The sequence below is a fragment of the Phyllostomus hastatus genome, unplaced genomic scaffold, assembly GCF_019186645.2.
Source record: "Phyllostomus hastatus isolate PE091 unplaced genomic scaffold, TTU_PhHast_1.1 phas_scaffold_129, whole genome shotgun sequence".
In the NCBI taxonomy this organism is placed as follows: Eukaryota; Metazoa; Chordata; class Mammalia; order Chiroptera; family Phyllostomidae; genus Phyllostomus; species Phyllostomus hastatus.
Window position 1 is genome coordinate 2,533,919 of NW_025334009.1, and position 60,948 is coordinate 2,594,866.

At 59.7% G+C, this 60,948-nt stretch overlaps 2 protein-coding genes and 1 long non-coding RNA gene across 5 annotated transcripts; 1 reads left to right on the forward strand and 2 right to left on the reverse strand.

Moving 5' to 3' along the window:
• The first annotated feature begins 2,545 nt into the window (after positions 1–2,545).
• LOC123830377 (histone-lysine N-methyltransferase SETMAR) lies at positions 2,546–10,306 on the forward strand. Its single transcript, XM_045856509.1, has 2 exons — positions 2,546–4,283; positions 8,359–10,306. The coding sequence occupies exons 1-2, from the start codon at positions 4,167–4,169 to the stop codon at positions 9,268–9,270; spliced, it is 1,029 nt and encodes a 342-aa protein (XP_045712465.1). The 5' UTR covers positions 2,546–4,166; the 3' UTR covers positions 9,271–10,306.
• Positions 10,307–12,298: 1,992 nt separating this feature from the next.
• On the reverse strand, positions 12,299–15,420 carry LOC123830378. Of its 2 annotated transcripts, XR_006787756.1 has the most exons (4): positions 14,808–15,420; positions 14,461–14,677; positions 13,306–13,906; positions 12,299–13,188 (listed from the first exon to the last, which is right to left on the reverse strand). It is a non-coding gene; the product is annotated as an uncharacterized LOC123830378 (long non-coding RNA). The 2 variants fall into 2 exon arrangements; XR_006787755.1 differs by having other exon boundaries at positions 12,299–13,906.
• Positions 15,421–18,597: 3,177 nt separating this feature from the next.
• Positions 18,598–54,513, reverse strand: SUMF1 (sulfatase modifying factor 1). Of its 2 annotated transcripts, none has more exons than XM_045856507.1 (9): positions 54,238–54,513; positions 47,024–47,197; positions 44,264–44,338; positions 33,162–33,244; positions 31,298–31,420; positions 30,652–30,766; positions 27,789–27,902; positions 24,305–24,364; positions 18,598–19,617 (listed from the first exon to the last, which is right to left on the reverse strand). In XM_045856507.1, exons 1-9 carry the CDS (start codon positions 54,490–54,492, stop codon positions 19,507–19,509), a joined length of 1,110 nt encoding a protein of 369 aa, XP_045712463.1. In that variant the 5' UTR covers positions 54,493–54,513; the 3' UTR covers positions 18,598–19,506. The 2 variants fall into 2 exon arrangements, with proteins under 2 accessions (XP_045712463.1, XP_045712464.1); XM_045856508.1 differs by lacking the exon at positions 18,598–19,617 and adding an exon at positions 22,351–23,760.
• Positions 54,514–60,948: the final 6,435 nt, after the last annotated feature.

Here is a 60,948-nt window from a genome sequence, read left to right on the forward strand (position 1 = left end):
GGGGCGTCTGGTGAAACTGTTCTGTAGACCCTCATAGACTGGGCCTACATGTTCTCGAACGGGACTTCCCTGAAACAAGGAATCTGAGGCGGCAAACCTCAAAAGGGACACATATTGTTGCTCTCAGCGTGTCACTCGGAGGAGGCTGGCCCACGTGCCTTGTTAGCAAGGAGGAGAAGGAGTATCTAGTCCTTCATAAAATCACCAGGTGGTGCCCTTCCCGGGAATATGCAAAGCTTCTTTCCCAAGTCAAGATGCAAATGTGTGAAAATTGTGACAGACTGTGCCTTTCAAGGTGGAGCTGCCAGTGGGGCCAGTCTGCTCTCGGAGCCTTGGCAACCGTATCTGCATACACCTGGTAATGAACTTGATCATGTGTCTCTGGTGAGTGAAATCAATGCCCTGCTGGTGACATTTCAGGTGACATGAACACATCGTTCTCTTCTCTCGCCTGCGCCCCTGCGGCCGACACCCCCTTTGACTGCATGCATGCCAGTGTGCGTTTCACTCGGTAATCACCACCAGTCCTGGGTTCTCACGTCGCCACTCAAGTCCGTCCCCAAACGGTATTCTGGATGAGGCTGCGTCTGGATACTTTTTGTTGTCAGATCAACAAGGAAGATTGTGAATTTCATTAAACCACAACACAATGATAAAAACAAGTTGCAAGCGTTTTATTCTGCTGAAAACATGTATTTATTAGCAGTTAAACACAAAAACATAAACTACTGCTTTTGGAAAGTGTAAAGAATATAGGATCGTAGTTTTGAAAAATGCAACCCTCAAGCTACTGTAATCAATTGCCATACATTTTTTGTTATTGCAAAGTGGTCCATATGTCAAACACTGACATAAAATTTCAGCCACTAAAAGACATTTTCCTGTCCCGTTAACTTCTATTTGGCTATTTTTTTTTACAATATCAGGCACATACCATGTGTGATATAACTATTATTTATTATTACTGGAGTATTATTTTTTCCACCAAAAGAAATTCCCTACTTTTACTACCTTTTGATGTACATTTCTTTTCCTATTTTTTTTTTGAAGATTTTATTTATTTTACTTTTAGAGAGGGAAAGTGGGGGAAGAAAGAGAGGGAGAGAAACATCAGTGTGTGGTTGCCTTTTAAGCGCCCCCTACTGGCCACCTGGCCCACAACCCAGGCATGTGCCCTGATTGGGAATCGAATGAGCGACCCTTTGGTTTGCAGGCCAGTGCTCAATCCACTGACCAGACCAGCCAGGGAGTCCTCCTATTATTTTGAGGAAGCATTCTTTAGTGAAGATACATTAGAAGGAAAAGCGCTATAAAAAAAAAAAACACCTTACCAACTTTTAAAAAGACGTAACAACTTACCAACTTTTAAAAGGAACAAAAATTCACAGACACCAACTCACTCTGCACAGCAGCTGATTATCCAGCCCACACTTTCTAATAATAATAATGGTAACAATTCCATCATTTCCACCTGTCACAATTCTTTGACTGAAGAACAGAAATCACACTGACTTAACCTAAACCCAAGCGACAATTCTCTTACAAGAATACAAATATGTCATTGAGTCAAAAAGGGATCGGAGCTGAAAGCGGGCAGGTGTCAGGAGCTAAGAAGTCCTCTCTCCTCCTCACCTGTCTGGTTCACTCTCCTCTCCAAAGGCTGACACTCCCCTGCTTCTCCGCCAGCACCCTGCACGGAGCTGCCTCTCAGCTCCCAGGTTACACGCACAGCTTTGAGCTGTTCTTGGACCTCGACTGCTCACCTGGAGACTCAGATCGGCCTGGCTCGGCCCAGTGCGCATCCAGGGGTCAAGGGCACCGACCGACCGAGGCGGGGGGCGGGGGGAGGGTCAGCTGGCCGTGCCCAAAGTCGGAGGCCGGCCGAGGAGAGCTGGGAATTCGGGCATGTCGTCCCACGTCCTCCAGCACTTTTCTCCGCAGAGTCCACTTCCTGTCTTCCCTCCAGACGTGCTCTCGAGAACGGTTTCGCACCAGACACGTGCGTCTCCCGCCGGTTCAGACCTCTGGCTCACCTGCCCACGGATGCAGGGTAGGCCTGACCTGAGCGTCTGTCTCCACACCTACGGCTACGGCTGACTGACGGCGTCCCTCTGCGGTTTGCATGTCCACGCCCTGCTGCGATGGTGTTTGGCGCTGGGGCCTTCGGGGGGTCACTAGGTGGCGAGCGGGGAGCCCCAAGATGGGACCGGTGTCCTCGTCAGGAGAGGAAGAGCGCTCACCGGCTCCTGTCTCCCCCAAGAACAGATACAGGAGAAGCAGCCGTCTGCCACCGACAGGGAGGAGGGCCCCCTCTGAGCCCGGGCCCAAGGTCACCCCGACCCCGGGCTGCAGCCCCTGGCACTGTGAGAACTCAGTGTCCCTGTTGGGGCCACCCAGCCCTGGTGTCTCGTCCAGCAGCTGAGACACTGCTGACGACAGGCGCGCCTCGTTATGATTCACCCGGGGACACGATGATGAAGAGCGACGTGGGAAGAGTTTCCCCTCCAGCAGAGCTAAGTGAATCGCTCTGGAAAGACTCGGGGGAGCCACAAGGCGCCATGGAAAAATGTTCCGTCACCAAAGTCCGTGCAAGAAGACGTGCGGAACCCTGGAGGGCTGGGTGGGGACCCGTGGTGAAGGCCCACGGCCGCCCCCTCCCGGTTCCTGCTCCACTTCCAAGACACAGGGGCCGGCACTGCATCCGCAGACTCACTCGCACGCAAAACAGCAGCCAAAGGCCCCGGCCCCATATGAAACGACTTGCAAATAAATGAATGTACCCAAGTGATTTAAGTTCGAACAAGTGTGTCTCTCCCTCCCTCACCCTGTCTCCTCCCCTGTGTCATTTTTATGGCTTCACTGGGCTTTGCCTGGGAGTAAACGGTGTGAGTGGCTGACCGAGTGACCTGGGAGCACAGAGCAAAGTGTGACCGTGCTGCTGGACACCGGCCCAGGAGACACGAGCACCGCACGAGCAAAGGCCCGGAGGCCCCGGGACACGGCTTGTGGAGAAAACACGTGAACAGAGCAGGAGCCCAGAGAGATGGGTCGGGGCTGGATCTTCCTGGGCCTCGTGAGGAAACAGGAGAGACACGCGGGGACACGCAGGATTTCAAGCAACGGGGGCCTGGTCCTTGCACGTTGGGCATCCTCCCAAGGTCCCAGTGACGGCAGCAGTAAGGGGGCGCGGGGGGCATGGGGACGGTGTGACCTCAAAAATAAAATTATTTCAAGAGTCCAAGCAGCAAAGGAGAGACTAAGTAAGCAGCAACGAAAATGATCCTCTCGCTAGCAGAGGAGAATCCACAGGACGCGCTCCGCGTTCTCGGCGAGGGCGGGAGGGCTGCAGGGAAGGCTCCTGCACGCCGGGATCCCGGACGGAGCTGGGGGCGCCTGCGGGTCAGGAGGCGGAAGCGCCCGAGAACCCTCGGAGCCGCAGGCCGGGCACCCAACGCTCCAGGACAGGGTCCGAGGCCGCGGGGGCGGTCACTGAAGCGGCCGGAGGTGAGCAAGGGTCCGGCCGGGGGCCGCCCAGCGCACCGCGGGGAGACTGCGGCGGCGCGGGGCGGAGGAAGGGGCCCTGGGCGCTGCGGAGAGAGCGGCTTCCGGGCGGGGTGGCGGGGCCGCGGGGCGGCGCTCTGGGAGGCGGGACACTGGCCGGGGATCCCGCGACTCCGCGACACCGCCTGGGGGGGGGGGCGGCGGGGAGCGCACGCCTCGTTCCGGGAGGAGTCCGACCCGGCCGTCCCGCCGCCGGAGCGCGAGCCCTGACGCGCGTCGCCCAACCGCCTCGCCGGCTCCGGGTGTTCGGGCGCCCCGGGGTGCCGCCCTCTCCGCCCAGCCCCGCCCACCTGAAACCTCGCGGTCCTCCGCCACCCGGACCCAGGACCTCGCCTCCGAAGCCCGCCCTGAGGCTCACGGGACAATCTCAAGCACTTCATTTTTGTGTCCCTAAAGCTTTGGCCGTGCCTTAACGGTTTGGTGTCATTTGTTGTGCATTTGGCTCAAAACAAAGGGAGAGCTTGATTTCACAAGCTACTTGTGACAGAGAACTACAAATCCCATGAGGCAGTGGGGCTGCGGGACCACGACTCCCAGCAGGCTCCGCGAGGCTCCCGCTCCTTTCGGCGCAGGCGCTCCGTGCCGGGGCGGAGCAGCTTTGCGGGATGGCAGCTTCTGAGGAGGGGCCTGAACCCCCTACGGAGCCCCTGGACATCGCCTGCGGCCTGGAGAACGTGCCTGTGAGCGTGTGGCCCCCGGGGGCGGTGCCAGAGCCCTTCCAGGTAGGGGGCGGGGCTCGGCCTCCCAGAGCGCCGCGCGCGCGGGGAACCCATCCTCCTCCGTGGGGCGGGGCTCGACGGCCCCGGTGCTGCGCGCGCAGCCACTGGGGTGGGCGTGGGTCCCTGAAGGTAGGGGGCGGGACTGGACGGCAGCGCCGGCTTTGCGCGCAGCCCCCACGGGGTCGCACTCTTGGGGACGGCTGTCTTGCGGCAGGTTTTCTCCAAACTTCATGACTTTTTTACCCCGTCGCACAGCAGTTTGCGGTCAGGAATAGCTCTCAGAAGCACAGGCCTCGGTCTTTTTCTGTTAACGTTCCACGGTGACCTTAACGAGACTACTCGTCTTTCCTGCCCGCAGACTGGCAGTGCCCTGAAGGGCAGAAGCGGAGGTGTCAGGAGGTCCCCCAGAAAGAGCCCCAGAACCTGGCTTTCTGTTCTCGTTTTGTCCCCCAAAACTCACTGAGTCCCAGGTGTCATAAGGAAGGTGAGGCAGAGGTCCTATTAACGGACCTCAGGCAAGCGTCGAGGTTAAAACCCTGGCCCCTGGAGTCGGACTTGGCTGGCTGAGTCTGCACCGTACGTGAGTTCCTGGGCAAAAATGAACTAGTCTCAGCTAAGCCTTAGCGCCCTCCTGTGCACAATTACAATAGTGGTGCCTCTCTCCCAGGTTGCTCGGAGCATTGCAACGAAAATGCTGCTCCTGGTTTGCTGAAAGCAGTCAGCAAACGCTCACGACTACTACTGCCTCAGAGCCCTTTCTGCATCTCTCACCCCTCCGACCTTGGCCTGCATGTTGCCTAAGGAATAAGCAATGGCCAAAAAAGAAAATAGTAATTAAAAGACCAGGGTGTTGGAGTGGATAGAGCCCTGGGCCTGGCGGTAGGAGGGCTGGGGTCAGGGCTTAGCCTCTCAGCTGTTTTCAGATCCCGTGTTTCTTCATCTGCAAAAGGAAAACAATGTAACAATGTGTAGTAGCCCTGGTCACATCCATTATCAATCCGGAACCCTGTCTGTCCTCCCTGCCTCCTAGAGGTGCTCGAGGATCAAATGACAGCAGACTCGGTGGCAGTTTTCAAAGAGCAGAGCAGAATGTCAACAGCAGAAATGGTTGTTTTCCCTCGAACTACTTAGGCACTCACGGTCACGATACGGTTGGCTGGCACCGTATTAAACACCGATCCCTAAAAGCTTATTCATAACCAAACATTGCAGCCACCTGGTCAGAAACACGGATGAATATGTTTTCTTCATTCAACGGATAACTGAGTGCCCGTGAGGGGCCAGGCACCTGGTAAGCTAGGCGTACGAGACGGTGACACACAGTTCCTGTCCTTGAGTTTGCGATAGAGGGCAGAAGGCACCTCGTTGCTATAAACAGGCTGGGGGGGGTGGGCGGGGAGCAAGCCTCGTGATCGATCCTTACACCTGCAGCTGATGGGCATGAGTGGGAATCAGGAGACAGACTCAGCCCCACGGCGCTCCAGCCGCCTGACTCTGAGCATAGCTCTGGGCAGAATGAGTCACAGAAAGGAGAAATGATCCCTGCCTCCGGCTTCCAGTCTCACCCAGAAGACAGAGCATGACTGAAGCATTTCAGTGACAAGCCTAAAAGTGCCTTCAACTGGTTTGCCCGCGTATATTCATGGAGCACAAAAACCAGTCTTACAGAGGTCAGAACAGCTTGCTTGCCCTAAACCCTGCCTTCACAGGCACATGTACACATAAGAATTCAGGCATGAAAACTCGGGTTAAAAATAACCTGGTGTCTAGTTTGCTTCCGAGTACTGCATGAAAAGGCAAAAAAGAACATTCAAACGTTCAGATTGGAAACAGGCATGTCATAATGCCATGGGAACTGAAACCTGAGTAGAAGAAAAACTCATTGATTTTCTTGAACTAAGAGTTGGATCTAGCCATTTTTCGGGTTCCTGAAACCAGCTTCAAACATCCTCCTTAACATTGTAACTTGGCCTTGAGAAGAATTATCTGGCTGGCGCACAGTCTCCTAATAGCTGCTCAGAGCAAAAACAAACTCACGGGGCTGGAGGCCAAGCACAAAGATTCTTGGAGCTGGTGTTTCAAACAACCAAAAAAGGAATCAGGATTTTCACGGCACTTCCTTAAAATCCAAAACGGAGGCCAGGTTTGCAGCTCAGGATGCTGCAGAGTTGTACTTCATATTCCGGGGTCTCAGCACAGAATGCGACTCAGAAAAGTCAGACCTCCGACCAGAAGTTATCAAGCAATGAAAAAACAGTTCCCCGGTCACCTGCCGCACGCCTAGTGCTGTGGAACCGGACCCCTCACCACGCCACCCCCCGAGCCCCATGACCGTGCCTTTCCTTGAGACACAGATGTGTTTAAGAGTCAAGGCCCCCGCATGTAGTACAAGCAGAGAGCCCTGCAGTCTGTGCCACTTGGACCCTGAAGTTCATGCGTAAGTGCAGGCCGGTTCAGAGAAGGACAAACAGTGTGTGGGAACAGCCAAGGGGGTGCATTTGCTCTTCAACATGCTGTGTCCTGTCGCCACTTTGGCTTCTTGGGTGATCATGGTTTATTTTTTTTAAATAATCCCTTATATCTTCTGACAGAAAACCTGAAATCTCTACCCAGATCTTCCAGGATCTGGTTTCCAGTGCATCGCTGTGCACTGAGCATTTTGCTTTGCTCCCAACTCTCTCGAGATCCATCTCGCTTTGACACATCCCAGGAAAAATAGAGCCTGTGTTCTGACGATACTAAAGGTGATTTTAAAATGCCCCCTTTTGCACTTTTCCGAGAGCTTCTTCCGAAGCCCCAGCACGTCCCAGCACTAGGCCAGGTCTGTGGGAGAACGAGATTAGTCCGGGCTGGGCCAGCCTACCCGGCGCCCCCCACGGAGCTGGGCGGGTGGGGGAGGCTGGGAGGTGGAAAGGTCACCGTATGGTTTCCTGGCCGGGATTTTGGTTTGAGTGAGTCTGAACCTGGGGAGTTGAACTCCAGACCTGACTTTTCACCCCACTCTTGGAGCACCTGCGAGATGCACGGTGGGCCCTCGGGGGCCAGCCGCTGGAGTGGGCTTTGTGTGCGGACTCTGTCCGCTGCTTCACGGCCTGTGAGGCAGAGAGGAAGTGTCTGGGGAGCTTGAGCAGTGTGCCAGAGACACATGATGTTTTATACACGAAACCCGGACGGAGCATCCGGAAGTCCGGAAGGAGGGTCTTCCAGACGGTGCCAGTGTGAGGGGCCTGGCGCTGAGGACAGAGGGCCACCCAGACCCAGGAGTCACTGGAGACCCAGGCTTCATGGAGAGACCCGAGACATAGGACTTTTTCCTTTCCCTGTTACCGATTATAAATGTGAAATTGTGAAAATGCAGGTGCACTTAAAAGACCAAGAAACTTCCATGTTCTCCCTTTCTCACTAAGAGGATTCCTTTACACGGATACTTCTACAGTAAATTGAAGTGTCTATGAATATCTCTGCAACAAGCACAATCTTCGGGATTCCGTCCGTAATTTCTTGGCCAAGTGCCTGTTTTTAACATTGTGAAGATTCAAGTACAACTGTAGAGTGGCTTTAAAACATCAGAGAATACTAAAGAATTTAGATAGTCTTTGAATTTAAAAATCACTTAAAAAAATCAATGGAAGACACTCCCAAGGCCATTTTTCATTGATTTCTCTCTCATCTTGACTTTCTTGTCTCCAAAAAGGACCCCAGGCAGCTCGCAACAGAAATACATATACACACACATGCATCTGTGCTAGAGAGAAATGGAAAAGACCGAAAGCCAAGGGCAGACACCTAACTGCACCCAGAGCCCAGATTCAGCTCTGAGTTCCTGACATCCAAGGCTGAGAGAAACAAATGGGTTACAAAGTGTTCAGCTTCTGGTTTAAAAAAATTATTTTTCTTGTTCTTCCCATACCTGAAGTGAAACGCAGAATTTGAAAACTTAAAATTAATGTTATCTTTAAAGTGGAGAGTTATGTTTTCAGACATAGGAGTAAGAAGTAGTGCCCGGCCCCCCCAAACTGCTTGTTCGGTCCGGAGGGACACCACCCGCCGCACTGACATGCTGTCTCCGGTTTTGCAGTACACTCCGGAGCACGTGGCGGGGCCCGGGGCAGACGCGGACCCCGCTGAGATCACCTTCCCCGGGTGCCTCTGCCTGCACCGCCCCTGCGTCCCCGGCTCCTGCTCCTGCCTCCGGCACGTGGAGAACTACGACGCAGACGCGCGCCTCAGAGCCCTGGGCTCGGCGGCAGGGTGCGCCCCGCCGGTCTTCGAGTGCAACGCCCTGTGCCCCTGCCCGGAGCGCTGCGCCAACCGCGTGGTCCAGCGGGGCGTGCAGCTCCGCCTGCAGGTGTTCAGGACGCGCCGCAAGGGCTGGGGGCTGCGCACGCTGGAGTCCATCCCCCGAGGCCGCTTCGTCTGCGAGTACGCCGGCGAGGTGCTGGGGCTCGTGGAAGCTCGGAGAAGAATCCGGCTGCAGACTCCGCGCGACGCGAATTACATCATCGCCGTCCGGGAGCACGTGTGCAGCGGGCCGGTGATGGAGACGTTCGTGGACCCCGCGCGCGTGGGGAACGTGGGCCGCTTCCTGAACCACTCCTGTGAGCCCAACCTGCTCATGGTCCCGGTCCGGGTGGACTCCATGGTGCCGAGGCTGGCACTTTTTGCAGCCAAGGACATCTTGCCCGAAGAAGAGCTCTCGTACGACTATTCAGGAAGATTTCTTAACCGAATGGACGGCGAAGACAGAGGAAGGCCCGCCGATGGGAAACTAAGAAAACCTTGTTACTGCGGCTCCGGGGTGTGCTTGGCCTTCCTGCCCTACGACGGGTCTCTGTACCTCGCCCCAGAGCCGCCGGGCGAGGGTCCGGGAGGGAGAGCCCAGGAGACACGCTCCTGCACGCCCCCAGGGCAGGAGGGGGTGATGGGGGCAGGAGGGAGTGAGGGGGAGGCCGGCGTGTGGGGGGCGGCCCCTGCGGTTCCCTCCCGGTGAGCTCCGGGCCGGCACCCGCCGCCCGTGTGGAGGCCAGGCCGCCTGCTCCCCTCTGCCCAGCTGGTGAGCCCAGCCCGGGAATGTGGCCGCGGCCACAGGCCACCCGGCGTACCCTCTCTCCCCGGGCACAACGGCTTCCTCCGCTTTCATCTGGACACACAGCCGCCCTGCTAACACCGGGGCACTTTCCCAGTCAGATGCGGCCGGCTGGCTTCTAGAAAGTGAGGTGCAAGCAGATGGTGAGGAGGGACCCCCCTCCTTCCTGCTGCCCGGATGTCCACGAGACCGCTGGGGCTGGAACACCCACTCCACGCCCGGGGTCACCTTGGAAACGGAAGCCACTCTGAACAAATGAACAAAACCGGAAGGAGTGTGGGTGCCAGGTGCCGTGGGACACGCCGCCGGTGCTGGGCTGACGCCTGTGGGCTCCCCGGTGAGAAACGGTGTCTCCCCCCGCCCCGCCCCGTGTGTGCCACTGGCACGCCGGCTCCCCGCTCCAGCGCCCAGTCAGAAGGGCCCGAGGGAACCCCCGTGGCCGCACACCCGCCTCCCGACCAGTTCTGCGCTAATAAAGCTGATAGCTGGACTTTTCTGCCCGGCTCCTGCCGCCTGTCGGTTCTCCTCGGTCTCTAAACGGAGCCAGGGAGGGCATGGCCGGCTCCGCCCAGAAAGCCTTGGGCGCTCCCACCAGGCACAACCGAGAGTCACAGTGGCAGCGGCTGTGACGTGTTCGCTGTGCACTTCAGATCCCCGCCCAGCCTCACTTCCCCCGCGTCAGTGGCGTGAAAACCCCACGGGCCGCCGCGGCCCCAGCGGGAACGGCGTCTTCGCGCCCCAGCCCAACTCCTGGAGGGGCGGGCACCTCTCAGCTCCTTTCTCAAAGCAAGGCCGTCGCAAAAACAAGTTACTTACGGAGGTTTATTAGACCCTTAGAAAGCTCAAATACTTGCTTGGGCCCCACACTGCAGTGTTACTTAATAAGTTAAATTAATTCATAGCTTCTTAAGTGTGCTTAGCCCCTAGCGCCAGGAGGCCCTGCGCTTTCAAGTTCCATCTTCGGGATTCGTGTTATCTCCGCCTGCTGCCTCTGGTTTGGGGGCCGATCACACACCTCGCTTACCGCCACCCCCCTGCCCACGCCCGTCCCCGCCCCCACACCGCCACAGAACATCACATGCTCCTCCCGCTTTTCCCCGAGAAGACTCAGTGAACTCGTTCATAAACAGCACCCCTCAGAGGACAAACAGGGCAGTAAGTGGTAATGTGTCCCTTGCTACAAAGCCAACCCGACTCGAAGAGTCCTGCGGGCATTGTGGGACATCCAAGTCCCCAAGCTCCAAGCTCCCGGTGCAGAACCCACGGTCCCACCCGAGAAAGCACGAGCCAAGGGTAACCCAAAGGCCACACGTCTCCTGGGAAGCTGCAAGCCGGGGGCTGCAGGCCCCCAGTTCCCACACACGCCAGCAGCTCGGGTCACAGGGCCGAGAGTCACGGAGAGCTCGCTGGAGACCCGCTGCCGCTCGGGTGTTCCCGGGCTCGGTCAGCTCCTGGTGCTGCTGCTGTGCAAAGGTGCGACAGAGCAGAGGCTGCTCCTTAGTTTCATCTGCCTGGCGTCGCCTTTGGGCGCTTCACCCGGGGACCCCGGGGGCGCCGTCCGCAGGGGAGGGGTCCTCGCAGACTGTGAAGGGAGGGCCCGCCGCAGGCCTGTGCCCAGGGCGGCACACCCCCACGTTCCATCTCGCCTCCTGCCCCGAAAGGGAGTCGGGAGATAGAGCCTCGGCAACAGCAGCGGCCCCCACAGGAACGGGGCCCCCGAGACACACGGGGACTCTCGGGGGCAGCCCCACGGACCCACGTCTGCAGGCAGAAAGGCCCGACAGCCCCGTCCCCTCCCCTTCCGGCAGAGAACGCACGTCCCTCCACCCCTCCACCCCTTCACAGAGACGCTCGCCAAAGCCCCCAGCGGCGACAGGCCCCAGTGCTCGGGGCGACGGGGCACTTGCAGAGGCAGCTCGTCCCGGGCCTCACTTGAGCCTTACTCGGCTCCTGGCCTTCGGACTACCATAATTTTTTTAAATTTGGGGAGCACATGAGGTCAGAAGCACCCCCAACCAAGCCACACAGAGGAACAGTCAGAATTCTTAGGTGGAGGGGGGGCGGGGCTCCGGACCTCCCCACCACAAGGACAAAAATACGTGGTGGTCACAGGCAGCCTCCAGGCCACTGCGGGTGGTGGGCGGGGCGGGGAGGGGAACAGTCCACTCCAGAAGGCTGGTTGCATGAACAGCAAATCACCTCTGCAGCCCACGGTCACGTGCCGTCAGGATGGAGCCCCCCGGGCACCCCTCACCCCCAGCACTGTATCCCAGCCACAGAGGGCTGGAGTGCGCCCGAGCCGAGTCCAGACGGCAGCCTGAGCCTCGCTCCACTCACCTCCCCTGGCAGCTGCTCCTGGATCCCGCAGAAGAATTTCCCCCGTGCTGAGCTGAGCTGCCGTGTTGGTTCTCAGCTTTGTTTTGGAATTAAAAATAAATAAATACATTGAAAAGCCACCGATTCACCATGGGGGGGGGTATATTGGCACAGCCTTTTGGAGGGCTGTCCGTATCCATCGCAAATTAAAATGACCGTATGCTTTGCTACAGGAGTCAGACTCCCAGTAATTTATCCCACAGAAATGTCTGCATAAGCTGGCAAAGATACAAGTAGGTACACACAGGTTTATTGGAATATTTTTTAAAGATTTTATTTGCTTATTTTTAGAGAGGGAAGGGAGGGAGATAGAGAGAAACATCAATGTGCAGTTGCTGGGGGTCGTGGCCTGCAACCCAGGCATGTGCCCTGACTGGGAATCGAACTTGCGATGCTTTGGTTCATAGCCCGTGCTCAATCCACTGAGCTACGCCAGCCAGGGCTATTGGAATATTTTTTAACAATAAAAACAGAAAATAACCCACATTATCCCTTCGCTGTTGTCCGACAGGGCCCTGGAGCTACCCTCACTTTCTGACATTCTTTCCTCAGCTCAGTTGGGGGGCCCTCCACCGCCCCAGTCTTCCGGGTCGCCGGTCCCCTCTCCAGCTTCGTCTGGTCCTCAGACCTCCCAGTGCACCTCTCAGTCCTGTCACCGCGTCCTTCAGCTCTGAGACGTCTGTGTGACAGACACCTCCTTACGTTTTCACTCTCTGCGCTGAAGTTCTCACCGTGTCCCTGTCTCTCCCGAGTTTGATGAGCCACGGCACGACCGAGACTTTGACCTCTTTACGGGGTGAGTTACACGTGCCCGTTTCACTAAGGATTTTCTCCTAAAGTGTTAGTTACCTGGTCCTTCTGTTTGGACCCCAGTCCTCTCCTTCCTCGCCTCGCCCGGCCCTGGGTGTGTTTCCGGTGGGCGAGACAGCCACCTCCCCCAGCCCTGCAGGAGAGCTCGTGGGCAGAAACTCCTTGCTGTCCGCCGTGGCCCTGGCTCCGCCCTCTTCTGTGATTGTCGGAGCAGCCTGGTTTATTCCGCGTGGGTCCCCCGCACTGAAGGTGTGCCTGGGCACACTGGGAGCGAGGCGCTCAGGCAGCAGCTTTTAAAGTTCGAGCATATATACACACACACACACACACATATATATTTTAATGTATGTGTTATATATAATATATATCAATATGTACATTCCTGTGGGGCCGCAATCGTTAACCCACTGGCCTCCAGACCAGGCGATCTGTAGGTGACTCCGGGCGACAGTTACAGAAACCCGGGCCCCGGCTGTGGGTGTGAGCGCCCTCCTGGGAGGTGCCCGCGAGCCGTGGTGGGGCCGAGGGAGAGCCGGCTCTGGCGGGGCCGCCAGGGGGCGCTGCGACTGCCGCCGCCTGCTGGCTCCCGCGGGCGGCTGCTTGGAACGAGCGCTCTCTCCCATGGTTCCTGTGCGCCTGCGCATACACGTACACATAGTCTGCACTGTGCACCCATACACACGCTGGAACATATGTTTTGCGAACGCGCAGGGAGAAGCCTGGGGAGACACACCAGCTGCCGAGAGTCGTTACCTGCTGGCCAGGATCTGGGAGCAGCAGACGCCAGTCCCGGAACGCAGGGCCTCTAAGCACAGTCTGCGCGTATCTTAGAGCTTCTAGTTTCACCTTACGCCTTTTGCTGTTCTTACAATTTAAAAAAAACACAAAGGTTTGGAAGTGATGCTTGCCAGTTACTAATGATAACTACTGACAAAGGCAGCGGAGATGCAGAAAGTAATCGGAGTACGAGCACAGACCGCCCCCGGGCCTCTCCTCCCCTCTGCAGGGCACGTCCTCCGGCGCCGCCCGGTCCTGAGGAACCCAGAGACCAGAGCTGCCACCCTTCAGGGGCCGCCTTCTCCCGCGGGAGCCTTCCCAAGCCCACGGTGCCCCTGGACTGAAGGTTCTTCAGCTCCAGGTATCCCTTGTGCAAAAACCGCAAGAAGCGACGTGGCCACTAGAGGGGGACATCACACCCAGAACCACTGCAGGTGCCATTTCACGGGGGAAAAAACCCGCTCCCTCGGCCACAGGTGCAGGGCCAGCTCCCCAGCTCCGGCAGAGACGGTCCGGAGCCGGCAGGCAGCCCACGCCATCACCGCTCTGACTCAGCCTCTGGCTCGCCGAGTGCTTCCTGCAGCGAAAGGTTTCGGCAATAAGGATAAGGTTACCAAGGGGAATTTCGGCGGTTTCTTCCTCCCCGCTGAACTGAACATCCACAAATGTTCCGGAACAGCGACAACGGCTGCCTCGGGAGCTGCCCCAAATGGCGCCTTCGCTGCAGCGCCCAGCTCTCGGCCGGCCAGCGGCGGGGGCAGAGGGCAAGGACCGGCAGCCGGTTCCACGGAGACCAGGGAGCCCTCCCCCTGCTTCCCAGACGCCATTTAACGAGCCCCGTGCGGGACATTTTTTTTTTCCATTCTTCACACACCACCCCAGTCGTCCCCGCCGGGGTCATCTTCCCCAGGGTCGTCTTCCCCGGGGTCTGAGCCTGGTGCAGACGAGCCGATAAGGCGCTTCCAAGCGTCACTATTTCCCACTTACCCGGCCTTCCCCAGCTGGCCCCTAAGAATTCCACCTCTTTACGAAGGCGATCATTTTACAGAAAGAAGTGGTACACTTGGGGGGAGAGGTCACAGGGGGTGGGGGGAGCAGGCCTTTTGAAAAGCCCAGGACCCGAGCACTGACCTTGGCCGCCTGGCCAGCTCGACCAGACTCACGAGGGCACCGACTCCTGAGGTTCAGGACGCCCGGGATGAGGCAGGTGGACATCTCGCACGCAGGCCGCTCTGCACTGACGACCTCAACCCGCCTGCCTCGGTCCTGCCTTCCGTAGAAGTGTTTCCCCGTAATCCCCGAAACTGCGGCGGCAAGCGGGGTCAGAAGGTCGCCCAAAGCCCCAGTGCTGGCACGTGGGAGGACAGGGGCTGAGACGGAGGCCCTCCAGACCCTGGGCCCGGGTTCCTGACCCCGGACGCGCCCCGCCACCGCGCTCTGGGCCCCTCCTCCCCCACCCCTCCCCACCCCAAACTCACAATCCGACGCAGACTGGTTGATGCGGTGGGGAACGCAAGTCACACAGTCAGCCCTGGTTCAGCCCCCTGCAGACGTGTCCCGGGGCACCTTGTGGACACTCTCAGTCCAACATTCCTAAGACAAGAGGGGGACGGAACCGCAAAGCAAAGACAACACCCACCAGGAGGACCACAGCTGCACGGAAGTAACTTTGACCTTTCTCACGGGCTGAATGATGCAACCGCCTTCCAAGGGGGCAGGGGCTGGGGACCTGCAGGGGGGGGTGGGCCCTGTCGCCTCCCCACCCCCACACCCCAGCAGAGGCTGCGACGTGGGGGCCTCCCACTCTGTGCCTCCGGTGGCCAAGTCCTTTGGCGGAGCCTTTCCCTATCAAAGCGGTTCCGGTGTCAGCAACAGCAACCGGAGAGCTCACGGGGCTCCCTTCCACATCACTGAAAAGCAAATAAAATGCTTTTTGGCAAGTGTCCGCAGCAGCAGCCAACTGTGGACTTCAAAACAGCAGCCCCACAGGGTCCCTCCCCCACAAGGACCAAAGTCAACAAGCAGGAGACCTCTTATCAGTGCCACCTGACAAGGACGCCTATCTCTCTCGGCTTATCTCTCTTCCGCAGAGAGTTCGGAGCTGGTTCTGCCAACATCCGCCCCCGGGCGCCCCCCCCCCCCCCAGTGCTCCTCCTGTTACTCAGAGGAGAGGCCCAGCCAGGAGGTGGGTCTTCCAGCTCCTCGGCAAAGACAACGGCGTGTGCTGTCGAGTGCGGCCCGGGCAGGGGCTGCAAGGGCAGCGCTCCCGCCCCGCCCCGCCCCCGCACTGGGGGATGGGGCCCGTCCTGCCCCACCGCTGGGGCCGATCCGGGGCTGATGGCTGGGGCCCCATCGCCTGCTCAGTGGGGTGGCTCTGGGGTCAGTGACCACTTGGGGGCGGGGGAGACTCCTCCCTTCCCCCCACCTTGGCGCTGATCCCCTGAACCTCCCGACCCCTAACAGGGCCCGAGTCACGGGGGGGCTCTGCTCCCACACCGCCTCCCTGGGTGGTCTCTGCAACGGCTTCTGCTCCATCAAAGAATGAATCAAACTCCCGCCGTAGTGGTCCCCACTCTCGAGGGGGAGCACGGAGGGTGTTCCGGCCGCCCACCGGCGCCACCGCGGCCTCCTGGGGTTCATCGTCTCCACGGGGCTTCACGCATGTGAAACAGTAAAGGCCTCGTTTTCCTCGGACAGGTTCTGCCAGCCTGGAAGACCAAGGCCTGCTCGGGGCAGTTTTTACCGCAGAGAGGTCAGTTCAACGTAGAAACGAACCCGGCAGTCCAGAATCCGACACTTCCGCCGTCGTCTGATATCACTCCGCCCACCTAGCCACGAGCGCGGCTGTCCGTGACCCTGAACCACGGAGGGTGCCGCAGAGGTGCCGGTGCCTGCTGCTGAGTGAGTGGGGCGTGGGGCAGGGGGCGGGGGGGGCATTTCCACGTAGGACGAAGCCCCCCGGGCAGCGCCTGCCCGTCCCCACCCTGGACATTATCAGCTGGCGCGTTACTTACCCCATCAGTCCCTTTTCCCAAGAGAAACACGCGAGATTTTGTGCCGCACACACCGACTCCGCTTTCCTGGACCGAGGCTGAAGGCGGCGCCCCGGGCCCAGCCTGGCTGCAGGGGCAGCTCCAGAGGCCTGCACGGCGCTCCTGTTCGCGCGTGGGAGCTAGTTGCCGGCACTGAAAATTCAGAAGGGTTCACTCGGGAACGCAGGCGCCAGCTGCTCCGGGAAGCGGGACGGGCAGCAGCTCTGGGCCCACTGCTGTGCGGCCACCATGGGGATGGCGGAGCAGCATCTCACACTCGCACGCGCGCACACACACACACATACACACACACAGGCCCGTGTCCTGCTCCCACCCCTCGCCCCCACCCCAGAGGGCCAGAACACCCCCCGCCTCCCGTTCCTTCCCGAGAGCTGCCTGCAGGTTGGCGCCCCAGGAGAAGCAGTGGTCAGTGGTAGGGTTCCCGCTGGTAAGGTTCATAGGTGATGGAAGGCCAGGAGGAGGAGGAAAAGAAAAAAATGGCTGAACGGGCGCAGACCCACATTGCGTTGGAGCTGCGGGCTGAACCACACGGAGTGTGAGCGCCGATGTGATCAGAGGTTCCCCAGCAGGGAAGTGTCACCCTGATGGCCACTCCACGCCCCAGCACACCCGCTCTAATCACGTGTGCGAGGCTTTAAAAAAGAAGGACGGTCTTGCTTCCCGCTCGGCCCATCTGCACACCCCGACGATCCATCACACTGTGCAGGACTCAGGACCCAGGGGGGTCTGGAACAGACCTCCGACCCCTCCCCACCTCGGGAGGCAGGGAGGAAGGGCGGGCAGCACAGACCCAGGGGAACAGCTCCTTACAAAACAAACAAAAAGCTGAGCAGCAGACAAAGATGCTGCAAAGCAGAGACTCCACCCCCCCGCTCTTTAAAAAGGGTCCACAAAGAAGCCTGCAAGCCCCCAGATTTTTACTTTTGATGCAAATGCCTCCGAAGACTCATACGCTGGAGAAGGAAGACGGAACCCCAGGGCTCACGGCTGCAAAGAGCTGACTGGCCTTGTCGCCGGCTACTAATGCCACGGGAAACCTAACTGAGCCACTGGTTTTACGGGGACCGTTGTTGTTTTTGTCCCTGCTCCGCTTACAAAATTCCTCAAGTTTAAGCACCTGCCCCTGCCCTATTTTTCCCAGGCCCGGTTTTTTACATGCAGTTTTGCAGAAGGGGGGACCTCTCAGGAAGGTATCGATGGCACTGAGGCTGGAATACTACACTGTCATCCTGTCGGTCACTTGTCCCTTGTCCATATGGGCACTCCACAGGGGAGGCGACAGGTGTCTGCAGCTGGGTGTGCTCCTTGGCTGGTGAGCTGCAAATGTGGCTCCCCAACTCGGGGCTTGTTGGGGTTTCGTCCTGCACGCTTTCCGACGCTGTGCTGCTGCTCAAGATGCAATTCTGAAGACTAGGCCAAAACACACTCCAAAATATTTATGCAATATCACATCCATTAACGGGAGAAGGACCCAAAACACACACGGCAAAAATAAAACCGTGTAAAAATACAGGCAGGTGGGAAGGAACAAGTGAAACAGAAGCTCCACTTGACACGTGGTGGTTTGAAGAATAAAATACCTTATCCCCCACATTAGTTTTTGCAAATAAGCAAATGCTTTTTTTGTTTGTTTTGCTTGGAATGAATCATCAATTGGTAGGAGTCTGCAGGGAAACATTCTACCTCCACAAACTGGCAGATTAATACACGTGAAACCGCCCAGGAGCACGGCTGTTTCTCAAGACAGACGTGGGAACGCTGGGAGGCGTGGCACCAGGTGGCAGTCACGTGCTGGCGGAATGATACTGACTTTCTCCACGACCGTCAGAGAGACGAGCCATTTCTTTCCAAGGACAACAGGCAGACATGTCTCCAGGCACCTGGGGGCCTGGGGGGCCAGGACGAGACCCTGACAACGGGGACCCCTGCTGGAAAGCCATGCCTCTAAGACGGGGCTCTCCTGCCTCGGAAGGGTTTACCGGACCACCCCTGATGTCCCCTCCTGCCCTGGGGCGCAAAGACGCAGGGGCACAGGGAGGCCCCGGGCGGGAGAGCCTGCTCTTTGGAACAGGAATTCCCACCAACAGCTCACATGTCAAAGCCATCACGTGGCCAGTGGACAGGGAGGTTTTCCAGCAAACACGCATGACGTCACCCATCATCTCTTCACCAGAAAACACCAGGAGGCGGGAACAAAGGAGCCAGCACGCGTGAAGGCTGTGACCGCAGACACCGGTTTATTCCACAGGGGGCGGGATTCACAGCGTCTGAGCCCCCTGCCGCTGAGCCCGCACAGACGCCGGCGCCCGGGCACAGTTCCTCCACGGCCCCCCTCCCCCACCCCCAGAACCTGGCAGGTCTCCCGCGGTCTCACATTCACAGAAGGCCGTGGGGAGAGGGGGGATGGGGCTGGGAACTGCCCCCTGAACCAAAGGCACTTAATGTAAAAAGATAAAGCACAGTGGGGACACCGACGACGTCCCTGCGAGTTCACAGGCTGAACCGGAACCCACAGCCACCGCCGGCGGGAGTCCCCGCACGATGAGAAAGACACCCATTTCCTTGGAAAAACAAAGTGCACGTGACGATAAAGACTGGGCAGGGCCTCTCCGACCCCGTCCTTTTCCGAAAATACCTAAGGGAACTCTTATTTTACATGATTACCATTACCCGAGGTTCACGCATGAGGAAAAACAGCTCAAAAGCAGCCTGTCGTAAACTCTCACCGGGAAATCAAAACAGACTCTGATACATTCACAGAACTGGCGAGTGGCAGCCCCGGAGGCCCTGCGTGCGTCCCCTGCCTGGACAGAGGGGTCACCGTGGGTGGGACCCTGGGGTCTGCCCCGGCGTCCAGAGCCTGGGTCGCACGCAGGCCGCCTCCGAAGCCTCGCCGCGGTTCCCTCCACCCCCAGAGTCAAACAGGGCCCCGGACTCCGGAAGCGCGGTGCAGGGCCGGCACTGATGCAGGCGAGCAGTTTGGTCCGGCAGGCGGTTCCTTGGGCGGGCGGGCACGGCCCCACCTCGGGTGGGGATCTGCGCACGGGTGGCCGGTCCCGCTGCAGGAAGCTGAGTGCGGGTCAGACACGACTTCTCCTGGGGCCCGGAAGGCCTTTCTGGGCGCTTAGCTGGCGGTGGGCAGGCGGTCGGCGGCGCAGCGGAACCCCAGGTTGGAGGCGGAGCTGTCCGGCGTGTTCTGGCTCCGAGCGGCGCAGCGGTACCTGTAGCAGTAGGACTGCGCAGAGGGGAGGGGGGTGAGTGCTGGGGGCGGGGGGGCCCGCAGGCTGCGCCCACGCCCCGCAGACAGGGCCAGCCCTCCTGCACACGCAGCGCGCGCGCGGCACCCCCGAGTTCAGCACGGACCAGCCAGGGTCCGACGCCTCACGCACGGGACGCAGCCGCCAACGACGTCAGGGAGCGGGGCTGAGAACGAACCGCGGACGAGCACCGGTTACGCGGGTGAGGGCGCCTCCACGTGTCAGACCGATAAGCAGCCACTACAAGCCACATCTTTACGTAACATTCAACGGCAGGAAATGCCCGTGGTGCAACGGCAAATGAAGAAGCCGGAATACAAAACCGGATGTGCATCTAGGTAATGAAGTCCGCCGGAGAAAAGCAGCCCGCAGATTCGAAACGCACTGCGGTGCCCGGAGCACCCGCCCTCGGGCCAGGGAGCCCGCGCCTCCCACACTGCGCGTGCGTGCAGGGCGCTCACGGCGAGTCGGCTATACAAGTACATCCGAGGAGGGTCTCGGAGTTTGCAGGCGGGGAACAGGGCTAGGCAAAAACCCAGAAGCGCCCCGAAGAAGGAGAAAAGTCGGAAGTTGTAACAGTGAAAAGCACATTCTTGAGAATCGGCAGTCCTGCCCTCTCAGCCCTGGAGCGGTGCAGGGCGGTTGCCAGCCCGTCACGCATCAGGGCCTGGGAGAGGCTGTGGGGCCCAGCCAGCCCGGCCAGGATGACGGCCGCCAGCTGGAGGGGTGCGTGAGTCCCGCGCGGCCATCAGAGCGCCACCCCGGGGGTGCAGGCGCGCACGCAGGCCCTGGCCCAGGAAGGAGACGGGCAAAGCCACGTGCCTCCCCAGACTCGAGTCCGAGCAAGTATGGAGTCTTGCCTCCTGCCTCCAGCTGCGTCTTGTAGGAAGCAGAGAAAATCATTCTTTTATCTTCATTTTATGTGTATCATTTGCTTTATAATTTTTAATGCAATGGAAACGTTTTGTGTGCACACCAGGAAAGCTGAAAACCAGCGACAGCAGGAAGCCCTGGGCCGCTGTTGGGCCTCCGCAGCCCCGGCACCCGCCCTGTCAGCGAGGACGCGCTGAGCCCCCTGTCAAGGCTGCTGTGGGCCAGGGCGGAGCGCCCCGGACCACCCCGCCCCCACCCCGCGGCCCAGTTTCCCGGGCGAGCGCTCCCTGAGCGGACACTCCCCAAAGAGCAGTGGGTCCGAACCCCAGAGCGGGCCGCCAAGGGGACACGCTCTCGAGGAGGACGCGGCCTGGTCTGAACGTCCTCGCTGCTCCCTCCTCCCGAGTCCACTTTTGGCACCAAAAACAGCTATTATTAGCGAGGTTAGAGCTTCGGGAGGCTGAAATATGGGTCATTTCACTAATTAAGAACACTTCATCAAAGTGGCTAATTACTGTGTGAAACTGATCTCAATACCTGAGCTAAGAATGTCGTCCCGGACTCGGGGACGATCCACCTGAGAGGTGACTTGCCCGCCCCAGGGCTCTGCAGGCAAGTGGGACACAGCGGGGCCTCGGTGACGTGGAGACTTTCCGGGACAAAGGCGGGCCACGGAAACTGCAGCTCATCCCAAACACCCTCACAGAAAACCGCCCGCAGCCGCCAGGTCTCCAGGTGCCGTGGACTCCAGAGCCAGATGGAGAGGGTGGGGGGCACTGGGGGGTCCCCCTGCAGTGGGCCGAGCGGAGGCCCCACGGGGATGAACTGAACCCACTAGGTGAGCGGCTCTGAGAACGCCCAGGCACGCACTGGCGGCGCCCTCCCAGGGCCCGGGCGGGCGGGCTCTGCGTGGCCAGCGTCCGGCTTGTACACTTGCAGAGACACTGCGGCCCAGGGTGCCCAGGCCCGTGGCCGAGCGCTGGATGTGGAACCAGAGCCCTTCGGGCCCCGCCCCAGAGCCGGGCCCCTGCCGGGAGACCGCGTGGCCTCGTTTCCCCTCCTGGGCCTTGCCGCCTCCCCGGCATCAGGGGGCCTCTCACCGGTCACCAGCAGACTGACCGAGGTCACGCAGTGGCACCAGCCTCCGGCCAAACCGCAGCCACCTTCAAAGCAATGTGATATTTTCTAAATGAACTACGTTATTTCCTTTTTGTAAAATCTGTTTCCTTTCTTTTAGTGATTTTCACCTATTCACCTTAGGAATCATTGCCAGGATCCCCCCGCCTATCCAAGGACTCATCAGTTGGATCCATATTCAAGGGGAGGAGGAGAGACGGCCTGATTGTAACAGAGACGGCGGCCAGGCCAGGGTGCTGGCTCCGCAACAGGTCTCACTGAGACTCCGCCCCTGAGTGCGGGGCTGCACCACCGAGCACTACCCCCAGGCGCTTCATCCGTCAGCCCCTCCTCAGGACCTCCCGCAGGTGTGACTGGCGGGCGTGAGGACCGAGGCTCAGAAAGGCTCAGTCTGGTCCGGGGGTCTCAGAGAGCAGGGAGCAGTCAAGACCCCCGGCCCAGATCTCATTCTGGGGTCCGCAGCTCCATCAAGGAGCTACGGCCTCCACTTTCGGCCCAGTGGGAGGGGCCGGGCTCTGGGAGTAACCGGCAGCCAGCTGTGACCCCTTCCTGCCGCCCTCCCTCCTGGAACGCCCTCCTCCCCACCCCTTCGGCCAGGTCAGCACTCCGAGTACATCACTACAGCTGTGAAACGAAGAGGTACGGCTTATACGCCAAAGGAGAGAGATCAAGTGATAAAAACACTTAATCCCTGCAGAGTCCAAAAAGGGGGGGGGGGGGGGGATAGGAAAAAACAGATGAGACGGGAAGAAAAACAAACATCAACACGCCGAAATGAAGCCCGGCCACACCAACAACCCGCTCGCTGAGCATGAGTGGTCTGCGCAGCCAGCGGGGAGGCAAAGACCACGTCGGTGGATTCGGTGACCCGGAGGACGTGAACAAAGCCCCCGAAAGACACAGACCCCCCCGACGTTAATCAAGAAGCAACAGATGCTCCGCACACCCCTGCAGCTACAACTAGATGGAACCGAGAGTCGTAACTCCAGGCCCAAAGCATTCCCCCGGGGAATTCTATCCAACAGAAAAGTGGGTTTCCGGTTGTGAGTACACAAAACGGAGGGTTTATTCTTGTGCTATTACTCACTTGTTACTGTGCTATTTTCCACTCTCACAACTGTGAGCCTCCTTCTGCCCCACCACGTGTTTAAGAAAGAAACACGTAGCTTCTACACAAACCCTCCGGAACACACTCCCGGGAGGGCACTGGGGCACCCTAGTGTTCGTGCTCACACCGTTTGCACACGCTTCATTCTCCCCATTGTTGCTTGAGGAAAGAATCTTCTGGCCCTCAATTTGTACAGCGTTAACTCGGTTCCCAACTAAGAAAAGTCCCACGTGTCAGTGACAGAATGGGTGGCAATTACGGTTTCGAGACACTGTGGTGCAAAGAGAGACTCATTCCCCCAGTTTTCGGGGAAGTCTGCGCCCCCGACAGGAGGGTGCCGGTGTTCTTGCGGTGACAGCGTGAGCTAGAGAAGAAATCTGGGACCGAAGACTGATGCGCACACAGACATTTAAAGTACTGGGCTGACCTGGGACAATGGTTTTAACTTGAAACTAAAGTGAGAATTTCAAAGATAAATGTGTCCACATCTTATAAATGCAGGGGTAAAGCAGAAAGTGATGACCTCAAGTCCAGGAACTCCCTCCTAAGTGAGCGGATCGGAAACTCCCAGACACGCAGAAGACGTTCTCGCCCCAACAGACGCGCCCCCCTGCCCCAGCGAGTCCCTGACGCGGCGGGCCCCGGACGTGGCTCCGTGTCGGCGTCGCCCTGACAACGTAAAGACCCCGGTGCCCCGGGCACGCTCCCGAGAAACCAAATCGGAATGAGGCAGGAGGGAACCCAGGTGTCAGTCTTTTTATCGATTCCAGATGATTCCAGTGTGCGATGAGGGCCGCTGTGTTCGGGCGGAGTTTGTCGACGCGGCCGTCACCAGATCAGTGAGCAGCTTAACTTGGAGGCTTTGCGGGAGGTTCTGAGGCTCCCTCGGCCCGGACGGACTGAGCTGCCCCGGACGCTTCCCGCAACAACCACCTGCAGAGTGTCACCTTGCACCGGGGCAGAAAGACAGAAGGCCAGGTGCTGGAGATGCTGAAATGCGCGACTTAAAGAAAGGGGAAAGAAGTGCTGTTGGGTTTCCAAGCCCCTTGGAGTGGCTGCTGAAAACACTCCCGAGCCGCCCTGCCTCCCCAAGAACAGCCGCTGCGGCGACGCCCTCGGGGCCGACGCTCCGCGCCTGGGACGCGCAGAGGCTTCCACCAGGGACACCGTCCCCCCCCCCGCCCCCCCACCCCCGACAGCCGACCCTCACCTCAGCAGGAAGCAGCCGGCCACAGGAGCCCAGCAGGGGTCAGGCCGTGCTCCCAGGCGCACGCGCTAGAAGAGGCACAGGCCCACGCCGGTTCACGGGCCGGCCTCTCAAAGGGTCCGGATCCGACACACAGGACCAGGCTGGCCCGGGTGGTTCCCAGCGCCTGCCCCTGGTGCCGCGGCTCCCTGTGCCTGTGCCCAGACTGTCTCCCCGGCTCCGACGGGGTTGGTTAGGCGTGTACTCGCAGAAGCGGGCGGCGCACCGTGGGGCTGCTGGGTGCGGTGGACCCACGGCCTGCTGCCGGAACACCGACACAGGGCGCAGTGACTCGGCTTACCTTGTGGCACATGTAGGAGCCGCCTTTCTTCACCCGGTCCTTCCCAGACGGGGGCCCTTTCTGTGGGGGAGAGAGCTCATGAGTCTGCTGCGCAGCTGCCCTGGGGTGGGACAGAGTCCGCCTACTCCAGCCGCACCCCCGTGGCGGCCCCAACTCCCGGGTGCACTTCCCCTGCAGGCGCCATGCAGGCCTCACGCCTGCACCCCTCCCCCTCCCGACACCCACCCCCTGGCTCCCAACCACCCTCTGAGGTCCAGCCCCGCCCCTCAACGCCACATCCCCCGCTCCAGCTGACCCGCAGTTACCCGGCGTCCTAGCCGGCACCCACTGCCCCGGCCACCGCTCTGAATTACGTGATGACGTGCTCGCCATCCTACTGCGTGACGCCTGTGAGCCCTCCGCCCACTGCAGGGAGGGATCTGCTTTGTCTTCAGAACAATGTTAGGTCAGATTCACTGAGGTACAATCTACATACAATAAACTTCCTAACCTTCCTCAGTGCAGAATTCTGGTGCGTTCTGACGAACAGAAGGTCACGTGCCCGCCGTCAGAGCACAGCCTCCGAGCACAGGGTGCCCCCAGGGCTCTGCCCCCAGGGCTGCGCGCCTGGCCTGGCAGGAAAGCCGCACTTGCCAGAAAACACCACGAGGCAGGGGGAGCCGCCACTTTGCCGAAGACGGGAGAATCACTTGGGGGGGTGTGGTGGCCGGAGAGAGTCCCCTGCGTTTACATTCACCGGAGCCTCAGGAGGCGGCCCTACTCGGAAGTGGGGGCGTGGCAGGTCGGCACTTCCGGGTTAAGGTGGGGTCACACTGACCCACTGGGAGCCCCAAATCCGACGGCTGGTGTCCGAGTACCAGGGGAGAGGCCCAGAGGCGCACAGAGGAGCCAGGTGAGGGAGAGGGGGAGGCAGCGGCTGGGGGGCCGGGGGGCCGGAGCCCAGCAGGCAGCCGGAGATTCTGGCGCCCGGATGAAAGAAAGAACACGCTCACAGGGAAATCACGCGTGTGGACACGGGCACACCTGGCACTCACCCGCCCACCTCTCCACGTTAAAGAATCCCCGGGATAACCTGGTAAAAGCAGGTGGTTTCCCTGCTCTGCTTCTCTCTTCTCGGGAGCGCCGTACTCCCGGACCCTCAGGGAAAGGACAGACGGCCACGCCGGGACGGGGCAGGAAGGGAAAAGCCACAGAACCGGACACGGGGCGACCGACCGCACAGGCTGCCAGCGGGGGGGTGCTCCGCACAGGACCTGACGCGCCAACCCAGTAACCTCCGAGAACAATCCGGTAAGGACAGAAGACTGGGAAGAAGAAGGACAGGGAACTAATGTAGAACCTCACAACCTAGGAAGCTGCCGGCATGGCTCACGGCCCCCCCGCTCGCCCCCCACCGCTCTGCAGGCGGCACTGCAGGTGCGCAGGCCCAGCCACCGACGGCAGGAGCGGCCCACGGCGGCTGGAAACCACGGCGAGGGGGGCTGACCGGGGGGCTGACCAGGGGGGCTGCCCAGGGGAGCCTGGAGTGACAACTCGGACAGCGCCCAGGGCGGACCAGAAGGGTTTTCTGGTTCCCTTCCTTTGGTTAAAAAAATGCAGTAAACTGTTAAGATGCCTGAAATCTAAATGGTAGGCACATAGGTACACATTACACAATTTTCTGTGCTTTCCTGAATTTTTAGAACACTTGATAACTGAAAGTTGGGTGGGGGGGGAGGACCAGCAAGGGCTCACTGACTGTAGCCTTCAGAAGCCACGCCCAGGGTCTGCACTTGCTTCTGCGGATGACGAGGAGCCTGGGAAGCTGCTGCTCGGAGGCAGGACGGGTGGGGCCTGCTCTCCGGGAAGGTGGTCCCGGCCGCAACACCGCAGAGAGGGGGGAGGCGGGGCCCGGCCGGGAGGCTGGCGCGGTGACCCCGCCGAGGGACGACCAAGGGACGATCGTGGCTCGTCCGCTGGCAGCGGCGACAGGAACCAGAAGCTGCAAAGAGCCCAGCGATGGGCATGCGCTTCCCCGGGAGCCGGGGCTGAGTTCTCCACACGCTGAGTTTCCTCCGAGTCAGATCAGGAAGCGCATGAGGCCGCCGTGACCCGGGGCACCGCCCACGGGGACGGTCTGCAGAGCGAGAGCAACGTCCCAGAGCGAGCCAGGGCCGTGGACACGACGGGAGTTTCCCCGCAAGGCCCCAGAAGAAACTCGAGCACTTGCGAAGCCGAGAGCCGAGAGCGCTGCGCCCCACGCCAGATGGTCAGATGGCGGCAGGCACCGCCTGCCAGCGCCCGGGCCTGGCACACCCCCCTCCCCCGAACAGGCAGACGCCTTATCTGGGGAAAGGCTCCATTTCCGATTCCAGCAGCCGAGGCCAGGTCCCATGGCGCCAGCAGGCGAGAGCCGCCTCTGCCTGCCACACGCCCCGCCAGGTTTTCACAACCTGCTCTCGTCTGGAAGACGGGAGCGGTCTTTGACCACTCTTCCCACCGGCCCCGCCCGGAGGGGCGAGGGAACCCAGAGAGAAACGACAGTTAGGGAAGAGCTCAGCTCTTTCAGCTGTCCCGAGAAAGGAGGCCCGAGTCCCCCGGTCACTCGTGCGCGGCCCACGGTTACGACGCGGGGAGGGGGAAGCCAAGGGCACCGAGCAAGGATCCCCACCTTCTGGACAACGGCCTGGGGCGCAGAGTCGGGCAGAGGCTGCGATCGCTCTGAGCTGTTTCACTCAGATGAGGAGAGATGACACAATTTTCTTGATCGTTCTCTCTTGTGCCTTTTTCCGAAAGGGTAAGGTTTAAACTAAGCACACCAAGTTCCCAGATGAGCTGGCTCTGGTATAAATACACACTCTTCGACCTGAGTTATGAATATCTAGTTTGCCAGGGATGGGATTTTTACACGGTATTTTCCTCCCAATCTGTTCGCACAGCAAAAGAACATCAGACGTGTTCTTCTCAAGAGAGGCGCTTCCCACACGCACAGCCACACAGCGCCTCGCTTTCTGGTGGTCCCGCTGAGAGACAGACCCTGGCTTTGGAAGCGGGGCGGCGCTCCAGCTGCTCTCAGCACCCCCCACACTGAGCAGGCCCACCTCAGACGCGTGTGGTGTCTCCGATTCCCGAGGTGCACGAGGAACGGAACTGACACCCCCCTAGTTCAGGAGCCCGTCACCAGGTGACTCGGCCTCCGCCCAGGAACACCATGCCGCGGACCCCACCAGGCGCCGATACGGCGCCAATGAGTCCTGCGCAGTTATTTACGGAACAGAGCTCTTACAGGCCGAGTCCCTCCCCGAGTTCTCACATCACGGCCCGGCCCAGCAGCACAGAATGCCCCGACACTCCCCCACGCTGCCTTTGGGCTGAACTGAGAGACAGGTACCTAGCGTGCCCCTGGGGAAACTCCAAGGCTAACCCCAAGAGCACACAAACGCCCCTGAGAAACACAGAAGTCAAGTCCTCGCCCCGGGGCGGACGCGCCGAGGCCGCTACTCACCGGGTTGCGGGCGTCCTGGGCGGAGTGGTGCACCGCCCACCAGTCGGAGGTCCACTCCCACACGTTGCCCACCACGTCGTACAGGCCGTAGGCGTTCGGCGGGAAGGAGCCGACCTGAAACCACACGGGAAAGCGCGGTGGGGCCGCGGACCTCGCCAGGGAACCGCGGCAGTGTGGGAGAGCACGAAGAGCTGTAACTCCCAAGTCTGAGCATTAATTTTCATCCCGCAGCCAGCACGCAGTCTGGCCCATGCAAAAACAAGGAAACACAGGCTCAGGCGTTTTTGGCTTTGAGCTCTCGGGGCAAATTAGATATGCCAAGAGAGTCTCTACACACCGCGTGGTAGGGAAGCCGGCAAAATCGGTCGTAACAGAGCAGTATGGGCCACAGACCCAACCTGCACCCCAGCATGCAGCGCCTGACCGCCGAGCCAGGGCACCGACCTCCTTCCCTTGGTCGTCAGGTTACAAAGTGACGACGGCCAACACCACTCCGGTCATAGGTGTGAATGAACCAAAATTACACCTGGGTTTGTTTTGTCGGGGTGGCAAACAGTGTATTTGTCAGTATGCTGTGGAATTTCAGTAACCGGTTTACTCGTGCAGGAGAGGAAAGGGCTCACGGTGCCGCCGTGTCTGACGGGGCGGATGACACTGAGACCTTCGAAAGCGTGACCGAAGCGCTGTGTTCGACCCAACGCACGTTCGCCGTCGGAGCGGAGCCGCACTGGCCACACGCGGCCACTCAGCACTGACAGACCCCACGCTGACACTGTCCTCTCCACCGCCCCACCCCACAACTCAGCATGTGATCCAGGGGTGTCCGGCCAGCGGCCCAGGGTGGCTGTGAGTGCGGCCCAACACAGAATCTTAAATTAAACAGCATGAAGTTTCTGCGATTACGTGTCACGGGGTATTTAACGTGTGGCCCAAGACAACTCTTCTTCCAGAGTGCGGCCCAGAGACGCCCCAGGCTTGGACTCCCCCGATGCTGACTTTTAGCCTAGGCCATTAGCACCCACACCCCGAGGGGACCCTTCCAAGGAGGAAACTGAGTTCGCGGTCTCTGGAAGTACCACAGACAGTCCAGGTTCTGCAGCAAGCGGTGACATCCCCGAGAAAGGCGGGTCACACCCATCTCGGGCTGGAGCCACAGCGCGACGCCTCTGTCAGGGGAGGAAGCGAGGGGCGCCAGAAACCCCTCAACTGAACAACGGCAAGAGCAGAGCAGTTTTTCTCTTTCAGTGACTCAGATTTGTTTCAACGTTTTAAAATAGAAAGCTCAAACAAAAAGTTTCATTTTTAACTTTAAAAAATCAAGTTATCCTTCTTTTTTAAAAAAAAAACCTTTCCCCTGTACCAATGAAGTGGGACTGAAGGAAGGAGCAAGTTGGAATTCCTTTCTGTGTGGCCTCAGGTGACGTGGGAGCGCGGGGAGCTCGGGCGGTTGGAGCGGGGGCGCTGCTCCGGGAACCCATCCCGGGGGCGGGGGCCACGGGCGCCCCCGCTCTGCCGGGTCCTCTGCCCTCGCAGGGGACACGGTCCGGCCCGCTCAGTGGGGCGCTGGCTCGCTCCACGCGAGTCCACCAGAGGCAGGAAGGAGCTCAGTGACCCAGACCTCAGGCAGCTCAGCGAGGGAGAAAAGAAGACGATCCGGGAATTTTTTTTACAAAGTCGACTCTGAAAGGCTGAGGGAAATGTTTTTAAATTTCTGGTAGGTCAAGGGCCTTCTCCCTCTTCAGGTCTTGCAAACTGTCTTGTGTATAATAAAACACATAAGACACACGTTTGTTATTTGTTTATTGCTTCAGCTGAAGTTTTGGAATCATTTGGTCACATTCATAAATAAATGCTGAAAGAGTTGTGTTTGCGTGGAGCGAAGACACGAACATTAAGCAGCGACAAGGACGTGGGAGACCAGTGTAAGCACACTGCAGCCCGAGAAACAGCGAGCCCGGGACGGCTGCTCCCACCGGGAGGCCGCCCTCCCTCCCCGCCTCCCTCCCTGCTGCGTGGAGAGAGGAGGGGTTAGTCTGGCCCTGCCTCGGCGGCACGTGGCGGCACCAGCAAGGGGGCAACAGTGAGAAGGGGCCTGGTGCACGCACGCACGCACGCCCCGCGGGAGCTGTGCCCAGGCGCTCCGGGGAGTGCCCTGGCCGGACACTCAGGAGCCTCATCGAGAAAGTGTTCTAGTCTTTGACGCACTAACGTCCCCGCTGGGGATGCATCTCACGAGTATTACCAGGGACACAACTGAACGTTTATGAACCAGACAGTCACCGTTTCCGCGTTCAGCCAAAAGGACAGGCACAGCCTGGTTCGTGACAGTAAGCGGCGGATACGTGAGGCCCGCTCGGGGAGCGGGGGGGTCTCCCGCAGGCGCTGAAAGACCGTGTGCTGGCGAGGAGCTGCTCGGGACAGGCGCACTGTCCCAGCCGGGAGCCACAGGGCTCGGAGGGCTGTGGTTGGTCTGACCCAGGAGCAGTGCCAGGCAGTGCACGGCACCTCCGCCCAGGAACGCCCCCCACGTGCCGGCGGCTCGCCTGGGACTCGGGGGCAACAGCGCCCACCCCCCAGAGCTGCATCCACACTCAACGAGGCTGTCCGTGCCGACGGCTCAGCGCCACGCCCAGCACCCGGCCAGCACAGCCCGACCACCAGCCACCGTCAGTGTCGTTGACAGGACACGGGAGGAGACGCCCCAGACGCTGACGGGGTGAGGTGGGCGAACGCAGGGCCTTTGGGTTTTCTCCCTTACCCTCTCCTTGTGCACAGTGGGGGGCGAGGGGGGTGGGGGGAGCCAGGCGGCCATCCGCCCCTCCTCGCCCCGGTCCCCAGAGCTGCCAGGAGCCGCACTACTCACGGGCGCGGTGCCGCGGAAGCCGTCCTCGCCGGTGTCGACCACGGGGAACTCGCCCTGCCAGATGTTGGCGTAGTGCCGGCCTCTGGGCTGCAGCTTGTTGCCCCAGGGGAACAGCCTGTTGTGGGGGAGACGCAGGGTCAGCCGTCCCCCCCGGCCCAGGCCTCCGGACCGGACCGCAGAGGAGGGCAGGGGCCCAGTGGAGGCGGGAGCGCGGCTCGCCCACCCCGAGTGAGCCACGTGGACTCAAACTGCAGACGAGTGAAGATCACGGCTTTCACCGGGATGCTGTGACGTCTGCGTGGCGAGCGCCCGTCTCGTCCCCCGGGGCCCCGGTCTCCGGGGAGCTCAGGGGCCGGAAGAGGCCGCGGCGCTCACAGGGCTTCCGGGAGGCCGGGGGGTCGGCCTCGCCCCGACTCCCGTGGCAGGGGGTGGGCCACCGTCACCCCGCACACGCTCACAAAGGCTTCACTGTTTTAAGGACCTTTCCCAGGTGCGGCCCGCACACCGGTCGTCTGCTGAGTGGCTCCCCGGGCAGGAGGGGAGGCCTGGATGGAGGAGCGGCGGCTGTCGGACAGACTCTCTAACCAGAATGGGCCGCAGGTTTGGGAAGGGTCAGCGCGGGGCGGGGCAGGACGGTCCCCCGTACCTGTCGCGCAGGCCCCCCCGGCAGCTGTACTCCCACTCGGCCTCCGTGGGCAGGCGCTTCCCGGCCCACGCGCAGTAGGCCGCGGCGTCGTTCCAGGAGACATGGAGCACCGGGTGGTCTGGCCTGGGGACAGGGAGTAAGGGGGACACGGACAGGGTCAGGGCACGGGAACCAACATCGCCCACGGCAGCCATGGGCCAGCTCGGAGCCACCCAGGGCTAACCGACACAGCAGGAGCAGCAGGCCCAGCCATTCTGGCCACCTGTGGGCCAATCCCACAGGCCACGGGTCCCCAGAGTCCCTGCAGGAGTGGCTGGGACTCCCTGGGCCCACCACACAGCCTTGGCTTCCCCGTCGGCCCAACCCCACACCCCCACCCGGACCCCTCATAGGCACCCCCCCCCCCAACAAGCATTCTGCTCACTGAGCTGTGCCAGCACCTGTGTCCCCAGAGCCCAGCCTGGGACACTTGGCCTTGACTGTGTGGCTCTGTGCTGCACTTTAGCAGCCACTCTGCCTTACCCCAGTCAAGTCCAGCACATCTGTTCTCGAAGGGTGTGAAGGGGCAGAAAAGGCCGGGAGAGTTTCAGATCAGAGGACACAGGCATTCACCCAGCACCAGATAACCTCGACCCGGCCTGCTCGACTCCAGGGGGCTCTGCCCCCTCACGGGTCCCTGGTGCGTCTCTGAGCTGCCCCAGGGACAGACCACGGCCGCACGCCTCCAGCAAGGTGCACCGGGTGCCTGTTCGGGGGCCAGGCACTCACTCCCTGTTCGTGGGACTGAGAGATCGTGTCCTGTCTCAGAAACGGACTCGGGGGCTGGAATGCATCCCCTCCGGGCTGCCCCTCCCTCTGAGCTCCGTCTCCTGCCGTTAAACTGGAGAACGATGTTCCCTGGGAGCCCGGAGGCCCAAGCCCACCCTGAGGCGCCCCAGGGCCCCATGTGGCGTTCCGCCTCCCAGTCCAATTCCCCTGTGCACGTGCCGCAGCTGAGCTCCACAGAGGCCCGGCTCCCCGGCCAGGAGGGCGGGAGCCAGGACGTTGTTGGCAAACACAGGGACTCAGGGGCTCAGAGCCCTGCCTGAAGTAGGTCAGCGGGCCGTCTCCTGGGCTGCGGAGACGCCCCCCCGCCCCTCCCCCCAGCCGAGAGCGCTACTCCACTTCTGCTCCAGCTAATCGTCTCCCTGCCGCCTCGAGCCTCGCCACCCGACATGCCGCTCCATGGGCGTGCGGTCGGACATGGCTCCGACGTATGTCGGCACAGGGCTGGAGGGGACGGGCCCCGGCCCGAGCTTCCACGGAGGCCACCCGGCCGGACACACTGCTTGTCCGCAGTCAGTCTTCTCACTGACCAGTCACGCGAGGAGCACGGGACAGGTGGCCGTGACTAGACGTGGCACGCGACTGGCAGCTGGCCCGTCAGAGGGGCGGAGCCCCCGGGGAGGCAGCTCCTTGACGTACGAAGGAGGCGGAAGGAGGCGCCGAGAAGAGCCCTGTCCACGCCGGGCGCGGCAGCACACGGGCCTTCCCATGAACCTGTCCCTTCCTGCGGGTCTACCTTCCTAGGCACCTGCCGCAGGAGTGTCCCGCCTGCGGCCCCGGACGGCTGGGAATGCGGCCCAACACAGGATCCTAGATTCACTTAGAACATTATGAGATTGTGTGTGTGTGTGTGAGAGAGTGTGTGTGTGTGAGTGTGTGTGAGTGAGATTACGTGTCGCAGGGTATTTAGCGTGTGGCCCAGACGCCCAAAGGTGGGGCCGCCCCGTTTCAGGCGAGGACGCGGCCGAGCTCCCTCTCATCGGCACAGCCGTCTGTCCCGGAATGAACCGCGTCCCTGGGGAAGGACCCCGCAGCTCACCTGTGCGCGACCGTCGAGTCAGGCCCCTCGGGGTGTCTCCAGTCGGCGCCTTTCACGGGTAACCACCAGGGAGCGGCTGCCACCTCGGAGCAAGCAGAACACGCTGGAGTCAGCGGCCAGCTGCGAGGTCGCCCGCACGCGCCGCCTGGGCTCCGTCCAACTCCACCACCAGACAGACGCCCTGGCCGGGAGGCCAGAGACACAGGCTTCCTCGTGAAGAACCCTGAAGAGCAGGCGCTTCTCGCACGGTAAAGCAGCGCTGCCGCACCAAGGACGCGGGCGCTTGCTTAGGGGGGCTGCCTCTCCGAGACCCCGCAGGGGAGGCACCCCAGGCCGTCCTCTCCGCCCGACGGGTGCTGCCAACAGGGGGCAGCACTGCTGCCCAGCAAACGACAGGACGACTGGCGCTGGGTGAAGGTCGGTGACGGTGGGCGGAGCCCAAGGCGAGCGCAGGGCAGAAGGCTGGGGCGTGTTTTCCAAAGAGCCCAGGGTGGTGCCCAGCCCAGCACCTGCTGTCTGGCCCCCAGAGCCCTGGCCGTGACAACGGTGGCAGCAGCCCCCACCACAGACCATGGAGGTGGCCACGCCTGCAGCCCTGCAGTGCTGGCCAGTGGCTCCCACGCCTGCAGCCCTGCCTCGTGGCCCCGTGAGCCCAGACGCGGCAGCAAGTGGTCCCCAGTCGGTGACTGGCTCAGAGCCTCGCCTTGGAGCCAAAGATCCGAATCACGGCTCTGCAACCCACAGTGTGACTGACCCTCGGCCACCTAACCGCCCCGTCCAAACCTGTTTCCTCAATTTCAGAGACAGGGACGGAGCGCGCCCTCCTCCCGGGCAGTTACACGGCAGGGTGGTAACGTGCCGACACCCGGCCAGGAGCGAGCCCCCGGTAAAGAAAGGCACGGGGTGCGCCCACGGCCTCGGGACAGGCCGGCAGCAGGAGAGCCACGGAAGATCAGGTCCTGCAGGGCCACTAAGGCTAGTGAAGTGGCAGACGCTCGCAGACGGCTCTCCCAGCGGAGCCCGCGTGGTCGCCGGGGTGGTCACCGGCACCCCGGGGAGCTCAGTGGACGAGCGTGGAGGGAAGGGGGCGGGCCGTCAGTCACAGCGCCTTCTCCACCCGCTGCACGAGCCCCTCTCTGCATTTCAGCTGTGTTTTCACCTTTCTCAAAATAGTAAACATAACGTGCTGAACATGGTGCGTATTTTCTTCCATCTTCCATATTGAAATGACACAAAAATTCACCAATTTTGATAAGCTTTTTTTTTAAATGCATGCTGATATGACAGCTGTCACAATACAATCTAACAAAATTGTTTCAAGTGAAGTTAAAGACACTAAGAGCTACGAGAGCCATCTTCCAGGAAAAAAAAAACAACTTTCTGGCCGACCCAGTAGATAAACTAGCACCTAGACCAGTCCCTGGCACATGCGGCAAGAGCGACGACACAAGAGTGAGCTGCCATCGCTGGTTCTGTCGGTGACCGCGTGCTGCGATGTCCTCCTCGACCCGTCAGAGGACGCGCATCCTGATTAGCGGAAATCTGCCGCGACGCTCCCGCAGCAGGAGCCTCGGCCAGCCGCCAGCTCGCCCTTCTCCGGAGACTGGTGGCCGAGGGGGTCAGAACACGGGTCGCTCCCAGAGGGCTCTCAGGAAGAGCACGTGGCTGTCACCTGGCATCACTGTAGTGACGTGAGAAGCACCTGCAGGTAAAGTAATGCCCCCCAAAGCAGGCGGCACCCTTAGAGGGAGAAGTGGGGGGCGGGGTGAAAGCAGGCAGGAAGCACCTATTCTCCAAGCCTGAGGCCTGGAGGAGCGCCAGCCACGCAGCGCGCACCTGCGAGACGCCGCACGTCCCAGTGGCGACGGGCAGATGCAGGTCAGGAGCCGTGTCCCCAGGTGACACTCGAAGAGGGAAAGACGAGTAACCGGTCACCCCACCAGGAGGACGGAGGAAACCACGGGGGACGTCACTCGTCCCAGCCAGGCGCCCTGGGAGAGCCACCGTGTTTTCTGGCCGAACTGATGGCACGTCTGTCAGGAGGCGCCCTCCGCTCCCACGTGCCGCTGCCAACGGCGTGTTTTTACGAGCTTGTTCTTGACCTGCTGGCCGTGCCTTGAAAACGAGTGCCGCCCGACTGCGTTTAGGAACTGAGAGACAACCCTTGAGAGTCGTACAGGAGCCGAGTCATCGAGGCCATGTTGCCCATTCTGACGTATCTCTCTCTTTTTCTGCATCGGAACAGCCTTCAGGTGCGCTGTGTGCAGGGGACCGGCAGCAACGAGAGTGGCTGGCGTCTATGATAAACCCTGCCCTAAAGGGAAATTGGGGGGCCGTGTGGTTGCTCACCCCCACACTTTCTGTTCAACTGAGCCACTTCCAGAATGTGGCTCATCCAGGGAGGAAGGACTGTGGTGACTTATTTTTAGTCGCCCATCTCCATAGCAACTGTCTTGGGCTTAAGTTGAAACAGCTGCACCAGACAGCCAGCGGCCAATTATAATGTAAATAGGATCCGGGTGAGCAGCACTGTCCCCGTGAGAAACAGGCTGGACGGGGGAGCTCGCCCCTCCCTGGGGACGCGGCCAGCCCCGCAGTAACAGCCCCCAGAGAAGGGGAAGAGGGCAAGGAGCCGTTATTCCGCCGGAGGTGGTGGCTGCGCTTGCACACTGGTCTGGAGGCAGGTCGGCGCAGGCAGAGAGACACAGCGCCGCGTAACTACGCACTTGCGCAGGTGAAGACGGCAGGTTCACGGCCCTACCACCTTCCCTCAGGAGTCACATGCGCTCGGACAGGCCGGTGAAAAAGATGGCCGTCTCTCGAAACGCAGTACGCGCGCACCAGTTACGCCTATAAAGAGTGCCTGGGCCAATTTTCCAGCGGGCACCGGGGAACAAGGAGGAAGGACCCGCGGACCTGTTCAAATCCGTGTGACACTTAAAAGAAACGGGAGGCGGATCGAGCCACCGACAGAGTCACACAGAGCGGAGAGCAGGCTGGGGAGCCCTCCGCCCAGCGCCCGGTGCCACGGTGGAGAGCGGGCGGCGCGCTCGGACTCGGAGCGCGCACACACCCGGCGTCAGAACAGGCCGGCGGGCGGTCTGACAGCTCACTGCCAGCTCCCCCCAGATCGGGCGCATGACTGCTGGACGGAATGGGTGAGAGGGGAAAACGCACGTCTTTTCAAACACGGTATAAATATTTACAAAACTCGAGGCAAATATGAAACTTCCCAATACGTTCTGCTCCCACTCCTAGCGCAACAGCTCTCGCTGGAACACGACGCGCCCCGCCCCCCCCCGGGCGGCAGGCGGGCCGGCCAGACAGGCGGCCGTCCCTGCGAGAGGCTGGAGGCCCGGCCGAGGGACCGCTGCGCGCACGGGACCCCTGCAGGCGACTGGTGCTCTCGTTCCCAGGAGAGAGCGGCATGGACACGTGCAGAGTCGATGCGGGCTTTTCAACTGCCGACAGAAACAAGAGAAAAGGACGCTTCGCCGTTTAAAAATCGTCTTTCCCTTCTTCAGGCACAGAGGCGGCCGTGCACCGGGGTGCGGCCGCCTTGAAAGCACCCAGCAACCGGCCACCGCGGCGCGGGCCCAGCTGGGGACCCACCGCGCCCCTGCGAGGGAACACAGCAGCCCCCAGAAGTCACGCGAGAGAAGGAGGAAAAAGCGCGATGACTTAGCGAGACCGACACCCCCTACCGGAAGTAGGCAGCGCCCGCAACGAGGCGTCTGCGCACAGGCGCATGCGCACTCCCGCCCCAAGGAGCGGTGAGCGGGCGTGCGCGCCCCGGGCTGTCTGCAGTGGGTGCCCGGTTCGCTGGGCTGCGGGGCACGTGCGGCGGTCTTTCGGGGCCACTTTTAATTTCTCAGTTACCTACAGGGAGCAGGCTTTTACACAGGCGTCCGAAGTCTCTTCTCTCAACGGAGCCAAGAGACTTGACTTCGCGTTGGAAAAATAAAAGCAAGCAACAGTGAACACATTAACTATTTATTCATTTAATTGTACATGACCTATATGCACCATGCTACCGCGAACTTTATTTTTATGTCCACCTTCCAGGTTCACCATCGACAAGCACACACGTTCTCACGGCTTTATCAGGTTGTACGTTGTTCTCACTGACTGCCTTCGCTGCTTCCCCCAGTCCCATCTGGACCGCACGACACACCCTTTGCACGGCTGCCACACTTTGCACGTTTGCCACGCAGCTGCACCGTCAGGGACCCGACGCTGCCCCAGCATCGCGCCCCTCCGGGTGGGCTCACCTCGGGGTCTCTCTGGCCGTTCGGGTAGCACTACAGCGAACACCCTCAAGCACCTTCATGTCCACCTTCCGCTTCTGCGAACCCTCCCGACGGGGCCCCCTGTCCCTGAGAGGGGGTCGCCACAGCTCCTGCTGAAAACCGTCACTTTGAAAAACCGACGGCGTCGACCCATGGTGCGTGAGCGCCCCCACCCCGCCCCCCAACAGAAGGCCCGCCGGTGCACAAACCACAGCCGTCCCCTGGGATGTCGACCACGCCTCTCTCGAGGAGGCTCCGCCCGGGCGCCTTCGGCGGTTCCGTGTCCACGGGCAGGACCGGGGTTACGGAAGGTCTGAGTGTCTCCGTCCCTTACTGCACTATCTGCGTCCCTGACAAGCTCCGAGGCTCCCGACCAGAAAGGGTCAAACAGAGGGCAGAGCACAGACAGGGGCCCTGAGGAGGGGAAGTCCTCCCCCTCCTGCTGTCCGGGGAGGGGGCCCACACAGGAACAAGCCCACCTGTCCGTCATCTCTGAGACAGAGGAAGAGGAGGCGCGGCCCTGCCCCGGAGGGGACAGGCCCTCCTGCCTCGGGTCTCGGGTCTCAGTCGAGGACCTGCTTCCTGCCTGTCTGCAGGGACAGCCGCCGGCGCGGAGGGAGCTCCTGGTCCCCACACTGCACGGCACCCAAACGCCCGGCCAGCAGGGATTCGCTGCCAAGGGCCAGGGAGTGAATCGAACCCCCCCTGGGCCGCCTTCCCGACGTCTGTAGGACACCACCAGGCGCCCACCGCTGAGTCTCCCCGAGGCTCAGGGTCCCGGGGACCTTCCCCGGGCCCTCCCATGTCCTGCCCCACCTGCCCAGCCCAGAGCCCGCAGGCACGCTCGACCCCTCTCTCCCCTCTCCCCGTGGGCTCTCAGATGAACTTCCGAGTGTCAGACCGCTGGGGGCGTCTCTCCTCCCACCACCCTGTGCAGAGGCCGATCCGGTCTCACAAAGACAAACCACACACAAGGCGGACTGGGCTCTTTAAAACTCGACTGAGACCCGAACCCCCGGGGCCTGCAGAGCCCTGTGTCCCCCGCCTGCCACCTGCTCCTCCAGCCCCCGACCCCACGAACCCCCGGTCCTCACTCCCTCATCACCGGTCACACTGGCCCCTACCCCTCGTTTAGGCTCCAGCTCAGGGTCACTTCCTCAGAGAAGTCGCCCGGACCACACAAATAAAAGAGCAAGAAGACCCCCAGCCCAGCACCCCCCGCGCACTTTCCACCCTGTTCTCGGGCTTTGCTTAGCTCTCGGGCGAGTGGCAGACGGACAGCAAGCCCACCCATCTGGGGCCTCCGTGAGCTGGAGAATAAACCGCTGGGAGGGGTGGGACGCACACCCAGGTCCCCGCGGCACCTGCGGCACCCAGACTGCTGCCACCCGAAGCACACCCTGGAGACGCATCTGTGAAGGGGGTGGTGTGCACCTGTCCCCAGGGTCTCCACGTGTCCCGGCCCCTCCCCACCCTGGTGACCCTATTCTGGACAAACTGCACTTCAACAGGGTCTTGGAGGAGGGTCCCCATTGTAGGGAGAGTCGGCTTGGCTGGCGGGTTTCCCACAGCTCTGTGGAGGGGCAGGTGCCCAGGGAGCAAAGGTGTCCCCTCCACCCCACCTGGCGCTGAGGTGCGCCCCCCCTGCCCTGCAGGGCCACGGCTGCCTCTTCTGTGAGGGGCGGGCCCCGTGCCAGGTGAAAAGGCCCGCCCCCCCAAACTATCGTCTTTGCATGAGTTCCCCCTGCAGCTGGCCACCCCCTGGCATGACCCTAACCCCACGATCTACCTCTGCCCCCTGCAGAGGCTCACCACACCCACGCCGGCATCTGGAGGGAGGGGCGTCAGAGTCACTGTTAGTTCTCACCCGAGTCCGACCTCAGAAGACCCGGGACGTGAGAAGGAACTCGAGGCCGCCGGGGCAGGTCGTGCGGATCTGAGCCTCGGGGCCGGGTGCGGGCTGTGCGCGCTCACCGGGAGCAGGCGGGGACAAGCGGGCCCTGCTCCGCCGGCCTCCTGGCTTCTCGCCATCCGTCCGGGGTTATCGCGCTCTGGCTTCCTGGGCCCGCGCCGCACGCTGGCTCTGGCCGGCAGCCAGGCAGACAATGGCTCCTTTCAAGCGCAGACTCGAGACAGGAGCTGTTACCGTGCTCTTCTCATCCGATCCCATCAGCCAGCCCGGACCGCCCTCCCCAGTCGCTGGCTCGCTCCCCCAACCCGAACCCCGATGCCGGCCAGCGCGTTCGCGCCAGGGCAGGGCTGCTTCCCAACGCCGGCGGGTCACGCCGGGTCTGAGCCCTGCAGCTGCAACAGCTGAACGCTCCAGCAGGTGACACCCCCCAGCGTCCTTCCACTTTTGGACAAATCCTCAGGAAGTGATCATGAGGTGACAGGTGTCGAGGGCGGAACAGAAAGGGTGCCAGAGGGCAGCCTGGGACCTGGGGAACCAACAGCAACAGCCATGGCGCCGGTGAGTGTAAGGAAACAGTTTTCGTCTTTAAATCACAAATAAAGAAAGCATGAAGGAGACGAGCAAAACAAACAACGCCGTCCGGGACCTTTGCGGTGTCTGCAGACGCACCATCCGCAACAACTGTAACACCGCGGGCGGGGGAGGAGCCCACAGGTGGCTACGAGGTGTCTAGACTTCCTTGAGGTGCTACAATGTTACTCTGCAGTGAAGTGCAGACCGAGCTCACAGCTGCAGAACGTCTGTCATCAAAGTCCACGAACAGCGAGCGCTGGCGAGGGTGTGGGCGGGGAGAGCCCTGTGGGGTGTGAACTGCTGCAGCCCCCATGGAAGATGGGGTGCAGGTCCCCGAGAACATTGGAAACAGAGCTGCCTCATGAGCCAGTGATGCCGCTTCTGGACTTGTGTCCAAAGAAATCCAAACGCTCATTCTAAAATACGTGTGTGCCCCCATGCTCACAACAGCGTGGTCTGCAGCCGCCAAGGCTGGGGCGCGGCCCAGGCTCCCGCCCACGGACGGCCAGAGGAAGAAGCTGGGGTACACACCGGCACGGCGAAACACCACTCAGCCGCAAGGAGGAGGCCATCTGGCCATCTGCAACCACACGGACAGGACGGTATCACACGGACTACGGGGCAGTGTGCTCAGTGAGGCAGGTCAGACGGCGAAGGACAAATGCCACAGGAGCCTGCTTACATGCGGAGCCTGAGAAAACAGAACCACTGAATGAACAAAGCAGAAACAGACCCACAGACACAGAAAACAAGGTAACGGTTGCCGCGGGAGACTGGGGGGGAAAACCGTGTATGAGTATCATTAGTAAGTGAATAAAGTGGAAAAAAGACTCACGAGAACTTGAAGAGGCACTCCCCCAGAAATAGCAAAATCTGACCATCAAAAGTCCATAAGGTATTTTTAAACCCATAAATAGGTAACATTTTTGAAAAACATGGCGACGATACAAATCACACATAAAACTTGTGAAACCAGACAAAGGTAAGTGGTCCCATCGGCGGCCCCCCTCCCGGCTGGGAAACCACTGCAGCGCACTGGGCGTCAGCATCGGAGGCGACGGGGGAAGGTGCACGTGGTCGCTGTGTCACTTCTCAAAACTGCACGTGAACCTACAATTATCTTTGTTTTTTCAAGATTCTATTTATTTATGTTTAGAGAGAGGAAAAGGGAGAAAAAGAGGGAGAGAAACATTAGTGTTCGCATGCCTCTCACACGCCCCCTGCTGGGGACCTGGCCCACAACCCAGGCATGTGCCCTGACTGGGAATCAAACCAGCAACCCTTTGGTTTGCAGGCCGGTGCTCAATCCACTGAGCCACACCAGCCAGGGCTACAAAATGTTTATTGAAATATATCTAATTGGTCACTTCTGGAGAGTATAGGGAACTAACTCATTATCATAAAGGCTGGAGAACACAGGGTCCGGCACAAATAATGCCCGTTTCATTACACAGTCACCGGCGTGCCGTTCTGTAACATAACATCACACTCAAGCACAGCACAGGACACTTCAGGTGAACCGTCCACATCGAAACTGTCGGTCATCACACCGGTACCACCACCCTCCCAACCACACCCAGGCAGGCCCTCCTTCTGCCGGACCCCGTCCTTCCTGCCGGAATGGAACGGAACGGTGCCCGCGGGCCAGGAGACAGCAGCTGGAGGGAACCACGTCTGTATAAAAGTTCGTCTGTTAATAAGGGGAGAGACCACTGACGACCCGCATCTCCAGCCCCCAGTGAGTGAGCGGATCCGGGCACTGGGCGCGAGGGACAGGTGGCACCCCAGAAAGCTGGGGGGCAGACTCCGGGAACCTGCTAGGGCCGGATCTGCCCAACGTGAGGGCCTGCCGGGGGCCAGGCCTGTGGGTCCGGCCGCCTGCGTGCAGGGACGCGGAGGGAGCAGGCGAACCCCACCGTGACGGGCAGGCGGCCGAGTGCCCAGCGTGAGGAGCCCGCCGGCCAAGGCCGCGGGGTCTTCCAGGGACAAAGCGTTCTCGGGGAAACGGGGGGAGGGGGGCTGAGTGATGGGAGGGGACCTGCAGGGTAAGAGACTGAAGAGACACCCACTCCCTTTCAGCAGGCAGGAGGAGACCACGGAAGCCTCGGGACACGCCGCTGGTGACAACCCCACACAGGAAGACGCGTGGGGAAGCGTCGCCTTTAGAAGCTACTCTGGGGACAGGGCGGGGACACTTGGACGGGGCACCCGGGGCAGGGGGCGCGGCCCTGACTCCTGACCTCGGTCCTGACCTCGGAGACGGCGGCCAGCAGGTCCGAGTCAGGACAACTCAGTGAGCTGCACATTCGCTCGGTGGGACTGCTGTGTCCTGTGCTTTATTTTACCATGAAAAGGGGTTTTTTAAGGATGATTTACATCACTAGTGTAAACTGTCATAAACAGAACATTACCGTGATCATCATTTAATGTAATTGTAACATGATGATACCATTATAATAAAGCATTTAAGATAATCCCATGAAAGCGATATTATAAGATAATGACATTTAAAATAATTACAAGGGAGTGAACAACACTATGAAACGCCAGCTGGCTTCTGCAGGCGGGGGGTCCGGAGGCCTGTTTTCCGTGCTAAAAAGGGGACTAATCTGACACGTGTTTCCAGGTGTCGATGACATGCTGGGGCCCCAAGGAGACTTCCGCCCCGACTGAACCGGGGTCTAAGAGACACCCGACGGGGGAATGACACCCATTTCCCTGCGCGACGTCCCGGGACCCCCGGCGTCCCCCACGCTAGAACGCGGGGTGAGGGCGCGTCAGGCCTTGGAGCGCACTTCGAAAACGGATCCTCAGCTCCCCCCACCCCCGCCATCGTCAGCAGAGCCATTTCACTCATCCCCACCCTTTCTAAGCCCACTGAGAGGGTTTGCAGTGCAGCCAGGAGCCGACCACGGTCGGTCGGCCGGCGGCAGCTGCTCATCCTCGTCCTGGTGGCCACGGCGCAGGCCAGCGGAGCTCCGCCTCCGCCCCTGCCCCTGCCCTGCGTGCTCCGCGGTTCTCAGCGGCGGGAGGCCTGGGCCTGAGAGCTCACGCGCAGAGCTGGGGCCCGGCCCTGCGCGGACCCCACATCCCACTGACAGCGAGGGACCGCGTCCTGAGCCGCTGACCCAACGGCAGGAGGCCAATCTGACTCAGAGCCCTTCAAAACAACCTGTCAGATCACAGAAGGGACGCGTAACAGGAGCCTGTAGCGGGGTCACCAAACCCTGACATTCACACGGAGCCCCGGCTCGCTTTCAGACACTTCTCTGCAGCGCACACGAGGGCCTGGCCAGACTCCCCTCTGCGTGACTCGAGAGCAGGTGTGGGTTCACCTGGCCGCCGCCCCCCCGCCCCTCCCCCCACACTCTGCTGCGTTCGTCCGGAGAGAAAGAGCCTGTACCATCCGGATGCAGTTGTTCCTGGGCGCTGCTGCTGGCCAGAGGGGGTCCCGGTCCAGGGAGACGGCTCGGGGGCTCTGGGGCTCAGGCCGGAGCATGCGCACAGGAAGACGGGGCTGGGTTCCCGTCTCTGGTGCTCGAGTCACCATCCTCGCCCATGAGTGGCTGACCCTCTGCGGCCCCGCCCAGCTACGGCCCCGCCCAGCTGCGGCCCCGCCCAGCTGCGGCCCCGCCCAGCTGCGGCCCCGCCCACCGGCACTCTCGGCCTCGGTCTCGTGAGCGCTGGCCTTCCAGCTCCCGCGCTCCCCCTCCGGGTCTCGTCTCCTCTGCCTCCCAGGATGCGTGAGAAAACCCACACGTGCACGGCCCTGCCAACCATCTCCACAGACACCCAAGGCCCGCTCCCACGCAGGAGCTGGAGAGGTGCAGCTCCCTGATGTCACGGCGACCTTGAGGACACACCCAGTCCAAGGACCGCCCCTCGCCCTCGCGACAGCGGGCACGCCCGGGGAGGGCCAGGTCCGTGGTCGGTTCCCCAGGAAGAACAACGCTGTGTCGCGGGAGTTCATGATCACGCAGGACGCTCTCTCCACCCCGCACCTGACGACGTCACAACTTTACAGGCAGGGGTTAAAAAAGGGTCATGTGACCCCTCCACTCTAGACATGGCCATGAGCAAAAGACACCCAGGGCTGTCTAGAGCCCGGCTGCCCCGCCCCCAGCTCTGCGCCACGGGGTGTCACCCAGATGCCCGGGGCGGTCACTTCAGTCAGACCTGGCACGCCCGCCACCACCCGGGGCCTCGGGTCCTTCTGGGCGCATCCACAGTGCAGTTGGGGGGAGGGCCGGGGGCACCAGCCTGAGGCTTCCCACCCAGGCCCCTTCCGTGGGGGCGGAGGGCCCGCAGAGCCCGCAGGCGCCACTTACTGCCTGCCGGATGCCGGTCTTCACCCGCTCGCTCAGCATGCCCTCGAAGACAAAGGAGTCGCCGAACCTCTCAGCCTGCAAGGGAAAAGGGCAGCGTCCAGAAAAGGCCGCGGGGCCATGCTCCGCAGGCGCCACCGTCTCTGCGCCGTCAAAGCGACTCCTCCTGCCCGGAGACACCCACGCCCCTCTGCTGACCACCCGGAGGACACAGAAACGACTCGGCGGCGTCCGGCTCCCGCGGAGGGAGGGAGGGTCACTCAACAGGGACCACGTCCACACGTCTGGCCAATGCGCCTACGGACAGGACGACGGTCGTTTTTGAGAAGGAAGGAGAGACACCCCCCCAGCACCGCGGTGACTCTGCCGCGTGGCAGCATCTCTGCGTGTGCGACTCCGTGACCGACCGCTGCCCTCGTCCTGGCCCCGGAGCTGAAGGAGTTAAGCCGCACTGCCCACTGCCAGTGGCCCGCCCAGCCCCACGGAGGTGTCCACTGTGCTCACCGACGCCGCGTCCCGGGCAGACGCCTGCGTTCCCGTCATCTTCATTCACCGTCGCTGCCTCGGGCCCTCGGGCCCTCGGGACCTCAGCCCCCGCTCTCTGTGGGGTGCAGACCTGGCTCTCGGGGCGCCCCAGCTGACTCCCCCATGTCTGACTCTGCTGCTCACCTCCCGAGATGCGCAGGCTTCCCCTCCAGCCCCCAAACACGGCCCCCTCCCTGGGGCTCTGCCCCCAGCACAGATCACTGCCCCCCACACCCCGGTTCCGGACACCCCCGGTCGGGGCGAGGACAGGGACCCGCACGCGAGAACGGCCCCACTGGTGATTCTACCGCAGACCTCCACGAGGCCACCCCGTGGGACACCACAGGGCCCTCGGGACAACCTCCCCACCTCACGGCTCTAAAACGAATGCCAGTGCGCCGGCTCCCCGTCTCCACCTCCAGGCCAGGCCCGTCCCCACAGGGCACTGCCTGCCTCCCGGGCCCCTGCGTTTCAGGCCTCACGAGCACCCCAAACACCTCCTCCTGAGTGGGGTCACTGTTTCCCTGCCCCCTTGCTCCTCTTCCTGGGTCCCCGGGCCCACCACACCTGCCTGCCTGGACTTTCACTCAACGCTACCTTTCCAAGTCCTACCGCGTGCAGCTTTGGGCTCAAGGACGGGGACACAAGGTCAGTACCAGACAGACACGGTCCCTGTCCTCTCAGTGCTCACTCAAGGGCACACAAAGACCAATGCAAACTAAGACAGAAAATAACTACCCCTTCACCTGACCCTGTAAGGCACAGAGTGTGGAGAAAAGGCCCCTCGGGCAGTGCGAGCAGATGCTTCTGAGTGACAGGGACACTTGAGCCGAGATGACACACGGAGGGGACCAGCTGTGCAACGACGAGGGACCAGCAGGGGCCGGGACGTCCCAAGAAGGGGGGAAACGTGGGCCCCACGGAGGAGAGAGCAGCGAGTCTTCTGGGGAAGGAGGCCTGGGCAGCAGGGCAGGGGCTCGGGGAGCAAGAGCGGCGCAGCGCGGAGGGCGGCGGCAAAGGGACAGAGGAGCCGTGAGGGGGCGCACAGAGGGCGCGCCCACCCAGCACGGGGCTCCTGCCCTCCCTGTGCCCTGGACCCCCCGGGCAGAACGGCACAGCGGAGAGGGCCCCTTTCCCAGAGGGAAATGAAATCGGTGCGGCTGCAACGTGGAAACGTCAAACCGGCGTGAGCCGGAGCGGCGTGTGCGCGCTCACCATCAACACCTGACCCACGGCTAGCGCAGGCCTCCAGCTCCTCCTCACTGCCAAGGCGGGCGGGGCGCGGCATCGGCAGCAGCAGCAGCAGCAGCAGCAGCAGCGAGACAGACAGAGTGCCTGGCTCTGCCGTGACGAGACCCGGGTCCCCTTGCTGCCGCGCTGCCTGTCTGCCTTGCCGCGGGAGCGTGGAACCGCAGTCAGAGGGCAGCAGAGCCTGGGTGCGCTTTCCCCGCCCCCGTCCCTGGGGCCCTGTGCTCGGTGCACCCAGCCTTCGCAGGGACCCTGGTCTGAGTTCTGTTCTCAGAAGCCATCTGCTGACTTAACCAGACTGCGGACGAGCTCGACCCGAGGGCGTCCTTACCTCAGGAACCAGAAAGCAGAGGGACAACGCTGCTCGCGGCCGGACAAACAGGCACAGAAAGACAGCCACTCGCACAGCGTAGGGAGTCCCCGAGGAATGTGACAGCACGAGACCCCACCCCGTCTGAAGGCTGTCTGCCCCCAGCACTCCCTCTCGGCTACTTTTCCCGTTAAAAAAAAAAAAAAAAAAAAAGGCGTTTTGGGTTTGGGGGGAGGGGAGGGCCAGGGACGCCCCCGACGGAGGGCCGGGCAGGACGAACACCCCGCCCAGAGCCGGGCCTCGTGGGTCAGTGACCGCCACTGGGGACTGGCACTGCCCGCCCCCGGGCGCTGGAGCAAAAAAATGAGAAGCCGCGTCTCTGCGTCTGACAGCGGCGCCGTCGGGCCCATCAAAGCCCCAGCACGGCAGAGCGGAACGGCCGGTCACACCGCCAGGCTGGGGTCCCGCGCCCTGCTCCCCGCTCCGCAGCCCTGCGCCCCGGGGCACGCCACCTGTCCGAGCCTCGGTCTGCCGCCCGAACCGCCGCCTGCCGCACGGAGGGGCGGGGAGACCCGAATGAGACGCCCTGCGTGCAAAGTGCTGACTCGGCACGCACAGGCGTGCGGCCGGAGGTGGTGCAGAGCAGGCCCTCCCACCGCCCCCCCAACCTGACCCGTTACCTCGGTCAGGTAGCCGGTGGCGTTCACGAACTTCTCGAAGTCCGCGTTGCTGACTTCATAGGCGTCCATGTAAAAGGCGTCCAGGGTGACTCTCCGCGCGGGCGCCTCCCCGTCCTGCTTGATCTGGGGGTCGTCGGTGCCCATGGTGAACACGCCGGCGGGAATGGGGACCATCTGCAGTGAGAGGGCACACGCGGGCGTCCGGCCGTCAGGGTGACCCGCGGGACGGGCGCAGCGCCCAGCACACGGCCAGCACCCAGGAGGGGGCCAACCCCCACGGGACTCCCCGGACAGGGGGTCGCGTCCTCCCACAGGGAGTGAGGGACCGGTCACCAAAGGAAGTGCAGATTCTTTAGAAAAGGGGTGTCTTTGGTGGAAACTCTACAGGACACATGAGAGCGTGTCGTGGAAGCCGGCCTGGCGACAGCCGCCAGCCTGCCGACGGCCGGGCGCAGGGGCAGGGAGGACTCGCCACTTTGCAGGGCATAACTCTGAGTTATGGCCTAGATGCATGGTGTTCTAGTAGTTAGAAATCAGAAGTATCAGCCCTGCCTAGCATAGCTCAGTGGATTGAGCGCGGGCTGCGAACCAAAGTGTCGCAGGTTCGATTCCCAGTCAGGGCACATGCCTGGGTTGCAGGCCATGACCCCCAGCAATCACACATTGATGTTTCTCTCTCTCTCTCTCTTTTCTCTCCCTTCCCTCTCTAAAACAAATAAATAAAATCTTTAAGAAAAATTAAGTTTTTTAAAAAAAAGCAACAATACATTAAGGGTCACTGTGGTCATACCATCTGTACCATCCCACCTAAACGCCCCGAGCACCCCCACCGCCCCTTGGGGCAAGACAAACACAATCGTCACCCCTGATTTCTCACCGGCACACCCAAAGAAAGGCAGCTGCGCCCCGTCTCTCTGCACCAGCGTCTGTGAACACGGGTGCCTCCCTCCCGGCTGGGACTTGGGCCCCTCCCGGGGGCTCCTCTGAAAAACCCTCCATGTGTCCCAACAAGCGACAAGTACACGGTACTTTAGCAACGTGTTTTCACCCTCCCTAGCGCCCTGGCTCCCTGGGAACCAGAACTGCAGCTTTCACGGCTCCCTCTCAGCACCTGTGGCGGGACACAGTCCATGGCAGACACTAAAAACCAGAACAAAACAAAACAAAAAACCCCTCTTGGTTGATTGACCAAGAGAGATCGTGAATATAACAAAGACTTCATCATCTGAATGATTCAAAATGATGATGTGAAAATTCCGTTTCTCCCGCATTACCGCCCCAGACACGACAGCCAATCTGCACAGGGGGCGTGTCCGCCAGGCCCCTCGCGCAGCCCACACCGGGCTCACCCAGCCTGCGCGCCACCTCCGCAGACATCCCGGACCCAGGACCCTCCATCCTCGGAACAGAGGTCAGGGCTGCGCACAGTCTGCAGGGCAACCCACAGACACACGGCTTCGGACCAGAGCTTCCGTGCGGCTACAGTGATTATCTAAATGATCTGATGATGGAAGGTTTCACAGAGGGCTTGAGGGGGAAAAAAGCTTCCCACCGCAGACAGGCAGGTCCTACCAGGGACAGCCGTCTGTCCCTCGGCGCACAGACGAGCCCGCGGTGGCCCTGCCCACTGTCCCTGCGGAAGCCGGACGGCCACCTCGTTTCCGCCCTCCCCCCCTGCGAGGCGAGCGCCCGCGTGCTCGAGAGCCCGGCACGACTCCCGCTGTGGACTCCTGGCCTCGTTCCTCCTTCCTGCAGCCCCCCTCCCGTCAGAGGCCGCCGGCCCCCACCAGGCCGCGTTCCCATTCTGGAACAGATACCCATATCTGGATACGGATAAAAATAGCCTGATGTGCCGAGCGGCCGCGATCCCCAGGGCACGCCGACGAAGCGCTCTGTGCCACAGACGCAGAGCGTCCTCCCGGTGCACCCGGAGCGCCAGGCAGCCACGCTCTCCCATGGCACCAGGTCTGCCCTGGAGTCTGCCCAGACCCAGAGGGGCCTCTCCTCCCCAGAGGGAGCTGACCCCGCTCCCTGCCGCCCCAGTTTCTGCCGCTGAAGCCAGAGGCTGGGGCGCGTCAGGAATAGCAGCAGCCGAGTTTGGGCCACGCGCTCCGGCCAAGCGCGGTGGGCACCCGTTCCTTCCCCCCACCCGGCTCCTGCCCCCCTGGTTCCTTCACGCAGCCCCTGACACCCCTCGGGAACCCTGTCTCCCACTGCGGCTCTCAGCTCCGGCGGGCGGCTGCAGGCCACCCCGCGGGACGCAGGCCTGGCCCACGGGGCGTCCTCCTCACCGAGCTGCGACGGGGCCAGGCCCACAGCCCGATCGAGGGGGGTCTCAGCAGCTCTGCCGGTGCTACCGGGGAAGGGGCCCCCTCTCCCTTCCGGCTGTTTCACCAGCAGGAGGGGCTCGACCTGAAAACAAAGCCAGCGCGGAGGAGAGCCCAGGGAGGCCGAACACCCCAGCCCCGCCCCCAGCCGTGCCTGCCTGCGGCCAGATCCACCCCCGAACTCCACCAACCGGAGCCCCCAAGGGTGCCCTCCGCTGCCACCATTGTGTCTGCAGAGTCGTTCTGTCTTTCCTTGCACTTGCTCCTGAGATTTCTGTCTCGGGCACAGAAATGGAGAGAGTTGATCTGTGACTCTCTCATGTAGCTCCTGTCCCTGTCCTGTCCTTCCCTCCTCAGACCCGCACCTAAACACTGGAGGCTCGGGAGACAGCAGTCTCCACGCCCGGAGCCGCGGCCCACCTGCCCACGCAGGCTCCCCTCCTCCAGCACTCCCCGCCTGCACAGACTCTCACTGCACCGGAATGGTTTTACACCCTCCTGAAACCCTGGGATCTCCAATCCCAGGAAGCCGCAGTGGCCTCTAAGTGAAGGGGGAATCATCTCTCACTGGAATCTTGGGAGGGTGAGCTACAGCAAAAGAAGAGGTTGCAAAGGTTTCTCTGAAAAGTGGGTACCAGATCATTCAAGGATTGTTACGGCATGCCTAAAAGTGTAAGGCGCTTGGAGGGTGGGGAGATGAAAACAGGTCTAAAAACGCCCCCCAGCTGCAGAAGAAGATGTCACACAGCCACACAGACACCACAGCACAGACTCGAGGTGCCGTCACACGCCAACCAGACACCGCGGGGTGTGCGGGGCGGCAAAGCCAGTTCTTCCTCCTGGTGGAGGGGTTTCACCGAGAGAGGGTGTTCGGTCCGTGCTGACGCCTGGGACAGGAAGTCAGGGCGGCGCTCAGCCAAACACACGGGGACTCCATATACAGCGGCACCATCACGAGCCGAATGCCCTTCGAACAACTGTTTAGAAAAATACATGGAGATTAAAACATTCTGATGCCTTGTCACAAAATAAGCTGTGTAGAAATTTGTTAGGATCATTTTCTCAAAGGGAACTGTATACTTTTTAACCACAGGGAACTTAATTAAAATTTGAAAATCCCCACAGTTTCCCAGGCAACTGGCGCTGCCCTGACTCTGCAGTCCATCCGGAAATCCCCTGACGGGGGAGCACAGTCTATTTATTTCCTGTGTCCCTCAACTTGCCAAAAGCTCATTAAGTAAATTAGCCTACCAAAAAGAGACACACCTGAAAAGTGTTACATTAAAAGTATGACAAATCAATCTCTCTCTCTCCCTCTCTCAAACCACACTCCCACACTCACCTCCGCTGGCCAGAGCACACCGTATGCCTGCACCTGCTTTGGGCCCACCCCGTCTCCTTCTCAGCTGGGGGCGAGAGTGGGGGGAGTGGGGGAACCGGTCCACCAGAGGGTGGGGGCCTGGAGGGCAGAGCAGGGGCTTTTCATTGCCTTTATGCCCAGGACCTAGGACTATGCCAAATACACATCTGTTGAATTAAACTAAATAAACAGAAAACAAAGAAAACATAAATTCAATACAACCCCAACTAAAATCCCAGAAAGTTACTGTATGGTTACCAACAAACCAACTCTGAAGTTTACAAGGAGGCAAAGACCCAGAAGAGCCCACACAGCATGGAGGAAGAAGAGCAGGAAAGTCGGAGGACCAACGCTACCCAGCTTCAAGACCCACCGCAAAACTGCTGTAATCAAAACAGCCCGGTGTGGGAGAAAGAACGGAGATCGACAGAACAGAACCGAGGGCCCAGAAGGGCCCGCAGGAGGACAGTTGGTTGATCTTTGACAAAACAAGGACAACAGCGAATGGGCAACACGAGGGAGCAAGGACAGTCTCTTCAACCACGGGTGCCGGGACACCTGGTGGGCGTCCACACGCAGAAACGTGGATCTAGACACAGCCCTGACGCCCTCCACAAAGGTTAGCTCACAGACCTGAACACACAGCACAGAACTGCAAAGACCCAGAACACACCACGGGAGGAAACCTGGGAGACTTCGGGTATGGCGCCACTCTAGGGAATGCATCCAAGGCACCACCCGTGAAGGAAATCGCTCAGCTGGACTTCATTCAGATTTAAAACTTCTCTTTGAAAAATGACCACAAGAGAGTGAGGAGACGAGTCACAGACTGGGGAAAAAAACATTTGCAAAAGTCACACCCGATAAAGGGCTGTTACCCAAAATGCACGAAGAACTCTTAAAACGCAATCATAAGAAAACAAGTGATCCAATTTTAAAAGGGCCAAGGACCTTAATAAACACCTCACCTTGCATATGGCAAAGGACCTCCACATCATATGTGAAGCAAAAAGAAAACAAAACAAAACCAAATCCAAACAATGACGCATCACTCCCCACCTCCTAGCAGTGCTGAACCTGGAGCGCTGACGCCGCCCAACGCAGCGAGGTGAGACGCACCAGGCTCTCACCGGTGGCTCTCGGAGCGCAGCCTGCTCTTGGAACGCAGCCCACTCAGCCCCTTCGAGAGTCGGGTCAGCAGCTCCTTAGCCAATTAAGCGCGCTCCTGCCATTTGATCCAGCAACCAGGCTCCTTGGCATTTACCCTACGGAGCTGAAAACTTCTGCCCACACAGAAACCTGCGCACAAATGTGTACAGCAGCTTTATTCATAACTGGCAAAAGTCAGAAGCAAGATGCCTTCAGTGAGTGAATGAATAAACTGTGCTGCACGATGCAATGGAATATTCTTCAGCACTGAAAAGAAATGCGCGAACAAGGTTTGACAAGACATGGAGGAACTTTACATGTGTGTTACTGAGTGAGAGAAACCAACGTGAAAAGGCTGCACCCTGTGATCCCCATCACACAGCAGCCCGGAACAGGCGGAACAATGGCGACAGAGAGACCCACCTGGTTGCCAGTGGGGGGAAGAAGGAGGGGTAACTGGGCGGGTTCACGGAGAGACTCTGCAGGACACTACGATGACCGATACATGTCGCCCAAACCCAGCGAATGTGAGACGCCAAGAGTGAGCCCCACAGACAACTGTGGACCTTGGGGGATTACGACGTGTCACCGTAGGTTCATCAGTGGTGACATGCACCATTCCGGTGGGGGATGCTGACCGTGGGGGAGGGGAGCATGTGTGGGGACAGGGTGTATGTGGGGAAATTGCTGTGCCTTCCTTTCGATTTTGTTGTGAACCTAAAACTGCTCCAAAAAAGTCTTAAAAAAAAAAAAAGAAAAGAAAAAAAGGCCATCAAGACAACCAAGCACCTGCCCCACAACGCTGCACTTTCTGAATTTAGAAAAAATGGCTAAGAGTCGGAAGGAGACCCACGTCATCTGCACATGAACTAGAGTATCTGAACCCGAGGGAAACGGAGACAAAGCACCGCCACCTGCGGAGCCCTGCCCTGATGACGAGGCTGCTTCAGGTACAGTTGTTAGGTCACAAGTCCTTGAAGCCTCGCACACTGTGTTCTCAGCAACCGCCAGTACACTAACAGCTTGAGACGCCCGCAAAGAGCACAGAAAGTGAACGTAACAAGTAGCCAAAGACGACCCACGCGATACCCAGCCGGGACACGAAACCACTCTAAAGAGATGAGAGATGTGTAGCATATAAATGTGGAACCAACAGGAAGATGGGGCACTCCAATGAGCAATGTTCAGTGCTGGCCAGAAGATTCCGAGTGAAATTTTGATGCAGACCGACATGCACCTACAAATAAGACAGCCTCAGACAGGCACAGGGCTTCTTCCTTAGGAGGGAGAAACCGGTCATTACGTAGCATGCAAGCGAGAGAGGAACTGAAATCAATTATGGCCACACACTGGGCAGGAGCCAGGGCTCCCCACCCCACAAAAGCTACACACTAACAAAGCAGATCATCCTCTGAGGAACGGGAAGAAAAACTTAAAAGGCCAATAAATATACGGGACGGGAAACAAGCAGAAGCTACCAGCCTCCTAACACTCTATACCTGGGACACAAATACGGTCCTGACCCCAGCGCCCTCACTGCCTGGCTGGGGAGAGACAAGAACAAACAAGCGCGTTGAATTACTAACTGTTAGCTCAGAGTAAGCCCCCGCTGCTGTAGCAGGAAGGGGAGACCGTCGGGTAAGGCCTGAAAATCGGTCCAATGAGCCCAGAGGAAAGAACAGTGGGATGGAGAACGGAGAAAGGGTGTGGCCCTGGGTAAACACAGGCAGGCGCCCTTCTTCGGGAGTCAGAGGACCACTTGCCAGTCCCGGAAGCTGCCTCCACAACGTTGCTGTTGCACTAAGTACCTGGCAGATGGCAGGAAGGAAGCGATCGTCGTTAATGTCATTTCTGTCTCCTAGCACCTAACACGTGCGGGCCCTGCGCAAGTCACCCATCAGGAACAGTGAGAAAGCCCCTGCCATTGACGGAACCCTGCCCCTGTGCTACAGCGCCAGGGAGCACAGGAGCACGCGACACGTCCTTGCCCTCCAGAAGCGCAGTCTTCTAGGCTCCCGATAAGCACGCGAGAGTGGCAGAGACGCGGAGCGCTGGTTTAAAGCCCCACCCACGTGACTTGAAAGTCTGAGAATTCATTAACAGCATAGGGTGAAGGGGGAGGAAGTGGAAGGTAAGGGGCAAGAATGGGGCACGACTGTCCTGCAGGCAAACTTCCCAGCGCTCAGAAGGACGCCGCGCCCCAGACCCGGGGGACCGGGGAGGGAGGACTCGTCCTCGGGCCGGATCAGCTGGTGCGCGCCCTGGGGTGTGGTTGTCACCGTGACCTGCCTTCCGGGTTGTCACCCGGACCAGGCCGGCCCTGCAGCACCGCCGGGCGCCCCCCTCCCCACACCGCCTCCCGGGGACCGAGAGCGCACCTTGGCGGGCACTTGCGGCCGCTGCCCGGGGCTCGGGCCCGGGGCGTTCGCCTCCCGCGAGTACCGGTGCGCCGCCGCCGCGGAGCTGCTGGGGGCCCCGGGCCGCTGGGGGGCGCCGCAGCCGCAGGAGCCCGCGCCCGCGCCGGCCTCTTCGCCCGCCGCCGCCCCGCCCCGCGGCACGAGCTGCGGCAGCAAGACTAGCAGCGCCAGCGCGGCGCGGCGCCCACCCAGCGACCCCAACGCGGGCGCAGCCATCTTGTCCCGCGGGCCATGTGACCTTATGGGTCACGTGGCCCCGCCCTCCTTAAAGGGGCCGAGTCGCGAGTGGACACGCCTTGGACGTGACTTTCTCACCCTCTCTCTGCCTCTCCCCAGGGACTTCTTTTTGGCTGTCCTCGTCCCGAGTTCTGTCAACCACCTGACAAAACTCTACAAACTCCTGACTTTCCACAGACTATGAGCTCATGTTATTTCTTGGTTGAAAACATTGCCATCCCTTTTATTTAGCATTTGCTATGTGCCAGGCACCATGCCAAGTAAGCCCTTCATTTTTTGAAAAAGCGTGTAATCCCCACGACGACCCTGACATCTTGGGTACACAGAGCAATTAAGTGACTTGCCCAAGGTCACATGGCAAAGAAGTATCAAAAATGAGGTTTAAACCACGCCGCACTGGGTCTCGGTGTCTCTAACATAAAACTCCAAGCCCTGAGCTGTAACCATCATGCGTACTGTTGGCAATTAAATGACCTTCCTGAGCAGGAGCATGGAAGATGACCGTGTTGAAGGGCATGTCACCGAGGGATCCAGTTTGAGGAATCCAGACTGGGGGACGTGAGGACGGGGGCCTGCAAGGCGTGCTTCCAGACCAGCTGGAGCCCATGGGAGCTTGTTAGAAACGCAATTCCCCATCAGAATCCCCGGGACGGGTCCCTCATCAAGTTCTCCAGGTGACTAATCACACCGGTGGGCACTGCAGTCTGAGAACGGCCGCTTTATAGAATCCAGTTTCTTCAGGGGGAAGAAAGCAAGATGACAGCAAAGAGATGAAGGCGGAAATGTATAGATTAAAAACATCTCAGTCACCTGCAACATATGAACCTTATTTAACACTGATTCAAACCTACTGACCTCAACATTTTTAGGATAATCAGGGAAATGTGACCACTGATTCAAATTAAGATATTCAATAAAATTGAGGAATTACTGTCTATTTTGTTTTTTAGAGTGATTGTGTCATTTGTGGTTTTTTAAAAAGAATCTTTCTTAGAGATATAGGAATTAAATTATATATAATTAATTAATATATATATTATAATTATATATTAATTTATATAAATATATAATTAAATTATATATATAATTAAATTATATGTGTGTGTATGGATAAAAATATATGCTCTCAAGGATTTGCTTCCTAAAATATGGGTGACATGGGGGATTGGCTGAAAATGATATACAATTGACCATCAGTTGATCATTCTTGGAGCTCGTTTATGGGTATTTGAGTGTTTATTGTACTATTCTCTCTAGTTTATGTTTGAGTTTTTAATGTAAAGAAAAATATGGTGGTGATCACTTTGCAATACATACAAATAAATATAGTCATGATTTTCTACACCTAAGTCTCATATAATATTATAACTCAATTATACTTGAATTTTTTAAAAAATGAAAAAAATTTTAAACATTTCCTCCATATCGACTATTTCACAGTTTGCCAAGAACTTTCACATGTTTTCTCATTTGAGATCACAGCTGCTTGGCAAAAAACCTGTAATTACCTTACTCACTTTACAATTGATGAGGCTAAAAGGTCAATGCTTTAACCCAGGTTTTACACATTTACTGGAGATTCTAGGGTCTGGGGAACAGGCAGCAAACACAAGGCCCAAGGGCCGAATTCCGCCCTCCACCTTGTTTTATCCGGCCCAGCACCTTGTTTCTACCCGGCAGCAGCACCCAGCTCTCGCTTAACTGTTAAGGAATAGTTACATTTATGCAGTTCTAAAATTACATTCAGCCCTTTGAAGGCAGCCACGAGGCTGACGTGGTCCCAGGTGAAAATGAGTTTGACACCCCTGGTCTAGGTCAAGGATAATCTTTGTTAGTCTCTGCAAGAGTTCCGTGTCAGCACCTGCTGTGTCTGCTCCCCTCCGAGACCCGAACTCTTCTGATGCGTGGTCCTGCTACCCTGTCTGACAATAAGCTCCGTGAACCCAAGGCCCCTGTCCATTTGTCCACCCCAAATCAGCAAACTCAGGTCGAGACCTGAGACGTGATCAACACTCAGTGCGTGATGACCGAATGAATGGGTGAATGAATGAATGGCAGTAATCATGATCTCTTTCCCCTAACGGGAAGCAAATCATTGAGAAAATAATACAGAAAGGGCTGTGCTAAAATCCGGCCACTCACAGGAGGTATGACCTGGGCATGTTACTTCACCTTCGGAGCCTCTGTTTCTTCGTGTGTGACGTGGAGATGATAATAGCACCTTCCTAGGGATTTCATGAGGATTAAATGAGATAAAGTCTGTACAGGGCTTAGCATTTCACAATACCTCAAAAATGCTTGCTGTCCTTAGCACTTGCTGCCAATGCTCCAGGAAGCCTCAGCCTTCTCTCTCAGTCCCCTGCATAGATTCTCATGGGTCACTAGTCAGTGCGTACGAGGAAAAAATCGATGAGAAATACCTAAGCGAGGAGGCCTGTGGTAGGAATGAAAGGTACAGCTCAGCACCCAACTCAACACAAATTAGGGCCCAACTAATGCAGAATTTTCCCCACCATCCCCCTCCCATTTGAGGTCCCCCTGCTGATCTTCTTACCTCTCCTATCCAAGGAAAGCCAGAAGAAAGACCCCACGCCTGACAGTGACTTGTGTGTTCCCAAAACACCAGTGTGGCTACAGGAGAGTGAGCAGGGGGGAGAGAGAAAACAGAAGGAGGTGAGACAGGTGACACAGGGACAGGTGGTGTGGGATCTGGTGACTTCCGCTGTCACCGAAAGGCGGTGCCCTTATACCGTTCTGAGAAGATGCCTCACACCTCACCCTTCTCCTGCTGACCAGGGTCAATTCTCCTGCCAAGTTGAAGACTCCTTGTCTGCCTGCTGAACACAAGGAGTCCAAAGTGCCCAGGTGGCAGCCCTGGCTGGTAGTTCCCCGGAACCCTTTCTGTGGCCATAGAAAGAGTACCCTCCCTTGAGTCCAGGAAGGGGAAGAGCACAGTCCCCAGTGGGCCATCAGGGGTGATAATAAGTGGGACACTTCTACCTCTGCCCCTTGATTCCTGAACCCATTTATTCCTCCTTCGTGGGGACACAATGCGGTACAGACATCTCTGCTTAGACAACACCATCCCTAACCCAGTCCCCAGCCCCCAGCCCCCATGCGGTCACCCGCTTGCTCAGACCCCTCCCAGGACCCCTGTCAGGGTGGCTCCTCTCGGAGCCGGAAGCCACGTGTAATTAGAAATGCAAGCGTCGTTGGCGGCAACACCTGTGAGAACTGCAGGGGCGCGGGACTGGAAGGCTGCGGTCGTCGCAGCCTCCAGGCGGCCACACAGGCCCGACACCTGGGAAAGGTAGTCACATCGGGGCGGAAATGCCTTGGAGACCAGTGCTTGTGGTGGTTCATTTCACGGTCACTTGACAGGGCCATCGAGTGCCTGGGGACCTGGTTAAACATTATTGAGCAGGTGCTTCTGGAACAGACTAGCATTCCTATTGGCGGACCGAGTAAAGTAGATGGCCCTCCCCCACGTGGCTGGGCCTCACCCAGTCGTGGAGGGGTGGAATGGAACGGAAAGGTGGAGAAAGGCCTGGGGACCAGCCGAGACTCTACACCAGCGGCTTTGCTGGATCTCCCACTAGCGGGTGGCAGGTGGGGAGCCATTTCAGACTCCGTAATCACATGAGCCAGCGCCTCAGAATAAAGCTTCTTTATTCACATACACCTGTCTGTCCGTAGGAATAGATGCACAGATATACACGTATAGACATCCACCTCCTGTTATGAGTTCTGTGTCCCCGGAGAACCGACGCAGTGCTGGCCAGGCCAGTCCAATGGGAGTCTCGACAGCAAAGATCGCTCCTGGGCGCAGCCGCGCATTGAGCCAATTTCTCCAGCCTGCGTCTCCCCACCCTGTTCAGTCATTGGCTGGGGCTGCCCAGGAAGGCGGGGCCCTCCTTCTGCACACTGGCTGATCCCGCAGGAGCTCCTGCTAGGGGCTGCCACCTAACTGCATAGTTCTTCTGGCAGGTTCACTTTTCAGGGGACATCTGGGCACACATCTTTTGGCTGCTACTGTGACCGATGAGGCCCTCCATGACCTAGCCCCCCACCGCTCATGTCGTCTCCCGTCCATGTCCTCTGCTCCCCATGACCAGCCCCGGTATTCTTCTTACTGCTCCTAGAACACAGCACGCACGGTGGCACCCCAGGACCTTGGCACCCGCTGCTCCTCCCACCTGCGACATTCCGCCCTTCTCAGCACTGGCTCTGTCCTGTCACTCAGGCCTTGGCACAGAGGTTACCTCCTCAGCCTCCCCGTCCCCAAATATAAAGTGATGCACCTTTCCCCATTATGTTCTGTCCCATCGCCTCTTTTATTGTCTTCATGCACTTGTCACTACCTGAAATGATGTGGTTGGTTTATCTCCCTCTGCGTGGGCAGGTACAGCATTTTTGCATTTGATTGTATATCCTCCGCGTCTAGAACAACATGGAGTATGCTTAAGTGTTCAGTAAATATTTGCTGAATGAATGAATGAATGAAGGAATGGTGCATCATCAAAAGAATAAAAACCTTCAGACTGTGAGAAGGTGAAATCTGAACTTCAACATTTCTCAAATGACAGCGCTCCAAACATTCGTAGGACTGACTGCCCCTGGAGGTCCAGGTCCCTGTCCCTGCAGAAGCCTGCTGCCTGACAGTGTGAGTGAGGCTCAGAAAGACGTCAGGATGTGACTCTCCGCCTTTACGCAGGGCGTGCTTGTGCGAGGGACGGAACTGCACCTCTGCGCAAGGGCCCTTGAGGATCCACTTGGATTCATTCATCGGGTGCTGATTGAGTGCCGAGTAGGGGCCGAGGACGATTCCAGGCGTGATTCCCGGGATACAGCCAGGAACAGAGCAGCTGAAGATTCTAGCCCTTGTGGAACTGACATGAAATAATTTTTAAAAATGTGAAATACTTTGAACACTGCTTGGGACATAGGAATAGCTCTAAATGATTAGTTATGATTATTACAATGATCACCTACCTATTTAATACATAAAAGGAGCATTCCAAAGTTGTTTTGGTTTTGGGTTTTGTTTTGTTTTTTAATAACAGGACGCTTTCCCCTGTACATTTAGACAGGAGAAAGAAGTCCCAAGAGGAGAACCATTATGTTAGGAGGTGCCCTGATTGAGAAGCCCATTAATTTAGGTGTTTTCGTTTTGCTAATTTGTGCTGCAAAGTCAAGGTAGCAGTTCATTTTCGTTTGCCTTTTCCTTCTTGTTCGAATGGCTTGGTCTTCTCTCCCTCCTTGAAAGCGCCAAGAAAACGGACAGGAGGATCCTTGAAGAAAATGCAAAGAAGAGACCCGTGTTAAGGACACACAGGCAGCCCAAGGGCTGCAGAAAAGGGACTGCTCCTGTTTCGGAAGGGACGGGACCGCTGCGGAGAAGAGGGCAGAGCCTGAGAGTCTGCGGCAGCTCCGGGACCTCCGCAGCAGGTGCACCGGGCCTGCTCTGGGCTCCGGGCTCGCCGCCACCTGCCACCTCGCAGGCCCTGCCTTTCTGCACGTGGTCCTTCCCTGCCCACCGCTTCGCCTCCCTCACTCTCCTCGACGCCTTTTTTTAGCTTCGCTTCGCAGCTTCTGCTGAGTCACAGCCCAGCTCCAGCAGGCAGCCGCTCCCGACCCTCGGCGGCGCGCTCACTACGCAGCCCTGCCTCGGTGCAGGCAGACTGTGCCGCGAATACTCAGATGCCACCGCTTCCCTTCCAAGTGTCCGGGAGAGGAAGCGCGGGCGCCGGTGCGCGGGTCTCACGCCCCGCCCCGCGGGGAGGCGGCGCCAAGGGCCCGCAGTCCGGCCGGCGTCTCTGGTCGCCTTGGCTGTAACCAGAAGTTCAGGCCAAACCGTCGGTGCGGCTGCAACGATTGGTGGGCGCCTCCGCCAATCAGCGGGTCCGGGAGGGGGCTAATTTGCATTTTCGACCGGCTCCCTGGTACTGCGCCTTCGGACCCCTTGTAAACGGCTGCGTTCAGACCACCAGCCTCCTTGGGGGCGTTGGTCTCTCAACCTTCTGGGCGGGAGACAAGCGCCGAGATCGACCCCTGACCCCCCCAGTCCAACCAATATTCTTCTTCCTCCCAACTTTCATCGAGCCTCTTCCTGGTGGCCCTGAACAGGGGCACGTGGAAGGAAAGATGAGCAGAAGCAGCCAGGATGGCCCCGAGAGAAACTGGAAAGAGAGGAGGGAACCCCATAGAAATTCGGTCGTGGTTCGCTAAGAGCGATTCCCAACTTTCTCCGACAAGGGGCGCTCCATTGTGAAGGGGAGGATGTTATACCCACGCAACGTATATTAACCTCGCAGACGCTCACACAATATAAGTTTTACTTTCATTGCCCATTTATTTGGAAAATGAAACGTCAGGAGGCCTCCTTAAAGGCGGTTCGTGAGCAAAGGATTAAACACTTCGGCACCTGGACATATT

Bases quoted from the DNA above. Each gene is read 5' to 3' on its own strand.
- LOC123830377 (XM_045856509.1), top strand. From the start codon at position 4,167: ATGGCAGCTTCTGAGGAGGGGCCTGAACCCCCTACGGAGCCCCTGGAC. The intron at 4,284-8,358 runs GTAGGGGGCGGG...CCGGTTTTGCAG, and splicing joins CGGTGCCAGAGCCCTTCCAG to TACACTCCGGAGCACGTGGC.
- SUMF1 (XM_045856507.1), bottom strand. From the start codon at position 54,492: ATGGCTGCGCCCGCGTTGGGGTCGCTGGGTGGGCGCCGCGCCGCGCTG. The intron at 47,198-54,237 runs GTGCGCTCTCGG...CTCTCACTGCAG, and splicing joins GGCCGCAAGTGCCCGCCAAG to ATGGTCCCCATTCCCGCCGG. The intron at 44,339-47,023 runs GTAACGGGTCAG...TTTCCCTTGCAG, and splicing joins CCACCGGCTACCTGACCGAG to GCTGAGAGGTTCGGCGACTC.